At 38.6% G+C, this 72,089-nt stretch overlaps 1 protein-coding gene and 1 pseudogene across 1 annotated transcript; both read left to right on the forward strand.

The window, feature by feature from the left end:
* The first annotated feature begins 16,808 nt into the window (after positions 1–16,808).
* On the forward strand, positions 16,809–53,192 carry QRFPR (pyroglutamylated RFamide peptide receptor). The gene is made up of 6 exons (XM_003271332.4): positions 16,809–17,522; positions 40,687–40,845; positions 44,794–44,855; positions 49,224–49,459; positions 51,741–51,838; positions 52,546–53,192. The coding sequence occupies exons 1-6, from the start codon at positions 17,183–17,185 to the stop codon at positions 52,944–52,946; spliced, it is 1,296 nt and encodes a 431-aa protein (XP_003271380.1). The 5' UTR covers positions 16,809–17,182; the 3' UTR covers positions 52,947–53,192.
* Positions 24,990–25,905, forward strand: LOC100585749 (annotated as a pseudogene).
* Positions 53,193–72,089: the final 18,897 nt, after the last annotated feature.

Genomic DNA, 72,089 nt, shown 5'->3' on the forward strand with positions numbered 1-72,089 from the left:
CCCGTCTCTACTAAAAATACAAAAAATTAGCCGGGCATGGTGGTGCATGCCTCTAATCCCAGCTACTTGGGAGGCTGAGGCAGGAGAATCGCTTGAACCAGGGAGGCAGAGGTTGCAGTGAGCGGAGATCTCACCACTGCACTCCAGCCTGGGCGACAGTGTGAGACTCTGTCTCAAAAAAAATAAAATAAAAATAAAAATAAATAAACACTTACATTTTATAATATTAGCTACTTTGTAAAACTAAGCAAAATATTAAGCTAATAATACCATATTTTTCATTATAAATATTTACATTTGATAATATTAGCTACTTTGTAAAGTTAAGCAAAATATAAAATTAGGATAAAAACATGCTATTGTGCAAATATTTTCCACTGTATTATTTCAGTCCACACAAATTAGCATTCTCTAAGGAAGAATGGGAACTTGCTAACTTAAAATGATGTTGGTTTGTTCTCAGGGCAATGAGCATTATACAAAAAGTGATGTGTTGCGTGTTCCCGTTGTCCTTCCAGTGATGTAGGAGCTCAATAATTAACCGCAGACAGTGGATAATGACATAAAAGGGAAATTTGGTGCCTAGAAAATAAAGCTTATTGGGGTGGGCTAGGCATTATAAATAGCACAATCTCCAATAGGCCTGATTTCATAAGCTTTGGGTCCCATTCTGGATACAGTAGACTGATTGGAACTGGCATCTTCAAAGCCACCAAAGCTTTCATTCACAGCTCAAACTGGAGAATTTACTCCCTGATTTTTTTTTAATGAAACAAGGTAAATTTTGAGCTGCTTTCTTAATATAAGCTCCATTTTCTAAGTGAATATTTTAACACAAACCTACCCTGTTAAGTCTAGCTGGAAAGAGAAGAGCAAAGGGAGAGAAAGCAGATCCACTATGGAATGGCGGGGCTCCAGGTCACCTGCTCTTCTGGAAAGGTCCCCAGAAATTCTGGCATCTGTATTGACTCAGATTCTTGTTAACACTTGCATTCTACACATTAAAAAGGAAGAAACCTTTAAAACACTAGTAGGAGGGGTCAGTTGCTTATGTCACCCAGAATACATGGTGCTGTCATGCCTGCCCTTCCTCCTTCTCCAGGCAGGTATAGCTGGAGGAGCTGCTTAGAGCCATTCTCCTGCTGTGAAGATCTGTCATTTTCTCAGATGTGCTATCAACAGTGTCTTGCCACTAAACCTGCTGAGATAGTCACTGGCCCATGGGAGACAAAGCTTGTCACCAGTTAACCAGAGCACTTTGGTTGCAAGATGTCACCAGGTGGTTCCATGAACACTTAGGTCCTAACCCCCAGATTCAGGGAAATTTGAGCTTCTTCTGAGTGATATAGAAATACAGGCCCACTAAGACTGTGGGACGTTAGCCAGTGTTTCTTTCCCTTGGTGGACACTGGCCAACATCCATCATCGAAAGAGCCATCTCTGCCCTAAGCTTGCCAACCACAGAAAACTCTCAGAAGAATAGGCTTCTGCAATTTCATGGCTAATCTGTGGGTCTCTTCCCAGACTGTAAAAGATCTAAACATTAAACACAAATTCGAAAAAGCAAACTAACAGACCAATCATGTAGCCAAACAAATGCAAACACTGGATATAGTTTTCAGGATGAATGGATGAATCCCATGTGCTATTTGGTATTCAGGGAAACTAAAGGAATGTATTTATATTTCCTGATACAGGAGAGCAATAGCAAATGACACCCACAGGTTCTTAAATTGCATCACTGTCATCCTGGATGTCCCCTGAGTTGAGTGGCTGTTATAACACAATGAAGGGGTGGCCTGCCCCTCCACACCTGTGGGTATTTCTAGTCGGGTGGGACGAGAGACTGAGAAAAGAAATAAGACACAGAGACAAAGTATAGAGAAAGAACAGTGGGCCCAGGGGACCGGCACTCAGCGTATGGAGGACCTACACCGGCACCAGCCTCTGAGTTCCCTCAGTTTTTATTGATTATTATTTTCATTATTTCAGCAAAAAGGAATGTAGTAGGAGAGCAGGGTGATAATAAGAAGAAGGTCAGCAAAAAACACGTGAGCAAAAGAATCTATGTTATAATTAAGTTCAAGGGAAGGTACTATGACTGGACATGCACGTAGGCCAGATTTATGTTTCTCTCCACCCAAACATCTTAGTGGAGTAAAGAATAACAAAGCAGCATTGCTGCAAACATGTCTCACCTCCCACCATAGGGCGGTTTTTCTCCTATCTCAGAATTGAACAAATGTACAATCGGGTTTTAAACCGAGACATTTAGTTCCCAGGGGCAGGCAGGAGACAGTGGCCTTCCTCTATCTCAACTGCAAGAGGCTTTCCTCTTTTACTAATCCACCTCAGCACAGACCCTTTACGGGTGTCGGGCTGGGGGATGGTCAGGTCTTTCTCATCCCACGAGGCCATATTTCAGACTATCACATGGGGAGAAACCTTGGACGATACCCTGCTTTCAAGGGCAGAGGTCCCTGCGGCTTCCCGCAGTGCATTGTGCCCCGGGTTTATTGAGACTAGAGAATGGCTATGACTTTTACCAAGTATACTGCTTGTAAACATTTTGTTAACAAGGCACGTCCTGCACAGCCCTAGATCCCTTAAACCTTGATTTTATACAACACATGTTTTTGTGAGCTCCAGGTTGGGGCAAAGTTACAAATTAACAACATCTCAGCAAAGCAATTGTTTAAAGTACAGGTCTTTTTCAAAATGGAGCCTCTTGTGTCTTTCCTGTCTACATAGACACAGTAACAGTCTGATCTCTCTTTCTTTTCCCTACACAAACTCTCACTCAGAAATAATTCTGGCAATATGTTTTCCTGCAAGAAGCAAGGCTTATTTCCTCTACTTCTGAATGCCAGATTTGGGACTTTAATTATCAAATGGGTGTCCCTGGTTCAGATGTCTATACATAATAAAGTCAGAAGGGAGTTTTTAATTTGAGACTTTGTGAAAATTTACTTAAGAAGCATTTCTATAGCTTCTTAAGTAAATTTAAGGAATTTAAATATAGAAGGGATTCTTCTAGATTATTTACAAGTATGAGTTTAATCCTCATAATACCTTTTTGAGAGAAAGTTTTTTTTTTAATTTAATGCTTTATTAGTACGTGGCAGCATTTTTTGGTGTGCATACATATTCATAGTTCTAAAGCTATCCTTGTGGCTTTTTTTTATTATTATACTTTAAGTTCTAGGGTACATGTGCACAATGTGCAGGTTTGTTACATATGTATACATGTGCCATGTTGGTTTGCTGCACCCATTAACTCGTCATTTACATTAGGTATTTCTCCTAATGCTATCCCTCCCCCAGCCCCCCACCCCATGACAGGTCCCAGTGTGTGATGTTCTCCTTCCTGTGTCCAAGTGTTCTCATTGTTCAGTTCCCTCCTGTGAGTGAGAACATGTGGTGTTTGGTTTTCTGTCCTTGCGATAGTTTGCTTAGAATGATGATTTCCACTCATCCTTTTTTATGGCTGTGTAGTATTCCATGGTGTATATGTACCACATTTTCTTAATCCAGTCTAACATTGATGGACATTTGAGTTAGTTCCAAGTCTTTGCTACTGTGAATATTGCGGCACTATTCATGAGAGAAAGTATTTTTATGGTCTCACTTTACAGATGAAGAAACTGCATACAAGTTTCCCCAGTGAGAGGAGGGCAGAGCCAGGATGCAAACCCTGGGCATCTGAGTCAGTTGTACCAAGACACCTCTGACATGGATTTACTGCATCTCACTCTAAATATAATCTTTGATGAGAATTACATACATTTAATCATGCACATGATTTTCTCAGATGTGCTATCAACAGTGTCTTGCCACCAAACCTTCTGAGATAGTCACTGGCCCATGAGAGACAAAGCTTGTCACCAGTTAACCAGAGCACTTTGGTTGCAAGATGTCACCACATGGTTCCATGAACCCTTAGGTCCTAACCCCAAGATCCAAGTGAATTTGGGCTTCTTCTGAGTGATATAGAAAAACAGGCCCACACAGAAGATAATTCAGTGGGTGTAAATCATATCTACCTCCTTCACGTTAAAGAACTGGTGATAGCCTTTAGCCAGTGTGGCTAAAATCTCTTCCCTGTCCAATGCATTGTTTACTTCTCATCTCAGAGTTTCTAATACAGATTATAAAAAATGTCTCTGCCTTTCCCTATTGTTTCAAATTTGGTCTTCAAGCATTATGCAATAAATTTCTTCAGAAAAGATTGCTTCCTTCCAAAACACCGCACGAAATTCTGGCTGCCTGCCTTGCTCACTAATGTAAGGAACTCTGTACACCTGACCCTCAAATCTGAATACCTTGTGTCTGCCTGCTATTTCGTGGCTGTGGTCTTTCTGCAATCATCAGATTGTTCTGTGCTAATAGGCAAAACACTCCGTTTGGCGGAAGAACTATTTGTTATTCAGACTGAATTGTAAACTGGTTTTCCATTCTATGGCACTGGCATTTTCTGGAAAATGGAGCATTAGTAACTGCATTTGTAGCAGTACCTCAGAAGTGGCCCTGAGGGAGAATGTCTGTTTAAACTAGTGGTGTGTAGGCTACATTATCACAGAAATATAAGTAATTATGTGTTACCTTCATCCTAAACCAACTCAGGTGAGTAATACAGACCTAATATGTTTAAAATGTGCATGAGCACGTGCACCATTCTAAGGAGAGCAGCCTTTTTCCCCCTGTGGCTCTCTTGACAAAACATCCGCTCAATCAATCTCTTGCTCCATTTATTCAGCAATTATTTATTGGTTTGCACCATTTTTATGGTCCTTCTCATAGTATGAGAATCTATAGAACAAGCATTATGAATTTAACACTATCACCTCCCAAATTCAGGCCACAAAGCTGATTCTCTGCATTGGTTATACATCTGTAGTCTGATTAGCTGCAATTAACAGATAGATTCGACTCACTGATTATTTTGTTATAAAAATTATCTGTTTAATTCAACAAAACTATTACTTAAAGCAAAGGAGTCATTATTTATTATACATTAGGGGCTCTCAAACTTAATTACCCATTAGAGTCATCTGGAGAGCTTTTACCATCTCTGATGCCCATGCTACATTCAAATTAGTTACATCGCTATCTCACAGGTTGAGATTCAGATATGATACTTGTTATAGTTCCCCCCGACAATTCCAACATGGAGTTGAATTTGGGAACTACTGATTTACAGGGAGATTTTTTAAATGATCCCATTATTAGAACAGGACATAATAGGGAGTATTTGTTTTATTGTTCTACATTGGCTCTATTACTATGTCTTCTTTTATCTGCAATATCTGCATTTTATCAGGATTTTATGAATATAACCTCATTTAATCCTCACTATGACCCTATTGTTTTGTCCATGTTATAGTTGATGAAAATAAGGGGCAAAAATTAACTTGTCTAAAATTACCCATATTATATGTGACAGGGTCATGATTTTTGCTGTCAGTATGGCTGTTAACCCCTATGCTATTCTGACTCCTATTAAAGTTTCATATTGTTAAATAGAGTAGCTGTAGTAGAAGCAGCAGCAGGCATTCACAGAGCACTTACTATGAATGAGCCGCACTTCTAAGTGCTTTACATAGAGGACAATATGAAACTTCGTAAATAAATACCAACTCTTATTAGTAACTGCTTAATTTGTTTCTATATTCTGTTGTTCTGCTCTCAGAATAAAGCTCTTTTCCTCTCACCTGCAGCTGCACTGCCATGGAATTGGAGATTGCTCCCCAGTTTTCTTCCCTGTGTTGCTGGCATTCCTTCCTCATGCTCACTGCCTTCCCAACATTCCTCATTTACCCCCTCAGCTTTCTTGACACCCAATTTCCACAAAGACCCAAACTGCTCATGGGCTCACAAGACCCGGGGAAGAGAATTTGCCTTCTTCTGGTGTGTGGTAGGAGGAAGAGAGGGTTCTCCTAGCCACATGCCCTGAGAAGGGCAACCTCTGATTGCTCCCTGCTTCTTGGAATCTATCACCACTTTGCCTTGTCATGACCAGCTGGGTTCCCTGACAGGAAACCCTTTTGAGGTCCCGCAGCTGGACCCACTTAATTGCTGCTGGTGCCAGTGGAGCCAAGTGTGGGACCAGGGACCACTCCTGAACCACAAAAGACACTCAATATAAAGTGGGTGTATACATACTCATTGATCACAGTCTGACTTTTAGCCCACTCTTCAATAGACTGTTGACTTATTTCTGTGGCTACACTCTATATCTTAGTTTTAAGAATTGTGTCTCTGTTTTTTTCTTCACTCCCACCTTCACGTACATGCCTCTGAACAGGCCCTGACCTAATGGCCTTGTCCTATTCCCTTAAGGCCCGCTAGGGTCTGTTGTCCAAGCCCCTAATTCCAGCCCCTAGCCTGGACTGGCCACCTACCACAGATCTCCTTGACACCCAGTGCCTAGTCTTGCCCTATGCCTACGGCCAGGTGCTCTGATTCCATTTGCCAGTCTCTCGGGGAGTTTTTCACATCATTACTTACTGTTGAGACTTGTCCTGTGACCTTCTCTATTCTGGTTGTCTGGTGTATTGCTGGTTATGGGTCTTTTCTAACATGACCCGTCCCAAGTGCCATTTGAGCCTGAGGTTTGGCAGCCTTCTCTCCACTGGTGCTGGTGTTTGTGATAAATTATTTATATCCACATGGGAGTTTATTGCTGAGCTATGTCATAGGCTTCTAGTAGTTTTCCTCACCAGTCTCAGGATGGCTGGCACACACTCTCCTTTATTAAAGGGGCCAGGTTCCTTTTAGTGAAAACATTTAAAAATTATATTCAAACACGACAAATCTGTAAGCAGGTACACAATATTCCTTAGGTCATCAACGGGTATCATCCCTTCCTACGCACCCTACTTCCCTCATCCATCTCCATGATCGGCGACAGCCTCCAGCCTAGGCCCATCCTTCCCTGTACCCCTATGCACCCTTCCTCATAGCACTCACCTGTCGAGTTCAATACCCATTCAGGAAACATTCTGCAGGCTGTGGCAGCATATTAGTGCCACCTGGATCACTTTTTAATTAAATTAGAATATCTGCAGGTGGGGCCTCAGCATTGGTGGTGTTAAGAGCTCCCCAGGTGACTCTAATATGTCTCCAAGCCTGAGAACTTCTGACTTAGGAGAATTAGGCCTCAGTCTTTTATATGAAGTTGAAAAGGCTCTGCCACCCAGGATTAAGTTGCATCTAATTTATCATTTTATTCTTAATATACAACATAGCATGTGGCGTATCTTGGGAACAATGTGTATTTGACGAATAAGTAAATAAATATCCTAAAATGTGTTTATGACTTTTCCCTGAGGCTGGAAGCCAGGATTTCTGTCCACTAAACCTAATTGGCTAAAAGTTAAAAACAAATACATTCCAAGCATGTCCATATCCAATTATAAAAATTTTAAATTTTGATATTCTTGGCACCACTACTTTTGAAAACTTGCAAAATTTTCTCCATTTATATATATCTTTATTACAGGAAAAATAGAAAACACTTATAACCAAAACAAAGAAACTAAAAAATATCTGTACTTATACCATCTAGAAATCAACTGATGTTAATCCTTCACTGTCTCTTCATTTACTATGCATATGTATTCTTGAATACATTACATTGAATCATCATATTATTCACTCAGCAATATATCACATGAAATCTTAACCTTATTAATATGTAGCTTGAAGACAAGTCAGATAACCATTAGGGAGGTGAAAATTTAAATTCAAAAATCCCATAAAAGGACTATGATATGGTTTGGCTGTGTCCCCACCCAAATCTCATCTTGAATTCCCATGTGTTGTGGGAGGAACCCAGTGGGAGGTAACTAAATTACGGGAGTAGGCCTTTCCTGTGCTGTTCTCATGACAGTGAATAAGTCTCATGAGACCTGATGGTTATAAAAAGGGGAGTTTCCCTGCACAAGCTCTCTTCTCTTGTCTGCCGCCACGTGAGATGTGCCTTTCACCTTCTGCTATGATTGTGAGGCCTCCCAAGCTATGTGGAACTGTAAGTCCAATAAACCTCTTTCTTTTGTAAATTGCCCAGTCTCAGGTTTGTCTTTATCAGCAGCATGAAAAGGGACTAATACAGATTCGAAGAAGACCTTTCTAAAGTTCAGCTACGTCATCTCTTTTGTGCTTCATTAGTGATTGAATCCTTAAATAATATTTGTGTTTGAAAGAACAAACCTTAAGGCCTGTGAAATAAAGTTATTCCCCAGTAGAGAATAGGGAGGGTGCAAAAATAAGAATTTTAATGAAAATGAAAACACTACCTAGGAGTTTTGAGTGTTAAAATCATAACATTCTTTTAAACTTAAGATTGCCTTTTGTTTTTGGCAAAAGGAATCATAATAGCTAATTTTCATCAACAACAGGTATACCATTGTTCTGTTAGTCCAGCTATACTTTAAAAAATGTAGCTACTTTGGCAAAACTCTTACAAAAAACTTGTCTTGATAATCTCCCTTCCTTTATTAAGTCATTCTAGAAGTCTACTAGAGCTGGCCTCAAATTCACTGTTTAAAATCGCCACTTTCCTTCTTGAGGAAATTGAGAGTTTACGCATGTCTAGTCTTCATTGTTTTTCTTGGACATCTGACTTCCAAAAGATTTTTGGTGATGGTTATTCAGACATGTTGGTTAAATTCTCTTCATGCTTTACTTACACAGTCTGTTGCTGATCTCCATGCAGAATTGTAGGGATTCACTTGAACAGTGAAACAACACAGCTGAGCCCCTTAGCTTTCATAATGAATTCACTCACTGGCAGGCACGTCATGTACAGAGCACATGGGTCTCTTTTTAATCAACAATAGTGATTACCCCATTTATCTCAATTTAGAGCCATTTGCCATATGGCTCCTGTCCAAAGCCTGGCTAGTAGTTTATGAAATATGAAGGGTTATCATTTGCTAAGTTTCCTCTGATCAGGTCAGATCACTAGAAAGCAAGATACTGTACCTGCATTATCTTATTCTGGCTCTCTGTAGAAATCACTTTATAAACTATGACTTGAATTATGCCTTCAGCTTGCATCAAGTTTGCTATTAGGAATGGCTATTAGCAATTATACTTTGCTTGTCATCAAGTTTACAGAAAGCCCATGGTTATTAAAGACACCATCCAATATGTATTTAGTGTTTCTTATATGAAGACTAATGTGGTAAATTTTTCTCAGAGGTCAAAATCCGAAGAAAGTTGTTCTCTTTTGACAGTATGCTTCGTTTCTTTTTTAGGTTATGAGGATTTCAACTCCTCCTTATATTTTTCTTTTGGCCCTGACCCCATAGCTGTCAGAAGCTGACAGCTAAGTCTTTTGATCCATTAGTTTAGTGTCCCATAATCTAGGTTTGCTGATATAATTATCTGCCTAGCTTTTATCATTACCAACCTCATGTCTCCTTCTCCCTCTCCTTCTTTTTGTTCTGTCCTCATGGTTTATACTTTCCTCATTGGTAGTAAAGACAGTATAGGGTTGAGAGTATGACTGCCTGGAATTTTGAGAAACGAACTACCAGTTTTTAGCTGTGTGACCTTGAGCAAGTTTCATTATATTATCTATGCCTCACTTTTTCATCTATACAAAGGGGCTAATAAAAGCACCTAACTCATATGATTGTTATGAAAATTAAATGAAACAATGCAGACCAAGTATTGTTTAAAAGATATTATTTTTGCATTTTTCTTTTTAAAAATTGTGGTAAAATGCACATAACATAAACAGGGTATACTGTACATTTACCATCTTAACCATTTAAGTACTGTACGTTGTTGTGTAGCCAATCTCCAAAACCCTTTTCATCTTGCAAAATCAAAACTTTATACCCCTTAAACAACAACTCTCCATTCCACTCTCTTCCCAGGCTTTAGGAACCACCATTCCCTATGATTTTGACCACACTAGATACCTCATATAAGTGGAACTTAGAGTATTTGTCCTTTTGTGACTGGCTTATTTCACTTAGCATAATGCCCTCAAGGTTCATCCATGTTATAGCATATGTGAAACTCTCCTTCCTTTTAAAGGCTGAATATTATTTCATGGTATGTGTATACCACATTTTGTTTATCCGTTAATCTGTCAATAGACACTTGGGTTGCTTCCACCTTTTGCCTGTTGTGAATAATGTAGCCATAAACATGGGTGTAAAAATACCTCAACTAGACGCTGTTTTCAATTACTCTGAGTACCCAGAAGTAGAATTGCTGAATCATATGATAATTCTATTTCTATTTTATTGAGGAAACACCATACTATTTTCTATAATGGTGCTATCAATTTACATTCCAACCAGCAGTGTACAGTGGTTCCCTTTTCTTCAAACCCTTGCCAACACTTGCTATCTTTTGTCTTTTTGACAATACCCATCTTAACAGGTATGAGGTGGCATCTCATTCTGGTTTTGATTTGCATTTCCTTAATAATGAATAATGGCCTCTTTTTTCATGCTTGTTGCCCACTTGTATATATTATTTGGAGAAATGTCTATTCAAGTCCTTTGCCTATCTTTTAAGGGGATTGTTGTTGCCATTGTTAAATTGTAGGAGTTATTTTTATATTCTGTATATTAATGCCTTATTAGATATGTGATTTGCAAAATTTTTTCCATTCCATAGATCTCCTTTTCACTCTGTTGCTTGTGTTCTTTGAGGCATAGAAGTTTTAAATTTGGATGTGATCCAGATTATCTGTTTTTACTTTTGTCGCCTGTACTTTTAGTGTCATATCCAAGAAAGTATTGTCATATCCAATGTCATGAAGGCTTTCCACTATGTTTTCTTTCAAGAGTCTTATAGTTTTAGCTCTTATGTTTACGTCTTTGATTAATTTTGAGTTAATTTTTGTATGTGTAGGGTAAAGGTTCAAATTCATTATTTTGCATACTAATATCCAGTTTTCCCAGCACCATCTGTTGAAAGACTGTCCTTTCCCCATTAAGTGGTCTTGGTACCCTTGCCAGAAATCATTTGGCCATGTATGTGAGAGTTTATTTCTGGGCTCTCCATTTGATTCTATTGGTCTATATGTCTATCTTTATGGCAGCACCATACTGTTTAATTACTATAGATCCGTTATAAGTTTTAAAACTGGGAAATGTGAGATCTCCAATGTTAATTCCTTTTCAAGATTGTTTTGTATATCTTTTCACCCAAGCAAAGAAAGAAAAATTGTTTTGGTCATTCAGGATCCCTTGAGATTCCATACAAATTTCAGCATATGTTATTCTATTTCTGCAAAAAATATAATTGGGATTTTGATAGGGATGATATTAAATGTGTACATTACTTTGGGTAGTATTGACATCTTAGCAACATTGTGTTTTCCAACCTATGAACACTGAATGTCTTCCCATTTATTTGTGTATTTTTAAATTTCTTTCAGCAACATTTTGTAGTTTCCAGTGTACAAGTTTTTTTCCTCTTTGGTAAAGTATATTCCTAAGTATTTTATTGTTTCTGATACTATTGCAAATGAAATTGTTTTCTTAATTTCCTTTTCATGTTGTTCTTGTCAGTATATAGAAATGCAACTTATTTTTGTGTGTTGATTTTGTATCCTGTAACTTTGCTGGATTTGCTTACGAGTTCTAGCAGTTTTTTGTGCAATCTTTAGGTGCAATTATTTTTTAAACATAAGTTACCTCCAGTCTTTTATTATGGTAATTAACATGGATAAAAATACCCAATATATACAATTACGTAATCTCTCTCATTCTCTGTCTTTTGCTGAAAGCACTTTTCACAAAAAATCAATTTATTCTGGGCTTCCTGAAATTACTCTTTTTAGATATTTTTGTGTCTGTTTGTATACATAAATAAACATATATATATACATGTATACACACACACACATCCCTCATATAATTTATAAAATTCCTGCTCTGTAGCAGAGTTCAGAATATTGATTCCATGCAAACTTGTAGCATACTGTGGCTACTACTCCTGCTTTTTAAAATTTCTCATTGAGATACTCTGCTACTATGGTGTCAGAAATTTTAAAGCTCCTCAGTCCTCTTTATTCAGCTTACATTTTAGAAACTATAGCCAAGAGATCATACAATCTTTTCTAAATATCATTAACTTGGTTTCTTGAAGCTTAGAATCCCTATCTGACAATATGTAGTATGTTCTACCTCATCTCCCTCAGAGTTGGCAGCTTCTCAAGCTTCTGTCACTTCCACCTTACTATCACCTCTCTCCTCATTGGGCAGAATTAAGAACAGAAAACCAAGTGTCCCAGAAACTTTTTCCTTCTGAAAGACAAAATTCTCAGGAAGGTGAGGAAAACACCACATGCTATGCCTTTAGACTACTTATACCTTTAGCAAACATCTAGTGAACTCCCCATCTCTGACAATTTGGTAATCTTTTCTAAGGAAGGTTTGATTACTGCAACATTTCACTGACAAGATAAAGTACAGACAGTCTCACAAAATTACTAGTTGCCTCTCCTTTTGTATTTATCCAGATACTTTCTTCCACGTTCCTATCTTTGAGGGTAGAAAGCGCTTTGGCGATTCTTCTTCACCCTGTTAGCTTGTTTATTTTGGAAAATGGACACTCTGTCACTGTTGTTTTCTAGTCATGAAAATTGCCAATAAGCATCAGAAGCCAATCCTGCCTTTCTGGCTCGCTTTATCCCTATCTCTAACATAATCATTTCTACTTCTGTGCCTTTGGAGAGGCTACTCACTCTGTGAGATAAGTGACCTTTCTCTTTTTCAATTTATCCTTCCTTTTAGCCTTGATTCACACTCCACATTCCCCACACAGCATGTAGGATTTGCCTTTGCTTGAATTTCCAGAACATGTTCTTTCTGTGTCTGGATGTGGCACTTGTCACCTTATTTTGAGCTATGAATATTTCTGTCCATCTTGCCCCTCTAACAAGATGGGGCTGGCAAACTGCTTCTGCAAAGGGTCACAGAGTAAATATTTTCTGCTTTGAAAACTATACAGTCTCTATCACAAATATGCAACTGTACCATAGTAGTGTGAAAGCAGCCAGGGATGATAAGTAGATGAATGAGCATGGTATGTTCCAGTAAAATGTTTTTATTTTTATAGGCCCTGAAAGTTGAATTTCATACAATTTTATGTGTCATGAAATATATTCTCTTTATGATTTTTTAAAAATGATTTGAAAATGTGAAAACTATTCCTTGCCCATGAGCTATACAAAAACAGATAGTGAACCATGTTTGGCCCAGGCTGTAGTTTGTTGACCCTGAACTGATAATGAGCTCCCCAAAGGCTGAGCTGTGTTGCGTGCCCTTGTGGGAGTTACCCTTTTAGACTGGGTCTGTTTCTTCACCATACTACTCTTAATGATGAACACAGTGCCTGGCATGCAGCAGACATCCAAAAACATTATTGAATAGAGGCATAAATATTCATGTACTTATCTAGTTTTCAAACAATAAGCAGGTATTTCAGGAAATGGTCATGAAGAGTTTCAAGGGGGAGAAGGAAAGGTCAGGAGTACCGGCAGTGTCTTGTGAGATTAGCCTTGGGCTACCTTAGTAGGGGTATTTTCACCAGGTAGAGAACTGAGTGAGTGAGATGTGAGTGGTTGAGATAAAGTGGGTTGGGAGGTTGAAGGGATGAGGGTTGAAGAGATGTAGAGAAGTCGTGAAAACGAAGACTAGTGCAATATCAATAGAGGGAGGAAGACCCAAAAGAGTTTAAAACTTTAAAGGCAAATGTCATTTTTTTGTACACTTAGCTCCAATCAAACTCTAACTTCAATCATGCATTATTTCAAAGAACGATTCTCATAATCTGGGTTCATAGGCTTTTCAAATAGCCTAGGGAGCCACTATGAGAGTTGATCTTTGCTTTTCACACTTCCCTGTTCTCCTATACTCCTTTACTTGTTTTGAAGAGTGCTGAGTAGAACCGGGAAAGATGAGCACTATTGCTGTCTGCAATAATATATGTCCACATAAAGCACAAGGAATTAAATATAGTCATACAAGACCTGCTCTGGCCCTAAGAAAGCCCTGAGATTTCTTCTCTGGGTCACCTGGGGCTGGAATCAGCCTGCAGCTATGCTGCTGACCTTCTTTGATCCCAACACTATGGACCAGGGAGAGGCAGGGCATGTCTTCCATCTATGTGGTTCCTATGTAATTCGAGAGCCATCCTCTATGACCCAAACTTTCAGCCCCTAGTCCAGAGAATTGGACTCATAGATGTGAACCATTGCTCCTACAATGGGTTATGATTGAACATCTTCCCTTAGGTTTCCTTCAACAGTTACAATATGAACACATCCTTTTCAAATGCCCTTGGAGCATATACCAAAATAGGTAACATCCTTGGCCATAAAACAAACCTCAACAAATTTAAAAGAATGCAATTATACAGAGAATGCTCTCTGACCAAAAGGGAGTCAAACTAGAAAACAGAAAAATAGCAGAAAAATGTTCAAACACTTGGAAACTAAATAAGACATGTCTAAATAATCCATGGGTTAAAAAAGACATTTAAAAGGAAATTAAAGAGTACATTGAACTGAATGAAAATGTAAATATAACATATAAAACATGTGGGACACAGTTAAGCCAGTGCTGAGAGGGAAATTTATGGCACTAAATGCTTACACTAGGAAAGAGAAAAAGTTCCAAGTCAATAATTAAAGTTTCCACCTCAAGAAACTAGAAAAAGAGTAGCAAAATAAACTGAAAGCAGGTAGAAGGAAGAAGATAGTAAGGATAAGAGCAGATGTCAATGAGATTCAAGAGAAAATAATAGAGAAGTTGTTAGCTAAGAATTGTTTCTTTGTAACTAGCAATAAAATAGTCAAACCTCTAACTAGATTGACAAAAGAGAGAGAGAAGGCAAAAATTATAAAATCAGGAATGAGACAGGGGATACTCTTCAGCCATACAAAGGATATTAAGAGAAAAGTATTAACTACTCTACACACATAAGTTCAAAAGGACTTACATGCTGAAAACTGTAAAATGCCTTTGAAATAAATCAAAGATCTAAATATATGGAAAGACATTCTGCTCATGGATTGAAAAACTCAACCTAGTAAATATGTCAATTTCTATCAAAATCCCAGCAAGGTTTTTTGTAGACATAGACAAGTTGATTGTAAAATGTATATGAATAGGCACAGGTCCTAAAAATAGTTACAATAATTTTGAAAAATAAGAATGAAGTACGAGAAATCATGCTACTTGATTTCAAAACTTATTATATAGCTACAGTAGTCAAGAATGTGGAGGATAGATAGACACATAGATCAATTCAACAGAATAGAGAGCCCAAAACATAAAATGGAAAACTATAACACTTTTATAAAAATACCTAAGAGAAAGTTTTTGAGAAATAGGCTTTGGTGAAGTTGTTACACTGAACACTAAAAGCTATCTATAAAAGAAAATATTGATAAATATGCCTTCACTAAAACTAAAAGCTGTTCTGTGAAAGTCCCTGTTAAGAAGATAAATAACAAGCTACGGACCAGAAGAAAATATTTGCAAACCATTTACTGACAAAGGACTTGTATGTAGAATATAAAAAGAACTTTCAACAGCAAATAAACTAAACAATACAATTAGAAATGGACAAAACACATGGAAAGACATTTCACCAAAGAAGATACAAGGACGGCAAATAAGCCCATGAGATGTTCAATATTACTTGCCATTAGGGAAATGTAAATTAAGGCCCTAAAGAGATATCACTACAGATCTATTAGAATAGCTTAAAAAAAATAGCCGCAAAACGAAATGCTGGCAAGGATGTGGAGAAACGTAACTTCTCATGCATTGATGGTAGAGATGGAGACTTGTACAGCCACTCTGAAAAGTAGTCAATCTCTTTAAAAATTAAATATACACATTACAGACTCAATAATCAAACCTTTTGGCATTTCCTATAGAAAGGAAAACTATGTTCACACAAAAACCTGTACATGATTCTTTATAGCAGCCTTATTTGTAGTAGCTCAAAATGGTAATCAACCAAAATGTCCTACAAGAGGTAGATGGTTAAATAAACAGTGATACAGCCTCAGCAATAAAAAGAAACAGCCATTAATACATGCGACAACTTGGATGGATTTAAAGGGCATTAGGCTAAGCGAAGAAAATTCAATATCAAAAGGAAGCATATTGTATGATTTCCCTTACATGATGTTCTGACAAAAGTTAAGAGAGAACATATTAGTGGTTGCCAGCGGTTAGAGATGGTGGAGGGAGGGGCTGGGTGTGAGTATAAAAAGCACCAGGGAGATTTCTGCGGTGATAGAAGAGTTTGTATCCTGATGGTTACAGGAATCTACACTTCCGATAAAAATATGCAAACACTGTACCTGTGTCAAATTCCTGGTTTTGTATTGTTCCGTAGTTAAATAAGATGTAATGAATGGAAGAAACTGGGTGAAGGGTGGGTACACAGGATCTTTCTCTATTATCTTTGCAATTTCCCATGTTCTATATTTTAACTATCTTAATTATTTTTCAATACAGAAAATAATTTAAAATAAGCCCCATTTGCCTTGGTTAGTTGTGGCTCCCGTTATTTCGCAGGAGGAGAAACTTGAAACCGTGGAACCCCCCAATACCCAGTTTCCCATATAAGCACGACCTGACCTGGCCATGCCCTGAGAAAGGCGCTGGGCGGCAGCAAGGTGGGGAGCCAGGAAGTCTTCCCTCGCCCTGAGGGTGCGGGAAAGAGGCGTTGGCGCCACTGAAGCTGGGTGTGAGGGAGGCGTCACCGAGTTCAGCCCCACCCTCCACCGCTCCCCAAGCGGGTCCGGCGTCCGTATCGCATGGCCAGAAGGCGGGGAGCGAGAGGCGCCGGGACCCTCGCGTGGCGCTCCAGCATCCCGGACCGTCGCGGCGCCTCTCCTTAGGGAAGAGCAAAAGAACTTTATTTGAACCGCGAACATTTTTTGGTCACTGAGATTGAGTCTCCCAGTGCTTTGGCTTCCCGCCTCTTTGTCGTGGGTTTGATCCCTCAGCTGCTCTCCTTTCCCGAACCTCCCGGGGTGCAGCCTAGAGCCCTCCCGCGCGCCTGACTCCAGAGCAGAGGAAGGGAGGCGGCCTCCGGCTGGTCCCCGCGAAGCGCTTGCTGCCCCGCAGATGGGAATGGCCAGGCAGTAGCGGGCGGTGGCCCCGCGTCCCGGGAGCGCACAGCAATGCAGGCGCTCAACATTACCCCGGAGCAGTTCTCCCGGCTGCTGCGGGACCACAACCTGACGCGGGAGCAGTTCATCGCTCTGTACCGGCTGCGACCGCTCGTCTACACCCCAGAGCTGCCGGGGCGCGCCAAGCTGGCCCTCGTGCTCACCGGCGTGCTTATCTTCGCCCTGGCGCTCTTTGGCAATGCTCTGGTGTTCTACGTGGTGACCCGCAGCAAGGCCATGCGCACCGTCACCAACATCTTTATCTGCTCCTTGGCGCTCAGTGACCTGCTCATCACCTTATTCTGCATTCCCGTCACCATGCTCCAGAACATTTCCGACGACTGGCTGGGGGGTAAGAGTCGCGCCCCGCTCCTTCGCTCCTTCTCTCTTAACCCTCTGCCTTTCAGGGGATCTCTCTCTCTCTCTCTCTCTCTCTCTCTCTCTCGTCTGTCTCTCTCTCGTCTGTCTCTTCCTTACACTTCTCTGTCAAATGAATCCGGTGCTGTTTCTTAGAACTTCGCCACCTGTGTTCACCTGGATATAAGTTCTTTTGGCCGCCTCTGATTCCCTTCCAGTGCTTCCTCCTTGTGGCTTAGAGACATAGGTTGGGGAAAGACTTCGGAAAGGTCCCGAGCAGTGAGGTGGGAAGTCGCACCCCTCGCCACTTATTTCAGCTCCCTTTCCCGTCATTACCAGGTTTTTCTCCCCCAGTTTTCTTACTAAAAGTGAGATAAAAATATTTCAAATAATTAAACAAACCAAAGTTAAAAATCTCATGTCCTTATTCCCCCAACCTCCAGCCTCACTTTCCAGTTGCTTGCAGACAGCTTCTTGTACCTATGAGCATAAAACAAATATAATTCATGTGCAGAAAAAATATATTGAACTAGTCCTTTTAAAAACTGTATTAAGTGTCATGCAGGAAGAAGGAACACAGAAAACTGATGCCCTCCTGACTATTAAAAAAGGAGAGATGACATTCTCCTTCTGTATAATGGGAACAAAAATGACAGAGGAGAGGTGGAGGCACTGAGTTGGGAGCAGTGTGTGGAGGTTGGAAAAAAAGACATCATATTTCTCCAGATGATTCAGCTTTTCCAAGAACACAGCTGGAGAATGCCCTTGTGTAAACCCATGAGCAGTAGTGTGTTGTGTTCTTACCAGTGCCTATGGTGCACCATGGGCCTCCCCATTTTCACCGTTGGGTGTATTCTTGTGGCCACATCAAAATGTTTAGAAATGTAAGAGAAATAGATCATTATACCTTCAATCTCTGCTATTTCTATCCCATTACTAATTCTCTTAAACTCATGGAGGGTGTTTCATCCTACCATTACCAATTTGAGATCGTGAGCGTTGCTTTTTTTCCCATTAGCTTAAACTGAGTTTGCCGTTAGTGAGTCAGAATGTTAAAGTCTTTGATTCTTATCAATCTATAATGTAAATATTTTCAAAAAAGCATGAAAATGGCCTGCACCAGCCCCAGCCCAAACCAGTTACACTTGTCTCTTTGGAGCCAGCCACACTGCCTTACAGAGCCCAGTGTGCACAACTCTACTCAGGTCCCCTTTCGGGGACATCATGTTGTTACCTTAAAACTGGTCGTGGTGGGAGTATTCACATCATGGAAATCAGCACTTACTAGTTAGGACTGTTTTTTAAAAAAGTGAAAAAAAAAACAAACCCGGAAATCAAACAGTGCTTTCCCAGCACACCAGTGAGCAAAGACATTGAGTTTTCTTTTGTACACTGCTGGGATCATGAATAATAGGTGAGGCAAAGTGTAGCCACAAACATGTTTTTACATGAATTACACTAAAGTTGGAAAGAGAGACAGCTGATCCACAGCATCTAAGTGTGCCCAGCATGGAGGCAAGCTGACATTCAATTCCTTTCCTCCACCTTGCGTTACCATCATTCCCTTATCGGCTTACCTTTGATCTACCAGTTGACTCACTCTCTACTCCCCAGGACTCCTTCCAACATGGAGCTAGCAGGAGTGGGGATTCTCTGCACCCAAATATTATAAACAGCACATGCTTATGAGTTTTTTATTACTCATATGAGGGTAGAGTTGCACTGCCATGGCCCTTTCCTTTAGGAAAGTATTGTCTCTGTTCTCTTTGATTTACTTGGCTAGACTGCAGAAGTGGATTTGCCCATTGTCTCCTTAGGGCCACCGAATTTACCTATCCTTATCTGCAGCCTGTTCCTCCTCATTTTGTTTTGTTTTTTCCTCCTTTTTATCTTTTTCTTCACAATGTCCAAATGCTCCTCCAAATTCACTCACTGAACATGTTCTGTTTCTTCCAGCTAAATGCAGAACAATTGATTTTGCTTGTGACCAGTGCTGCAGAACACCACTCTCTTCTCTAAGCTTCAATGAACTAGTCTTTTTTTGTCTCTTTGTTTCCTTTATGTCTCTATCTCTGTATTTTCTGCCTTTTGAGAGTTCTCAGTCTTTCTCTTATTTTGCAAGTAAGTGTCCAGTGAAGCTTAGCATGCAATCTCTTTTCTTTCATCATCAATTTCTGCATAGAGGCTATAGTCATGACTCTCACTTCTTTGTTGATGATTCTGAAATCAGTATCTAATCAATACCATAAGCCATGGTCTTTCACCTGATCTGAAGACTTGGCACTTACACGTGAATATATCACCAGCATCCCTCATTCTCTCATGGTATCTTGTTCCTCTGCCCAAAGTCTAAAGTATTATTAATGGCACTATGAGTCATTCCTGTATTCAGCATTTCCTGGCTATTTCCTGTGTGCACTGGGATATTGCAGGTATTGAGAAAGCTGTGTTTCTGTGGAAAAGCCAAGTTTCCATTAGACTAAGAAGGGGGAGGAAGCATTCAAAGAAGTGATGGAGAATGCAGGGGATTTTGTAGATGTCAGGGTTCCGGAGCGCACAGTGCAAGTGTTGAGGAGTGGGGGCTTGAATCAGATTAGGGGAGGTTCACAGTCTGATGGGTTTGAGTCCAAAGTTGAGGGATAGGCTAGGAGAGAATGGGACTCGTGGTAGCTGAGGTAAATGAAAACTTAAGGCATAGGAATATTAATTCTGAACACTTCCTAGAAGGAGATAGAAAATCAGTTCTAATGCTAGCCTGCTTTATGACTCTAAGCATTAATAAGATGAAACGGGGAGTGCTTGGGGTGTGCCTGGAGTAGTGTCCTTGCTAGGATACTGCTGGGCTCTGTATCCACTTTCATCCTGCTGTGGATTCAGGCACAGACAGGGGGAGGATGGTCTCCTCAGGTGCACACACAGCTCTGCAGCCATCCCCCAAATCCTGCTGTGGGCAGTGAAAAGAATTTTCTAGCAGTGGCTGGCAAATTGACTAAAAGCAATTCCAAAAAAGGGAGTTTGAAATATATTCTAAGTAATGGCAGCATCGTTGGGGGAAGTACACATTCATGCACTTTTACTACCTTTGAAGAGTATTAGGGTAAGAAAACAGAAAATTAATTTTCTCAGCAGCTGATATGAGAATTCCTCTTAGAGTGGTAATGCTCAGTCTTGGCAACATGTAGTAAATCATCTGGGAGTTTTTTAAAACACAGATGCCTGGTTCCTACCCCGGGAGATTCTGATTTAATTGGTCTGATTATAATTGGTATGGAGTTTTCAAAAGTTTCCCAAGTTAGAAAAGTTACAATTTGCAGCCAAAGTTGAAAGCCACTGATGTAGTGTAAATGCTGACAGCTGCAGGACTCAGGCTGATATGAAGATTAAAAGAAATAATAGATGTAAACATTTTTTTAAAAAGTACAGTGCCTACCCCATGTACCAGCTCAATATAGCTATTATATATTTAAAAAATAGCAATGGCAGTCAGAATGCTGAGCAAATGCAAAAGTAGATTATATTACCTGGAGTCCAACAAGGAGCTCAGAGGCAATTCTTCCGTTTTCTGCAGCCTATTGCATCTTTACTAAAGCCCTTAATGTTTTTAGAGTCTTTCAAGATGAATTTGGAAAGGAGTCAAAAATGGTGAAAAGATTGGAATATAAGACATACAAAGAAATACAAGAACAATTATTCTCTTGCCTGGAGAATAGAACTTTAGCTATAAATTAGCACACCTCACCACAAAGGTTTTTCAGTCTATTTTGCCCAGGGCCACAGTAGTGCATGTGGGCGGGTAATAGAATGGTAGTAGGCGAAGCTCCAAGCTTCATTATAACAGCTCCTGTCTCTCTTTTTAAGAATTAGAATTTTGCATGACTTTATATGAAAAATGAAAGGATTCAACTGGAAGGAAAGGAGGGAGAGAAAGAAAGCAATCACTGTACACAACATGAAATGTTAGGGTGTGTTTTTAGAGATTAAGAGCTGATACATTGTGAAATGAATTAAAGGAGGTTGTTGAACTTCTTTTAGTGAAAACATCTTAATTTTGAGGGCCAATTCAGAACAGAGAGCTTAACCTGGAACTTCTTCAGTCCCATTTTATTATGCAATCAGTGACTAGAAAACATTAGTTACATTTGTTATATAATTTTTTTCTATGATATTTCAGAAATTTTAGAGTTCTTGGGGAAATTTACATATGGTAAGATTGGTGTAAAATCAACAGTATTGTGGGGCTTAAAAAGTCAACAGAAATGATAAAAGCTGTTGATGAAGAATAGTCTTTTTAAAGTATTAAAAACAAGAGATGTAAATTAAACAGAGGCCTAACAGCAACAGTATTTTGGAAATAAAGTCAGGAATTATGCCGTGGACAGCCTCTGGTTGATCTTTTCTAGAATCAATTATGTGCGCCCTTTGAGAAGAAAAGATGCTTTAGGTCACTAACTTTTCTTGGTAGGTGGGAGAGTGGCAGTAACCGCAACAGGATTTATGTAAAAGATTCTCTCTACTTAGGACAAGAATGGTTTACATTTAAAATAATGACAAGAAAGGATTTAGCAGTAAGAAAGTTTTAAATATTTCACTGTGCACTTAGGAGGCATAAAATGAATGCCCTTTTTAGTTTGCTTTTCTAAAACATAACTATTCTTTGACAAGTTGTTGATTTATTAGGATTCTTGTTTGTGGGGAGAGAAGCCCAACTTAAACTACCTTAAGAAAAAAAGGGGAATATTCTACCTCTGCAACTGAAAAGCTCAGAGTTAGGGATGGTTTTAGGCATAACTGGATTAAGGTCTTCAACAATGATCATCCTCCCCCTTTGTGGCCAGTTCCACTTCCCTCTGTGTTGTGATTTCATTCTTGAGCTGTCTTTTGCCCAAGTGTGAAAGATGACCCCAGGAGCTGTAAGCTTACATTTTCTTTAAAACCCCCTGTCTCAAACCAAGTGTCTATCGATGGACAAATGGATATATAAAATATGCTGTGTATACACACAGTGGAATATTACTCAGGCATGAAAGGGAATGAAGTTCTGATACTTGCTACAACATGGATGAACTTTGAAAGCATTATGCTCAGTGAAATAAGCCAGATGTAAGAGGACAAATGTTGTGTGATTCTACTTACATGAACTATTTAGAATAAGCAAAGTCATAGAGGCAGAAAAGATACTAGTGTTACCAGGGGCTATGGGGAGGGCAGAGTGGGGAGTTATTGCTTAATGCTTAAATTTCTGTTTGGGGTTATGAAAAAGTTTTTGAAACAGATAGTGGTGGTCATTGCATGAGACTGTGAATGTGATTAATACCACTGAATCATACCCTTAAAAGTGGCTAAAATCATAAATTTTATGTTACATATATTTTACCACAATAAAAAATTCTAGAATAAAAAATAAAACTTTTTATCTCAGGAAATGAGAGAGAATACTTCCTGGTAGCTGCAGAAAATTCTGGAAGGATTCTAGCCAGTTTGGCCTTGCTGTCTTACCCATAGAACTAATCATGCACCTCAGGGCACGGCCATCATCACTCCTATTCAAACACCTGGAGATACCTCCTACAGCAGGGAGAAAAGCCTATTGAGGAGCCACTGTGAGGCAGTTTCTTATCCCTGTCTTGTGGGAGACTGACCTTCTCTCATCTATCTCCCGTTTGGTTCCAGTTGAGTGTAAGACTTCCCACCTTGCTCCCCACCTTGCTCCCACTTAAGGTTCAGCTACAGTCTTTTGTGTAAGTCTCTACAATTGCTTGGCTGTGGTTTAAGGGTTGCTCCTCCCCAGCAGAGCAACCCATTACCCATGCTGTCAGTCATCTTGCCCTTCAAGGCTCAGTGTCTTCCTGTGTTGATCTTGCCTTTGGCATCTGTGCAAGTAATAAACTTCCTGAATCCATTGATGCTCATTTTCTCCTTACTGACTGAATCCATGGAAGTGTGACAAGCTAACAACTGCAGTAGTGACACTTGGGACCCTGTTAGCCACCAAGCCCCTTGGAAAGGCTTGACTGCTTAGCATGAAGTTCTTCCATAGGAAGGTACTCAGGGTAGATAGATATGTTTAGCAGAGTTGGCCATTTATGTCTACTGGAGTGAGTCAACTTATAGGGACTAAAGCTCCCTGATCATATGTCTCCCCATAAGGCCAAGCCCTGCACTAGGTTTCTCAGGATCAAGCTGAACCAGAGTTCTGAGTAGCTCCTGCTTGTCTGACTTTCTGGTCTGGGATGGAGTGCTGGGATCTGCCTCTGCTGCTTCCATCTCATTTATTAATATATACTCCCCAGTGGACCAATTTCCAGGCTGCCAATTCCTTCTAGTAGTGGACATATGCCTTCTCCCTCTGTTAAGGAATTATTGAAAGGTCAGTGAATGGGGTTCTAGAAGTTGATCTTGGCAGTTCCCTCTCAGTCTGTGCCTTTAAGAAAAATTCAGCAGAAGCTATACTATTTGTTTCCTTTCATGTCTTAAAACTAAAGATTCTTAAGGATGAATTCCGAAGTAATCAAGTAAGTGATTATTGTTTTTATCTGTCTTTGCAAAACTAAATTAGTCCTACTCGTAGCTTGGTTTTGGAGAAATACATTTACTGTCATATCAGAGAGATCGTAGGCTATTCAGGGTAATAGAAATCTTAAAAGACAGCATGTTCCTACATCCTGGGAGAAATAGAAGGATAGAGAAACGGTTTGATGCTGTGAAAACGAACATGGATTGTGGAATCAAACAATATTGGGTTCTAATCCTGTTCCATCTTTTATTAGTGTTTGTATTAACTAGATTATAAGTTACATGACCTGGCATTAAAGCTTCCCCTATTAGAATACGAAGGAGAGAAGTTATAAAATAATGTTTGATGCTGCCCCCCAGTGGTTGATGTGGCCGCAGAAAATAAGAAAATATGACAAAGATGGCAGGTTTTAGATCAAGCTTTATTTTAACAAAAATATTAATGCATATCTAGTTCTTCTTACTTCCCATTTGATTTCTCTATGAAGCATATAGTATTTACATATTTTCATTTATGCAATCTCATTTTAAAGTCCCCTTTAATACATGGATGAAAATATGTTAACGTTTTTAAAAAATTTCCTGTGGGATTGAGATGCATTTAAAATCTGCAAACGTCGGGCAGTGTTGCCTAGTGGGTCCTGGAGACCTTTGAAGCCGCTGCCGCTCTCACCATGGCTTGGGTCCAGGCTACGCCACAGCCTCTCAGGGACGTGGGCCCTCGGATCCTTTTTAGTGCCGGACTCCGGGCCGCAGGCCGTCCCGCGGCAGCAGGATAACAGAACCTTTGGATGGACCCTTCCTGGGAAGCTTTGCTAATTTGCAGCAGCTGGACCATGTTCCTTATTAACATCTGTCTGTCAGCTTAGTCGTCACATCATTTCACCGTGGCGGCAGGGACTCAGCTCGGAATTCTATACAGAAAAAGCACCTGGATCCTAGTCTTTCAATGGCTTCAAGACAACCAGAAATGCCTGCTCTTGAGGCTAGTGGGCCTCTAGGCAAGATGTCCCTGCCCTTCAGGATATACCCCCGGGCACTCAGCTATGATGATACCCTCAAGGACCCTGCATCCATGACCCCTCCTCCATCAGACATGGGCAGCATCCCTTGAAAGCCAGTGATTCCAGAGCACAAGTATCAGCACCTCGCCAAGGTGGAGGAAGGGGAGGCCGGTCTACCCTCCCCTGCCATGACCCTGTCATCGGCCATTGACAGCGTGGACAAGTGGTAAAGTTAGCGCTAAAGCTACCCATGTCATCATGAATTCTCTGATCACAAAACAGACCCAGAAAAGCATTCAGCATTTTGGGCGACAGGCGGGGCTGAGAGATGCTGGCTACACACCCCACAAGGGCCTCACTACTGAGGAGACCAAGTACCGTAGAGTGGCAGAAACACTCCACAAACTAAAGCTACAGAGTGGAGAGATAACAAAAGAAGAGAGGCCGCCTGCATCAGCCCAGTCTACCCCAAGCACCGCTCCTCACTCCTCACCTAAGCAGAGATCCAGGAGCTGGTTCACCTCTGGTTCTTCCATAGCCTTACCTGGCCCAAATCCTAGCACCATGGACTCTGGAAGTGGGGATAAGGACAGAAACTTGTCAGGGAAGTGGAGCCTCTTTGGACCGAGATCCCTTCAGAAGTATGATTCTGGAAGTTTTGCCACCCAGGCCTACCGAGGAGCCCAGAAGCCCTCTCCAATGGAACTGATCCGTGCCCAGGCCAACCGAATGGCTGAAGATCCAGCAGCCTTGAAGCCGCCCAAGATGGACATCCCAGTGACGGAAGGAAAGAAACAGCCACCACGGGCCCATAATCTCAAACCCCGTGACTTGAATGTGCTCATACCCACTGGCTTCTAGAGCCCTTTCTTTCTAGGGATTCTGGTAAAGAAGGTTTCTTGCACCCCACTCGCCTTTTACCTTGGCTTTGACGTAGGAAAGGTATATTTAAAAACTTAATCAGCTGGGCACAGTGGCTCATGCCTGTAACCCCAAAACCTTGGGAGGCCAAGTTAGGTGGATCACCTGAGGTCAGGAGTTCAAGACCAGCCGGCCAACACAGTGAAACCCTGTCTCTACTAAAAATACAAAAATTAGCCAGGCATGGTGGTGGATGCCTACAGTCCCACCTACTTGGGAGGCTGAGGCAGGAGAATTGCCTGAACCCAAGAGGCAGAGGTTGCAGTGAGCCGAGATCATGCCATTACACTCCGGCCTGGGAGACAGAGTGAGACTCCATCTCTAAACAAATAAATGAATAAACAAGTAAAAAACCTGTTAAATTGAGGCTAGAGCTGGAGATATAATTGGTTTTTGAGAAACATTGATACAAAGCTTGCCCTTGTTGCGTGGAAGAAGCCATTTTGTACTGCTTTAAAGTTAGCCTAAATATTCTCAGCAGTGGTGTATGGGGACCTCATTACCTATTTTTTCATCATTTACTCTAGGTAAGAACTTCAATCACTGCTTACTAGGTAAAGAATGTTTGTGCTGTTCCAAAACCCAGGCTTCTTGATTCCTTACCACTATCCATGCTATCCATGTGAGCATTGACAAATCATGGCGTAGAGGTGCTCACTGACTGGCTGAGATGACTCTGGCCCTGTTGATGGCTGGTGCTGTGCTCCAGCCTTATCAGTTAGGGGACCCAAGATTTGTTTGGGACCTGGGTATAGGAAAACCAGACTTGGCAGGGACCCATGTTTCTAGGCTGAACTTTGAGTCCCCCTGCTTTTTGGTAGACCTAATAGATCACTGTCCTGCAACCAGTTCTTCATGTGGGGCCTCTTAGGCCAGTGCCAGGGGAGGCATGCTCCTCTTTCTATGCCATAGAACAAACACTAGTCTAGCAGAGCCTTTCTTGCACTTTAAAGTGAGACTAATTTAGCTCCAATTTGGTTAAAAGCTTCCTAAGAGAGAAAATTCAGTCTACTGACTTGGTATAGGTAAATGGACTTAAACTTTTTTAAAGTAAAGGAGATGGTAGGTACAGTTAGATTATAGTCTTGAGGTTTATGTGAAGCCAGTGGTGTTACCTTATTTTGATTTCCTTGTTCAGGTCAGGGCCTGGAACGTCTGTGGGAGGAGGTGAATGAATTCAAAATTTTCTGTATTTTTAGCAGAGACAGGGTTTCACCATGTTAGCTAAGATGGTCTCGATCTCCTGACTTCGTGATCCACCCGCCTCGGCCTCCCAAAGTGCTGGGATTACAGGCATGAGCCGCCATGCCTGGCCAAAAGTTTTTAAACATCTCAGTTAACTTGTCTTAGAACCCCTTTCTCTCATTCCATTCAAGTTTTTTCTGTTATATTCAGTAACATTCCACAAAATTCTTTCATGCTTTGCAAGGCTCATGCTTTGAAAGACATGCCCAATTGTAGAGTGTTTCCAGGCCACCCCGGACTGTAGGCATGATGTTACCACACCAGCATTCATACAGAGCCATCCTACTGATTCCTGCCCTTGTAATGCAGGACCTCAAGCTCCCTCAACCCCTTTGTGGCAAGTTCCCAATATGACCCCAGCTGAATGTTCCTTGATTTGATTATGAAAAAGTTCAGCCAGTTATCTTTCAGACTTTTTAGCTGTCTGGTTGCTTTTCTCCACTCCAGTGCAGGCTTTTCTCGTTTTCCCTTCTTCACCATTCCCTTTATTTCTGTTCTGCCTCTCTCTCTTTCTTTTTCAATTCAGTCTTATTCATGCAAATATCCCATCCTGATATTCCCCACAATCTGGATAATTAAATGGCCAGTACAGGGAAATATTCAGCAAGCATTTCTCTTAGTGAAAGAGTGAAGCGTGGAAGAGAGAAAGAAGCTAGGAAAATTCGTACATTAATAAATTTTAGCCCTGTTATATTAATTTGTCTTCAGGTTTTCTACTTTCTCATAGTCCTTGTGGCCCTCACTCTTACTCTTACCATATGGCTTTTCTATATATCCTTTTAAATTCATCTCCTAACTCTACCCTCACTGTATTTCCTTATTCTTTTTCCAAAGAGAAAGAAGGAACCTTGTTGGCCTAGATTTGGGGTCCAGTATGGTTCAATTGGAAAAGGGCTGGGGGAACCTAAAATAATTAGAATTATGGCAAGGCTATTTTGTAGCAATGAGGGTTCATGTGATGCACATGAGGCCTCTGCTTCAGCAGGGTTGGTAAGGAAGGGCAGTGCTTTAGGCCAGCAGGATTGACATGTAAGGGTTTATATAGTTTTGGCTCCTTATTTATTTATTTATTTATTTATTTATTTTGAGACGGAGGGAGTCTTACTCTGTTGCCCAGGCTGGAGTGCAATGGTGTGATCTCGGCTCACTGCAACCTCCATCTCCCAGGTTCAGGCGATTCTCCTGAGTAGTTGTGATTACAGGTGTGCGCTACCACGCCCAGCTAATTTTTTGTATCTTTAGTAGAGACGGGGTTTCACCATGTTGGCCAGGCTGGTGTTGAACTCCTGACCTTGTGAACTGCCCACCTTGGCCTCCCAAAGGGATGGGATTACAGGCATGAGCCACTGCACCCGGCCTAGTTTTGGCTCCTTCTTTAAGAAATCTCTGGAAGATGCAAAATGTGCTAGGCTTGCATGGACTCCAGAGAGGTTAAATTGTTTCTTTTACATTTATCTATGAAAGCCTGAAGTTTTTGAAAGAACAGCTCTCCATGATATATTTACAAGTTTATTTCAATAACAATAATGGGTATTTCATGTCAGATAAGTATGGTTAGTTATCTAAATTGGATTTGCTTTTATCCTAGGCAGACTTCCTTTTAAGTGGTCTTTCTCGTAGTGTCTAGATTCTTTTATTTTTCCTGAGGAAGTCCAATTGTTTCAGTGCCGTTTGTTGAAAAAGGCTATCTTTTCTCCATTTTATTGCCTTTGCTCCTTTGTCAGAGATTAGTTTATTATATTTATGTGATTGCTGAGCTCTCTATTCCATTCTATTGATCTATTCATCTGTTCTTTCTCCAATACCACACTATCTTGATTAACGTAGCTTTAAAATAAGTCTGAAGTTGGGTAGTGTCAGCCTTCCAACTTTATTTTTCTTTTTCAATTTTGTATTAGTTATTCTTGGTCTTGTGCCTCTCCATATAAACTTTAGAATCAGTTTGTTGATGTCCACAAAATAACTTGCTGGGATTTTGCCTTTCTTAGGTAAACATGCCAAAGAAAGACTTTATAGCGAAAACAGCTGCATACATGTGTCTCCTCTCCCCCCCTTTTCCCCTCTTCCTGGATAAGGGTACATAGAAAAAAATGCTTTTAAAAAAGAAAGAGAACTAAAAGAAAACCACCCATATTGTTCGATTATGGTTCAAAAATCTTGATTTACAGATGTTACTGACAGATGGGAAACTGACTCTGAGAATGGGATTTCCTTATCTTTCATTAAAAAACCTTAAGAAAATCTCTTAACAAAAATCATTAGGTGAGAGGCTGATGAGCCAGAATTATATACTGAGCTGTTTGGGCTCTGCATGGCTTTCACATATCTTTCAACATGTTTTAGCTCTGGGTAGCAGCAATGTAGAATATTGCAGACAACTGCAGTTATTGTTTTTTAAAAAGTTCCTTATATGGAGGTAAATAAAAAGTGGTTGCTTCACTGGCAACTGGAAGATATGTTATTTTAGAATAAATAGTACTGGTTCTCTGTAATTTGAAAAGGGAACAGGAGCAGCAGTTGGGAGCAAAGGAATGAAGAGGCCGTTCCTTTTACTAAATGGTTTTGCTTCCAGCACTACATGTCATTAGGTCAAGTTGTCATACTACAAACTTGTGGCCTAGTTACCTCGTGAAAAAAATATTTTAGTCTGGGAAATATTGTTCCTTATGAGCAACAGGAAGTCTTCAATCTATTGTGAACTTTTCATGCTATTTAAAGCCTGGTCCATGGACATGCAGCATCAGCATCACCTGGAAATTTTTCAGAATCATCTCAGGCCTCATCACAGACCTACTGAATCAAAATCTGCATTTTAACAAAATTTCCCAAGTGGTCCATGTGTTCAATAAAGTTTGAGACCCAGTGGCCTAAAATATATAATTGCTGTGTTCCACTTTTGCTTCTGAAGAACACGGGATCGATTATTTTGGCCAGTAGTGGTAGGCCACCACTGAGCACTTTTTATTAGCAAATAGACTGTGGCTGTGAATCTCTCTCTGATTATCTATAATATCATAGAAGTAGTTGCTGCAGTAATCAGGACTCTATGCTATTAAAGCTTAACTTCCACAACACCATTATACCAAGGAGGGTGCAGAATGTAATACACTATCACTTTTACTTGTCTGCTTTATTTATTGAAGACTAGATCCATCTGATTCAAATTGAATGATTGAAAATTTCCTCAAAGTAAATATGGTCTTTGTGAAACTATTTATCCTGGTTTTCAGAAATTACAAATTTCTGTAATTATAATTAGGGAAATTGAGTGCTTTTTCTCCTTTCTGTAGCGTGTGGCTGGATGTTCAGAGTTAAACCCGTGAGACATTATTGTAACAGTACATTCTTCTGAATAGATTTTCATAGCATTTTTTTCATTTGTTCATTTCATCATTCACTTACTCATTTAACTAACATTTATTAAATGCCTAATACATGCTAGGCACTATGTTGAACTAGGGATGCAAGGGTGAACAGCATACGGTGTATGTTGTGGAAGGTTCTTGGGGAGAGACAACAAGCTTTTTGGAAAATGTGAATAGTTCTGTATGCCTGGAGTTTGGCATTCAGAGGGGATGTGGTGAGAAATGAAGTTGGAAAGAAAGGGAAGATGCAGATTCTGAAGAGCTTTCTAGTGCTGTGTCAAGGAGTTTGAGCTTCATTTTGTAGCAGAGACAACACTACTGAGGCAGTGAATTTCAAAGCAGGAGTTGCAAACCATGAATGAGTCATGAAGTCATTTGGTGAGTCAGTATTAGCGGTTTTACAAAGTGGAAATACAGTAGAACAGAAAATATCAAAGAGCATTTCTGTAGTAAAAATTTTGGATACCTGTGTGTGTGAGATGATCATGGTCAAAACTACTACCGTCAGGGGAGTCAGGCTACCCAGGGGAACCAGGCACGCACAGTTGACCTAAAAAAAAATTAAACTCATCAGAACTCAGCAGTACCATAATCCTGGTCCATCAAAGTGATAATGCTTTGTTCTAGCCAACTCTCAGAATTGGGATACTAAACTGGAAGAATCGATGTTTGCAATTTATAAGGAACACAACTAATTGAAAAAATGATTTACCTGTGGTTAGCTTCTAAGAAAGTACTAAGTTTTTAACCATCTTGTAATGTCTGTATGTAGGTGAGCCTATGACAAAGACAAACCATTTTACATTAGATTATACTAAAACGTGTAAGTGATGGCTGAGCGGAAGAATCACTATCATCTTATATATTATTTCTGCCTAGGGCTACGTTGAGTGAAATATGGCAGGCACAGAAAGACAAATGTCACATGTTCTCACTCGTATGTGGGAACTAAAGAAAAAAAATGAACTTTTGGAGGTAGAGTAGAATGATAGTTACCAGAGGAAGGGTAGTGTGAAAGGGTAGTAAAGAGGGGATGGTTAATGGATACAAAAACACAAATAGAATGAATAAAATGTAGTATTTGGTAGCACAATAGGGTGACTATATTTAACAATAATTTATTGTATATTTTAAAATAACTAAAAGAGTGGAATTGGAATGTTCCTAACACAAAAAAATGATAAATGCTTGAGGTGATGAATACCCCAGTGACCATGATTTGATCATTATATATTGTATGCCTGTATCAAAACATCACATGTACTTGATAAATATGTATAACCATTATGTATTCATTATAATTAAAAATAACTTTTAAAAAATTAGGCCAGTGATTCAATTTCAGTTCCCCTTGTCAATGATGATTTTTTATTTTTTTTTTATTATTATACTTTTAAGTTTTAGGGTACATGTGCACAACGTGCAGGTTTGTTACATATGTATACATGTGCCATGTTGGTGTGCTGCACCCATTAACTCATCATTTAGCATTAGGTATATCTCCTAATGCTGTCCCTCCCCCCTCCCCCCACCCCACAACAGTCCCTGGAGTGTGATGTTCCCCTTCCTGTGTCCATGAGTTCTCATTGTTCAATTCCCACCTATGAGTGAGAACATGCGGTGTTTGGTTTTTTGTCCTTGCGATAGTTTACTGAGAATGATGATTTCCAGTTTCATCCATGTCCCTACAAAGGACATGAACTCATCATTTTTTATGGCTGCATAGTATTCCATGGTGTATATGTGCCACATTTTCTTAATCCAGTCTATCATTGTTGGACATTTGGGTTGGTTCCAACTCTTTGCTATTGTGAATAGTGCCGCAATAAACTTACATGTGCATGTGTCTTTATAGCAGCATGATTTATAGTCCTTTGGTATATACCCAGTAATGGGATGGCTGGGTCAAATGGTATTTCTAGTTCTAGATCCCTGAGGAATCGCCACACTGACTTCCACAATGGTTGAACTAGTTTACAGTCCCACCAACAGTGTCAAAGTGTTCCTATTTCTCCACATCCTCTCCAGCACCTGTTGTTTCCTGATTTTTTAATGATGGCCATTCTAACTGGTGTGAGATGGTATCTCACTGTGGTTTTGATTTGCATTTCTCTGATGGCCAGTGATGATGAGCATTTCTTCATGTGTTTTTTGGCTGCATAAATGTCTTCTTTTGAGAAGTGTCTGTTCATGTCCTTTGCCCACTTTTTGATGGGGTTGTTTGTGATGACAGCTGTAGAGCAGTCATTAAAAACAAAGCAAAGCAAAACACAAACTGCAGTCATCAAAATTGGAAGTCAGTGGTCTTCTAGAAGGAAGTCTTAAAAGAACAAACACTGGAATTGATTCCAAGCAGTATATATGTGATGTTAAAAGTTGAGATGTAATAGTAAAAATGATGATGATGATAATAAGAATAGCTAATGCATTTCCACATAGTACTAGACACTGGCCTAAACACAGTAGGCTTATTTTCTCATTAATCCTTTAAGAGTCCTATGAGGGAAGTACTGTTATTATCATCTACATTTTATAGATAAGAAAACCCAAGACACAGTGAAGTAAGATAATTTGCCTTAGGTCACAGTTAGCAAGTGATGGACCCATGATTCAAACTCAGACAGCCCAATTCTAGAGCCTATACTCTAAACTACTATACTGTGGTGAAGAAGATATATCTTCTTCTTCCAACTAGAAAAAAGAAATACAACCCAAAACTCCAGGAAAAATTAAATAAAAATACTCTATCCAAAAAAAAAGTTATGTCCATATAAAAAGCAGATTAAAATACAGTATGCTTTAGAGAAATAAGTATATTCACAAGGATTGTGACTATAAAGTCACTGAAAGGGAGATGTATTTAAAATATACACATTGGCTTTGTAGTTAATATCAGTCATGGTAATTAAAATGCTGTTTATGGTTTTAATCTTTTATAATTAAAAAGTAGGCCAAGGGAAGAATACTTAGTATCTTGTGGAACAGAATGAAAAGCTATCAGTCTTGACAGAGTAAATGTAAAGTTATAGATAAAAGACATTTGGAGAAAGAAGAATGTGAAAATGGGAAGAGAGAGGTACTGAGATGAGGTATCATCTCACGAGTGGGGGGCAAGACAAACTGTTGGAAGTTAATAGACTAATGAAGAAGGAGTTAATATATTACTTTAAGCGTCAAAGTAGAAGAAACTACATGCTAGAATTTAAGAAATACATCCCCTAAAACCTTTCCAAATAAGTTATTGAAGACAGTGTTATAACTGTAAGAAAAGCAACAGTGGGAAATGACAAAAGTGAACCAATAGCCCATCTACCCAAGAAGGTAATCTATATATATCATCTGAAATCAATAAATCAAAAGAAAAGCTGTATAAGACAATTTATTTAGAGATGGTAGTGCCCCCAGCAGTAGAATTAAAAACAAGTTGTTTATGGGAAATAGGCAGACACCTATTCTTTTTTATTGTAGCCCTTCTGATTTTAAACCCCATGCTCATAATTCTTTGATAAAAATTTTTTTAATGTAAGAAATAAAAAAATTGAATTTATAATTGAAAAGCTCTCATGAAAGAAGTCTCCAAGCCCAGGTGATTTCAATGGAGAATTTTGCCATTTAAAAAAGAATTAACCAATTTTACACAAATTCTTCCGGAAAACAGAATTGGAAGAAATAGTTCCCAACTTACTTTATGAGGCCTTCATTACCCTGACACTTAAACCAGAGAAAGACAGTTCAATAGAAAGAAAGCTGCAAACGAATAGCTCTTATGAACATGGGCACACAAAATATCAATATAATACCAGACAGAATCCAACAATGTATAAAAAGGATTATACATCATGGCGAAGTAGGATTTATTCCAAGTATGCAAGGCTGGCTCAAATTCCAAAATCAGTGTAATCTACCATATCCATCAAGCTAAAGAAGAAAAAAATCATATGATTACACCAATTAACAAAGAAAACACTTGACAAATTTCAACACCCATCCATGACAAAAATTCTCAGCAAGTTAGTAATACAGAGGAGATTTCTCAATTTGATAAGAGCATTACAAGAAACCTACAGCTAACATCATATTTTATGGTGAAAGACTGAATGTTTTTCTTCTAAGATTGAGAACAACGCAAAGATGTCTGATTCTCGTCACTCTTATGCAAAATTGCACTCAAAGGAAAACCACTAAGAGAAACAAGGACGATAAGTAAGACATATGCGGATTATAAAGGAAGAAGTAAAAGTATATTTGCAGATGACATTATTTTCTATGTAGAAAATTCCAAAGAATCTACAAAAACTCCTAGAGGTAATAAGTGAGTTCAGCAAGGTCACAGCATATAAGATAAAGACACAATCACATTTCTATTTATTAATGATACAGGAAGAGGGGCAGGGAAGTGCTGGGAAGAGAAGGACATGGTCTCTGGCTAGAGCTCCATCCCCAGGTCTGTGCCTATGGACCCTACAGGTTGTATTGGGACAAGGGCGCATAGACTGTTTGAATATGATTTGTTTATTTGGCACATGAAATTAAGATAATTACATGCCAGATTGTTTTATAATCTGTTAGACCATTATTTCAAATAGTGGTTGCATCAAGTAACCTTTCCTTTATGAAACTGCAATGTGTCTATTCACATTGTTTTTCAACAACCTTGGAACAAATTATTCACAGAGTAGTTATTATCATTAGATACTTTCATGCAATTATACCTCATTATACTATTTTCTAAATTAATAATGTTTTAAATATTCTCTACAGTTAAAGACGCTGTTTTTTTTCATTCTGTCCTTTCCATTCAGATCCTTTTTAAAGTCACTGTTACACACTAAAGTGAATACAAACACTGCCCAAACTGTTTTCAATTTTCAAGCATCATGTTTAGAAATAATGTAGTCTTGTTTCTCTTTGAATTAAGACTTGCTCTGTGTGGTGGTGGCTAAGTGGATAGGAGAGTGAACACCGTTCTCAGTGAGAGCAAAAGGTCCATGTTTTGGGCAATAGAGTTGTATAAATGAGTTAAAGTTGAGAATGGAAGGCAGTAGATATTACACCAAAGCGATTGTTCCTAATCCAGTAGGCAAAATAAAATAATTGTAGCTTCTATCCCAAGAGTCAGACATAGAAATGGAAGCAGCAGTGGAGGCAAACTGTAGTAGTAGGACTGGGGACTGTCTAATCTTAGAGTTAACGGTACACACAGAGAGAACATAGCCCATAGTACACTACATTTTTTAAAAATCTACCTTCCAGAGAATAAGGTAGCAAAAGAGAAGTATATCAAATAAGTCTACTTCGTTGCAAGCAACAGTTGACAGCTAAGTAACTTAAGAGAAGAGAATGTATTGGAAGGATGTTGAAGGCTCACAGGATCAGCATGAAGCTGAAGGAATGCACCTACAACAGAAAGCGACCAAGGGAGCTCAGAGGTCAGCAGCCATAACTCAGCAGTGACCTATTAGCACTTATGATCTGGTGAGCACATGACCACACCACCCCAAACCTCTCTTCCATCTGTATTCAACCTTTCAACACTAGAGAGGATCTCACCTATTACTCCTTTGTCCTCCTAAGTAGGAGCTCTTACCTAACCTGCCCACAGTGGAGGAGAGTTAATGTTCTAAAATGAAATTGTGTTGCCATTTGGAGAAATGAGGTGGATGCTGGAAAATCAAAATATGAGATATATCCATTCCAGGCCGACTTTAAGAAGCACAACTGTGATACTAACATCTAATTGTCCTGTAAGGAAAAAAAGGAAGGCTATCCCAAGTAAACAGTCGCTATGCAGGGAATGTAGGATTATCCCAGTTTAAAATTACCATATTTATGGGAAGAAATGTCACAAAAGATGCATTCTTACAAATAATTTAGACCCATACAATTCACATTGGGAAAGATAAAGGGTAGAATAAGCTGACTGAAGAGCTAACAGAGAGATTACCAGAACAAGAAGCTGAAAAAGAAAGGGAGGGTTGATGATAGGCTTAATGAAGGGCAGAGGAAAACCAGAAGTCTTCAATGTTTATTTTGTTTTAGTTTTCTAGGCCTTGAAAAGTGCTCTTTCAATTAAAAAGGGCAAAGATGGTTAGAATGCAAATAAATACCCACGGTAAGTAAGTAGATAGCAAAAGAGCATGTACCTATTTTTAAAAGAACTCAAATCTACATCCTAGATAAATTACATGACAGAACATTGAAGAAACTTGGAAATGTGATCAAGGAAACACTCTCAGTAATTTCTTAGAGAGCTGGTTGGAGAAATGTCAGAAGTAATGAATAGGGCAAATGCTGTTCCAAATTTATTAAAACAGTAAGATGACAGATTATACTACAGCTTGGTGCAAAATTCACAGGTGGGTTATTAAACAGATGATTTATGAGCAGGTAGACAAGAAAACTGCCACATAGCATGGGCACAATAAGTGAGGGTGACGTAACGGAAGGAACTGGAGTCTGACAACCTGGACTCATTCTGTCAATAAATAGCTGTGTGGACCTGAGCACATCATTTAACTTCTTTGAACTGCAGTGTCTTTCTCTGGGAAATAAGGTTATTAGATTAGGTGTTCTTTAATGGTCAGTTTATCCACAAAGAACATGTCAGCCCCAAGTACATCATATTTACCTTAATTCTTTTAATAGGGCTGCTCAATGATGAAAGAGCTGCCATTTATTAAAGAATGTATCCAGTATTAGGTATTTATGTCACTTTATGAAATACATCAGTCCTATGACAGATGGGTATTATTAATCCCTTATTTCAAATAATGAAATTGAGGCTCAGAGTGGCTAAGAGATCAGATAAAGCAGAATCAGAGTGTATACTAATATCAATGAATCAATTGACAGACATCCTGTGCTATAATACACAAACTGAATATATTCGGGATGGATAACACTATAATGAGATAACACTAAAATGAATGCAGCAAAAATTCTCTTTTGTTTGGATAGTTGTATTTAAAATATATTTCCTTTCAACCAAATTGTTTATAAAATGTTAAAAAGTACAAGGTTCTTCTCAATAGAAAAAGTTTTGATTAAATTTGCAAGAAAAGAGAAAAAACCTAGGATAAATTTGCAGATTAATAATTTATACCCATATTCATTTATTCAAGTATCACATCCAAACCAGGATTTGAGGTAAACTCATTTATTCAAGTATAGTAACTATTCAAACACAGTGGAATTTATTAACATTGAAAGTCAATTCCCACCATTGGCATCTAAACCATCTTTCTAAACAAAAGAAGGCCTTAAGTTTAAACAGGATTTTGTTTTGGGAAACTGTGACAAGGAATAGAAGTGAGTGAGGATAGTTCTTGGGTTGCCATTTGGAGCCCCCAAAAAGGATTGGGAAGGGAGTATCTAGAGTGATATCTAAGTACATTTTTCCCCTTAGGGATAGGATAGGAGGTAAGGAAGTCTTGGGTTAACAAAATGTCTATTAACATGATCCAATTCATTTCAAGTTGATTTCAAGTTCAACAGAAGCCAGCCATTTGAAAAGTCTAGCACAGAAGGCTGATATAAGCATCAGTTTCAGTCACAGAAGAGGGTGTCCAGACTTGGGGAGCCAATACAGTCCCACAGTTTCTGCCTTGGCCAAGTCATATCCTGAACATTGGTGAGTTCCCTTCTGCCTGGTGCATGGCCATCGTCCATGGGGGTTCCCTTCTCCATTCACCTTTTTGAAAGCTCTGAAAAGCATAGCAAATGAGAAACAGCTGAGACAACTAAGAAAGACAGGAGTGACATGAAGGCTTCTGTCAAATACATGTGGAGCCACTGTTTGGAAAAGATAGTTGGTTGGTTCTGAGACTCTGAGAACAAAGCTGGGAATAAGTGGAATTTAAAAGCACTTTTTCCAATTAGGGCCTCTCTAAAATAGAGCAGGATGCCTTTAGGAGTGACGAGCCTCCTACTCATTTGTTCTTTTCAATTCAGTGAATATTTATTAATGGCCTACCGTATTGCCATTCTTAAAGCTGGGAATACATCAGTGAAAAAAATAGACAAAAATTATTGCTCTGGCATTATCTATATTTTAGTAGGGGTAAATAATAAAACAGTAATAAAATAATAAAAATAAAAAACAAATTAGCAGCATATATATTATATATCAGTATGTTAACATGTGAAAGAGAATGGGAAAATAGTAGAATAAAAGAGATGAGGAATGAGAGAAGATAGGGAATGGGACAGGCTCAATTACAAATATGATTGTTAGAGTAGGTCAGCCTCATTGAGAAGGTGACTGTATTAGTCAGGGTTCTACAAAGAAACAGAACCAATAAGATATTTAGAGATATTTAGGAGAGATTAATTATGAGGGATTGGCTCACTCAATTGCAGACACTGGGAAGTTCCATGATCCACTATCTGCCACCTAGATGCCCAGGAAAGCCAGTGGTGGAGATCCAGTTCAAGCTTGCAGGCCTGAGAACCCAGGGACCTGTTGGTGTAGGTCCCTGTCTGAGTCAGAAGGCGTGGGAACCAGGAGCATTGATGTCAAAGGGCAGGAGAAGGTGCCAGTTCCAGTTTCAGCAGAGAGCAAATTCATCCTTCCTGTGCCTTTGTGTTCTATTTGCACCTTCAGTGGATTGGATGCTGCCCAACCACACTAGGAAGCGAGGATCTTCTCCTCTCATCTACTGATTCAAATGCCCATCTCTTTTGGAAACACCCTCGCAGGCATATCCAGAAGTACGTTTTGCCAGCTATCTGGGTATTCCTTAAGCCAGTCAACTGGACACATAGCTTTAACCATCACAGTGACATTTGAGCAGACGTCAGGGAAGGATGTGGGGGAGTGATCTCAGGGAACAGCATTCTGAGGAGCAGGAAAAGCCATGCAAAGACCTGAAGCGGGGCTGTGAAAGCAAGGAGTATTCCCATGGAGTATTCCTTCTCTGAAATGCTTGAGACCAGAGGTGTTTCAGATTTCAGATTTTTTGGGATGTTGAAATATTTGTACAGACATAATGAGGTATCTTGGCAATGAGACCGAAGTCTACACATGAAATTCATTTATGCTTCTTATATACCTTACATGCATAGCCTTAAGGTAGTTATATACAATATATTAAATAATTTTGTGTGTTTTGACTGTGACTTATCACATAAGGGAAGATGTGGAATTTTCTACTTGTGGCATCATATCAGCACTCAGAAAAGCTTTGGGTTTTAGATCATTTCAGATTTCAGATTTTGGGATTAGAGATGCTCAACCTGTATTTAAGCAGCGCTTGGCAGAACATTTCGGAGAGAAGTTGAAGAGAGTATTTCTGCTTTTGGTATAAACTAGAACTAGATAACCCCTGATGAGTCTTCCAACTTCATATTCCCTGAGTTTATGATTCTCTCGTAGCTGGGAACGATGAATTTGGTAGCAGCAAGCAGCATGGGTTCAAAACCAGAAGTGCCAGACCAAGACTCACAAATCCAAATGGTAAAGAGGCCAGACAGATAGTATAAATATTTTAAAAGACTGGCAATACATTCAAATATTTTAAACTATTATGTAACCAAATAAAGCACGTTTTCAGGCTAAAACTTGCCTAGTGGCCACCACTTTGAGACCGTTGCATTAGAGAAAGTAAAATCAGTTTGGAGTGTAATGGTGTTATACATATATAAAGTCTTAGACAGGGAGTCAAAGGAAAATAAATGATAAAAGAAGAAATATGGGAGTCTTTGATGAGAACTATTCTTTGTTGTGATTTGACAGGAAGCCAAAAGAAAAGAGAGAATCAAAGATTACTCTGTAGTGTAGAGCCCAGGAGGCCAGTTTACAATGACTTTGCTCTTCCCCAAGCAAAGGTCATATTGCTTTTTTTCCACTGTTTCTATGGCTAGATACTGATTTGTCCTTTCATTGTCTTATTATACATAATTGCATAGCATTTAGGAATGTAAAATTCAGTTAGAGGGAGAAAGATAAGCCAATGCAATGTTTTTCAATTATTTTGTGTCTATAGTGTAATTACAATTATCAAACTTTTTGGCAGAGGCTCAGAATGGACTGATTGTGATAATTACAAAGACACATATGAAACCTTTATTCTTTTTGTTTTGATGTATGATTTGTCCTATTTCCTTACTGCAGGTGCTTTCATTTGCAAGATGGTGCCATTTGTCCAGTCTACCGCTGTTGTGACAGAAATCCTCACTATGACCTGCATTGCTGTGGAAAGGCACCAGGGACTTGTGCATCCTTTTAAAATGAAGTGGCAATACACCAACCGAAGGGCTTTCACAATGCTAGGTGAGGCCACTGGATGTGCCAATGGCAGTGTGAATGACATTCTTCATTACAGAATAGGGAACCATATTTTTAAACTAGAAGAGTAGCTTCTTATCTACTCAGATAAGAATAACTTGTAGGCATTGGAATATAAATTTAACTAATTTTAAACTAGAAGGGTAGCTTCTTATCTACTCAGATAAGATAACTTGTAGGCATTGGAATATAATTTGAGAGTTTCAGTGCTTTCCCTGTTTGCCTTCATCTCCACACCGTCTCTCTTTTAGGCTGACCTCAGCACTGAAAATGTATCATTTTAGGTATACTTTATCAGTTTACATCTTAAATGTTTAAGCACCACGTTCAGCTAATCTAAGATAACCTATCAGTGGCATTGCCACATTAACATTCATTAGATTGAGAACTGTCTTTTTTTTTTTTTTTTTTTGAGACAGAGTGTCAGCTACATTGCCCAGGCTGGTCTCAAATGTCTGGGCTGTGATTACAGGCATGCGCCACTATGCCCAGCTGGGAATTATCATCTTGAGATGAGAAGACTCCAAGCTAAGCTAACAAGGGCAGGTCGATTTTTTTTTTCTTTTTTAGACAGGGTCTCATTCTGTAGCCCAGGCTGGAGTGCAGTGGTGTGATCACAACTCACTGCAGCCTCAGCCTCCCAAGCTCAAATGATCCTCCCACCTCAGCCTCCCAAGTAGCTGGGACCACAGGTGCCCACCACCATACCCAGCTAATTTTTTTTATTTTTGGTAGGATCGGGGTCTCTCTATGTTTCCCAGGCTGGTCTTGAACTCCTGGGCTCAAGCCATTCCCCCTTGGCCTCTCCTTGTACTCCTTGGCCTCCCAATGTACTAGGATTACAGGTGTGAGCCACTGCACCTGGCCAGGCAGGTTGATAATGATAGGGAGCAGGAAATTTGTTTTTAGAAAAGTGGAGAACAGGGTTTCTGCCCTTATGGTGAGTACACAAGGGTAGAAAGTGACAGGGTACATGAGAACAGTGGGTTCTGAGTGCTGGGGATGCCTGGCAAAGGCACATTCCACCCACTTCATACTTTTGCTTTAGGCATTTCTGGATCATCAGCTTGCTGTAATTGTTCCTGAGTCAGCAAGTCACAATGAACACATACCTCATGATAAATGGTAAATTTGAAGCAATGCCCTAAAGTCTAACACAGTAAAATGGAAGCAATTCTCTATTCAGTAATTATAATTGAGCCATTTAAAACCTTAGTGTGCTTCACAGTGGTTTGAATTTAATATAGCAAATAATCAAAGGTGTAGCAAGCAACTAATGTGATAATCAAATAAAGCGATTTTTACTAATATCTCACTTGAGAAGAATGAGTAAACATTTATTTCTGCTGTAAGAATTTAGCCAGTATTGGGCTGTGGAATTACAGAAAGAACCCCTGCAGGCTTTGCAATGCCAAAGTCATTTTAAATAGCTTGAAAATAATAGCTGAATCATTAGGGGAGAAAGATGTTAGTTTTAGTTAGTTAGTTTTAATTTTATGTCATATCTTTCCTACTAAGAATTCAGAGATTTCTGAGCTTTTAATAATTGACATCCTGGCCAGGCGTGGTGGCTCACGCTTGTAATCCCAGCACTTTGGGAGGCTGAGGCGGGCAGATCACGAGGTCAGGAGATCGAGACCACGGCGAAACCCCGTCTCTACTAAAAATACAAAAAATTAGCCAGGCGTGGTGGGGGGCGCCTGTAGTCACAGCTACTAGGAGAGGCTGAGGCAGGAGAATGGCGTGAACCCGGGAGGCGGAGCTTGCAGTGAGCCGAGATCGCGCCACTGCACTCCAGCCTGGGCGACAGAGCAAGACACTGTCTCAAAAAAAAAAAAAAAAAAAAAAATTGACATCCTTCCAACATCAGAACATCTGAAAACAGCATGTGGGGATGGAAAATGAGTAAGGAAAGGATTACATGGAGGAGGGGAGTTATTTAAAAGGAAAGAGAAGTAGTGGGAGTGACAACATCTCAAAGCATAGTTGATGATAGGCAGTCAAGGCTGTTCCTACTCAAAACAGACATAGGAAACAAGAAGGTTTTAACATCAACTAGACTCATCTCGCCATGGGGACTTTTGTGAACTGTGGTCTAATGTCTCCTGTAGCTTTGTCACACTGTCACTCAGCCTTGTCAGTCAGTGTTTGTCTGCCACGCCCCATTCCTCCTTCCAGCTGAGATTGCCTAGACCTCGACAGGGGATGTCCAATCTTTTGGCTTCCCTGGGCCATATTGGAAGAAAAAGAATTGCCTTGGGCTACACATAAAATACACTAACACTAACGATTGCTGATGACTTAAAAAATATATTGCAAAAAAAACTCATAATATTTTTTAAAAGTTTACAAATTTGTGTTGGGCCACATCCAGAGCCTTCCTAGGCCACATGCAGATTGGACAAGCTTGGCCTAGATCCTCTAGGCTTTCTTGCCCAGATGTGGTCACTGTGTCAGTATTGTTCATCTAACTCTAGCCTTTCTATCTCAGAACCATCCAGGGATCCAGGAAGGTAGGCAATGAGCTATGCAAATTAGACTTAATTCCTCCAGAATTTGTACTAAAGTCCAGAAAAATGATTGGACATAAGATAACTATATGTGATTAAAATAGAACAGATGTGTATGGTAATAGGGAGACAGAAAATAGAAAGAGAGAGTGAGAAATAGAGACAGCCAGACAGACAAACTTGTGAGTCCTACAGCTGCCAGGTATCATTGGATCATGATGAATTTTTATAGGCAGCACCAAATTATGTGTTTTTTAAATAATAAACCCCAATTATGGCTTAATTGAGTCATTGAAACCCAAAGCAATAAACTATTTTCTTAACGTTCCACCCAATATAGAAAGAACAAGCAGAGTTCGAGCTGGAAACTTTTCCCCCAAATCAAAGTTGGGGCCCTTGGTTCTGTCCTCTTCCATGTCTGTTAAAACACACGGGTTGAAATTGTTCTTGGTAGTTAATCCCTGTTTTTCTTTTCTAAGAGTACATCATTAAAGCAATCCCTCTCAACAAGTTCGTGGAAGACAGGAAATTTGGAAAGAGCATTCTGGTTTCTGAAGTTATCAGTGTTTGTTTATACTTTAAGTTTTAGGGTACATGTCCACAACGTGCAGGTATGTTACATATGTATACATGTGATGCCCATGTTATGGTGCTTAAGATAAACGTACATTTGATTTTAAAAAGAGATGACAGAGAGTGGTCTATGTCATGTTTAAAAGTTATTCATCCATTCCACAAACATGGATCAGCTTCTACAGAGGGCCAGGAAATTTCCCAGGACTCTTATTTGAGAAAACACAAAAATAAATGGCATTGTGTTTGCTTTCAAGGAGTTTGGAGGAAATTGATAAGTGAGTAAGGGCAACGAAGACACTGCACTAGAGGGCATGTAGAGACAACAAGGGATTAGTAGTCAGTTTATTTGGAAATAGTAGTGGCCTTCAAAGTTTCCCTAGAGAAGGTGATTTCTGAGTCAAGTCCTGGAAAATGAGTCCACAGATAGACACTTGGGATAGGGTGGCCAGGGAGTGGCACAGTGCATTCTGGGATACGGAAACTGAAACCAGCACTGCAGGCTCCGCAGTAGAGGACTGCGGTGTGAAGAGCATGGACAGAAATGAAAGAGGAGAGAGAGGCAATTGAGATGGTAGAGAACCTCATGGGCCATTCTAAGGAAACTGGGTTTTATCTTGTAGGCAGTGAAACACTATTAAACATTTAAAGCTTGTTTTAGGAGGTTTATTCCAGCAGCAGTTTTGAGGATGGTGAAAGAGTGGAAGCATGAACCTTGGGGGAGACCATGGCACTGCCCTAGGGCAGAGAACAGCTGCCCTCCTATAGGGAATCTTGATGGTTAGATAATTATGCGTGAATGTGTTTTACTCAAATGAATCATACTCTGATGACTTTAACACTTTTACAGGTCTGGTCTGGCTGGTGGCAGTCATCGTAGGATCACCCATGTGGCACGTACAACAACTTGAGGTAGACTCCAGCTGAGATGGATAATCATATTGTTGAACTATTTTCTCACCCCTCTTAATTGTAATTATTTTCCTTCCTGCAGGAGCAATACAGCAAATTTATATGACCTCAGCTATTTCAGTGGAGGTCTTTCAAGTGGAATAAAATGATTTTTTAAGGTTCATTTTCTCTGTTGTATCTAGCTCTTCCTGATATATTGTTAGGACTCTAATGCTTAAAATACAATTTTTGAAAAATACACAGGTCAGTTTCTACATTTTCTTCCAAGCTGAGCATGCTTTTCCCAGTGTCCCCAAATGTTTTGTTACATTTTAAGAGTTGAATGATTGCTCTAGGTTTTTCTTTGATTTTTAAGTCACATAAAAAAAATTGTAATAAATTATGTTAGTTGACTCTCAGAAATCCTTTCTTACCTGCCTCCTATTCATTGACACATTGAAATTCTAATTGGAAACATGTCAGGAGATCATCTTAATCAACCTCTCTCCTTTCCCCACACCTTTGTCAGACAGGCCCAGCCACGCTTGGGGATTCACAGGAAGGAGAGTGCTGAGATGGTTTCAGACAGCCCAGCCTGTCTGTTAGGGTGGACTTTAACATGTCTTGCATAGGTGATCTACCCAGACAGCAGTTTTCAAAGATAGTAGGGGGGTGCTCACATACCCCCTAAGATAAGTTTTAAATGATTTATCCCTTTGTACCTTTTAAATAGAGATAGGCAAATGTGAAACTTTACTGTCCATGTCATGTCATCCTCGAGGATAACAAATGAGTCCAAGATAAGAGAACATTCAAACAGTAGCCCGATTTTTTCTTCATGTAACTAATTTATTGAATGAGCTGGACTCCATAGGTGAGAGCAGAAAGTAATTTTATTTTGTCCCTTGCTACCTGTAAAAATGCATCTAAGGACTTTTTTAGTCCTCTTGGTGAAATATCATGAATGAAAAAATCTTGAGCAACTCTTCCAGTCAGATAATAAAATTTCTTTGGTCACTTTCACTCACAAGAATAGTGTGAGTTCTGTTATTACACTGTGCTGTCCAGTAATACAATTACGTAAATCTATACTCTTATTTAATCAATTTACAATTTTTCCCTTCCCTCAGTGTGAATAGTTTTCAGGCCTAGAAATGTGAAGGAGTTATGGTCAGCTTCTTTGTTTCCTCTCCTTGTGTTTCTTTTTCTCTCCCCTGCCCCACACCTTTCCCCGCCACCCACCCCCCAACCCCCCACCCCCCCACCCCCCCAACAATTGGCTGCCTCTCTCTCGTCAGAAGCTGATGAGAAAAATGGGGAGAGGAAGGGGGCAGATGTCACTGGAATCAGTGCCCTCTAGGTGTGATGGTATTGCCTGTGACTGATTGTTTGCTTCAGGACTTCTCAAAGATAACAACACTGAGACCTCCAGCCGGCTGGCAAGGGGTCATGTCAGCTCCTGTCTGCGGATGCTGCCCTTATCTCCAGCGTGAAGCCCAGACTGGTGGAGCCCTTTCATAATGACTCACTCTAGTTCTAAATTGTGTGGTCCATTTCTAGCCCATAGAAAACAAACAGATGTGTCCACTTTTAAATCAAGTAAAAGCATTTTGTTTTATTTAATATAGAAAAAGTATTTTTATATGTTTAAAAAATACTCTAGGCCGGGTGCAGTGGCTCACGCTTGTAATCCCAGCACTTTGGGAAGCCGAGGCGGGCGGATCACAAGGTCAGGAGATCGAGACCACGGTGAAACTCCGTCTCTACTAAAAATACAAAAAAATTAGCCGGGCGTGGTGGCGGGCGCCTGTAGTCCCAGCTACTCGGAGAGGCTGAGGCAGGAGAATGGCGTGAACCCGGGAGGCGGAGCTTGCAGTGAGCTGAGATCGCGCCACTGCACTCCAGCCTGGGTGACAGAGCACGACTCCATCTCAAAAAAAAAAAAAAAAAATACTCTAAATATTTTTTAAATATATAATTAATTGTGTCTGTAGAAAATGCATGTCATGTCATTGGCAAAGCCAGTCCTCACTGTCAAACAGATCAGTCCAGTCAAAGTTGCTTCCTGTCAGGAAAACATCTGATTAAACAAATGTATTAATATGCATCCCATGGCCACCTTCTCATTCCTAAATTCTATTAGGACAAGCAAAGACTTCCTGAGGGCATGCTCAGATGGTTTTGTGGAAAATTTCAGATCTTCACTCTTCGATTTCAGATTTTCTATTCCCAAACGTACACTTCTCGAAAATTCCACTGCCTAATATCGTCCTGAGCTTGCAGGGGTTCTGAACTTATCACAGGGATGATACAAAGCACCCTGCTTTCAGCGTTTCTCACTGCCACTCCCTGCTTCACTTGTACGGGGCTCTCTCTCATGAGTGATGTATTTGTCAATTTTCAGGTGATAGAAGCAGTGAGATGGTTAAAATTGCCATTGCTCCTGCCTCCTTACTGTATGAAAAATGTGAATTCACAACTTCTCAACACCTGTCAAATACCTTTTTTTCTCTGCCAGGCTTTACCCTGAATAGAAATATATTTAAGAGAGAGAAGTGCACAAAGCCCTGCCATGTGTTTATGATGCCTTGATCAATGTGGCTTCACTGACATCAGTCATTGAATTATCTCTTGTTTTGGTGCCCCGTGGTAAGATTCAGTTTGGGTGAGAGATGTGATTTCTGTAAGTTGGGAGAAGGGTGATTATGAAAAAGGAAGTAGGAATGTAGACCCAGCGTGACGCTTCAAATTTGGGGACAATATTAGGCAGTGGAATTTTAGAGAAGTGTATTTTTGGAAATAGAAGATCTGAAATTGAAGATCAAAGATCTGAAATTTTCCATATAAACCATCTGAGCATGCCCTCAGGAAGTCTTTGCTGAAGTCTATAGTCAGGACATTGCTGAACTCAGGAAGTCCATAGTCCCTAGGGCTATGTGAACCTGATCCAAGACTCCCAGTCCAGCATGCTCTTAGATGTGTCAGTCCATGCCCCCCGGTCATTGGCCTTTGCATGCTTTGCTTTCATGGAGTCAGAATGAATTTCATTTTAACATCCTATTTCCAGAGAGTTTGAATCTTGAGATTATTTTTCAGTAAGTGTTATTCCTAGTTGCATTTGTAAGCAACACCTAGGTCAGAACTTGAATTTTCTTGCCTTTGATGAGTAACCAAAAAGTTGCTTTCCCCCATTCAATTCACGTTGAAGATTGGTGATAAAATTTGCTGGGAATGTAAGCAGAAGTATGTCTGAGACCCAAGTATTCAGCTCCACAGTGACTAAAATAACAATAGTTTTGATAAATTATCTCGTTTTTATTCCTATTACCCAAAAAAGTGACATTTGAATATGCTTTAAATATTTAGTTTGTTCTTGAACTAGCCCTTAAAGCACTCTCTATTATTTATTATTGTTATTAATAATACTTTTGAGCTTATAAGATGAGTCTACCAGAAATAGTATGAATAAGCCAGCAGGTACAATCTGAATATTTGTATATTGGCAATAGTTTGAATCCCAATTTATCATTCATCTCAGGATAAAAGCTGCCAGCTGCCTCTTTAAATCTCTTTCCAAGCAATCTGATCATTGCTATATATGAAGTAGCAGTAACAAAATAAGGCTTTCAGTACTTTTCAATTGAAAGATGTCTCGGCCGGGCGCGGTGGCTCACGCTTGTAATCCCAGCACTTTGGGAGGCCGAGGCAGGCGGATCACGAGGTCAGGAGATCGAGACCACAGTGAAACCCCATCTCTACTAAAAATACAAAAAGTTAGCCGGGCGTGGTGGCGGGCGCCTGTAGTCCCAGCTACTTGGAGAGGCTGAGGCAGGAGAATGGCGTGAACCCGGGAGGCGGAGCTTGCAGTGAGCCGAGACTGCGCCACTGCACTCCAGCCTGAGTGACAGAGCGAGACTCCGTCTCAAAAAAAAAAAAAAAAAAAAAGAGAAAGATGTCTCATGCCTTGTCAAAAATCTATCTCAACAATCGAAGAAGCAAAATAATTTAATATTAAACTACCTAGCATGTATTGCAAAATATTTTTCAATATATACTTTGGCAAATGTAGTGCTCTTTCAGTCAATTGAAAACTTGTGACTAGTGGAAATAGAAGTTGAGAAAGATAATAAATGAAAGTAAACAGGCTACGGACCTGAATTCCATTTAGAATAGAAAAGATGGTATAAAACTCTTAAGAACTTAAGCAGTGAAGTGGAAAAACTATGCTTCACAACAAAAGAACAACGAAAAATGTATCTCATTTGAAATACGTGCTGGGGACAAATTTGAAAGAACTTAAAAAATGTTGTGTTGCAATAATGCTTGGCTGATTTCTGTTCTTTTGATGCTGACTACTGGTTCTTTTAATGAACTATTCTTGTTATAAAGATCAAATATGACTTCCTATATGAAAAGGAACACATCTGCTGCTTAGAAGAGTGGACCAGCCCTGTGCACCAGAAGATCTACACCACCTTCATCCTTGTCATCCTCTTCCTCCTGCCTCTTATGGTGATGCTTATTCTGTACAGTAAAATTGGTTATGAACTTTGGATAAAGAAAAGAGTTGGGGATGGTTCAGTGCTTCGAACTATTCACGGAAAAGAAATGTCCAAAATAGCCAGGTCTGTTTAATGAAATATTCACCTCTTTAAATTATTTTTAATTAATTGTGCTGGAAGGGATGGTTGCCAGGGCTCTCAGAACCTCTAGGTAATTTAGTCTAAGCATCCTTTGTAATTCAAATTTAGGGCATGGATTGATTTTAAACTCTTGAAGTTTTACATGTGGCTGAAAGAAACAACAAGATTACCAGCTCGCAAATCAACTAGGAAGTTAACAGCTATAGGTAGAAACTGACTTGGAATTTAGAACATACATGATGTGGTAGGAAGACTGTAGGCAAGTGTCAGAACCCTGTTGTCCCATGGGTACTCTCTCTATCACTCACCAGCCACAAGATATACATCAGTCTCACTCCCAAGGCCCTGCTTCCCTCATATGTACAAGGAGCATAACATCCATCCTTACTTAATCCTACCCAAGGATGATGCTAAAAGACATGAGATTGATCTGTATGAAAACCCTTGGAAACCGAAGCATGCTATTTATTTTAAATTATTCTTATTGATTTATTTTTACCTAAGGGCTTTGCTTTCTGAATTTATTCATTAATAGAAATTTTAAAACATGACTTACTGCTATGATACTTGTAGTCCATATCATTTATTTAATAGTCTACACTGAATGACTATTAGAAACAAAGCAAAAAAAGCCTTAAATGGAGGAGTCTGATGATTCGCTGGGATTTTATCATCTCTCCAAGTGTGCAGTGATCTCTAGTGCTCTAGTGCTCAGTTTGAATAAAGAAACCCTTCCTCTCAATGTACAGGGGCTTCTAGACTGTTCAGCACCTTGGGACCTATCGTTAAGTTGGTTTCTCCCACTTCCTTGAAAGAAAGAGCTGCCATGTTGAAATAAGAGATAATGGACCAGGTGCAGTGGCTCACGCCTGTAATCACAGCAATTTGGGGGGCCAAGGTGGGTGGATCCCTTGAGGTCAGGCGTTCAAGACCAGCCTGGCCAACATGGTGAAACTCTGTCTCTACTAAAAATACAAAAATTAGCCAGGCATGGTGGCAGGTGACTGTAATCCCAGCTACTTGGGAGGCTGAGGCAGGAGAATTGCTTGAACATGATAGACGGAGGTTGCAGTGAGCCGAGATCACACCACTGCACTCTAGTCTGGGTGACAGAGCAAGACTCCACCTCAAAAATAATAATAATAATAATAATAATAGATAATGAGTTTTTATAAATGTAAAGCACCATGCAAATGTGTAGAGCTCTTGCAGAGGTAAATCCTCTTTACAGAAGTCATGGAGAAAATTAGTTTGAAGCCCTGGTTAATCATATTGTTAAGATATATCAGGCTGGGTGTGGTGGCTCACACCTGGAATCCCAGCACTTTGGGAGGCTGAGGTTGGAGGATTGCTTGAGCCCAAGAGTTTGAAACCAGCCTGGGCAACAAAGTGAGACCCCCTCTCTACAAAGAATTTAAAAATTAGCTGGGTGTAGTGGCATGCACCTGTGGTCCCAGCTACATGGGAGGCTGAGGTGGGAGGATCACTTGAGCCCAGGTTGAGGCTTCAGTGAGCCACGATTGCACCACTCCTCTACAGCCTGGGCAACAGAGTAAGACCCTGTCTCAAAAAACAAACAAACAAACAAAACACAAGATATCCATTATATCCATTTTATATAGATATAGATATCCATTTTAATTATATCGCTGGAGCTTCCCATATTTCATAATTTTTTTTTTTGGTAGAGATGGGGTTTTGCCATGTTGCCTAGGCTGGTGTTGGACTCCTGGACTCACACAATTCACCTGCCCTGTCCTCCCAAAGAGCTGGGATTACAGGTGTGAGTCACTGCACCTGGCCCATATTTTATAAATATTGATACTTTACTACCACAGGCATGAATGCTCTTTAATATAAAGTGAGTAAGAGCTTCATATTGAAGTCACAGAAGTTAGACTTCCTAAATTCACATCCAAGATACAGCCTTTACTAGCCATCCAACTTTGCAAATTAATTAACCTACGGTGTGTCTCGATTTCTGCATCTATCAAATGCCTTATTGGGAAAATTAATGACATCATCCATGTCATGCATGTAGCAGAGTTCCAGATCCATAATGAGCAGACATTCAAAGGACATTTATGATATGAGGGTAATATCAATAGGAAAAGATGATAATCAGCCCACAAATAACCTATCATGAACTTAATTTAAAAATTATGTTTGAGTGGACTAGGCTCAGACTTTAATAGCTTTGCTCTCAAGCTGGCACATTTGCCAAGGAGAAGTTAACTAATACAATGTTTCCTTGTGGGTTTAGGAAGAAGAAACGAGCTGTCATTATGATGGTGACAGTGGTGGCTCTCTTTGCTGTGTGCTGGGCACCATTCCATGTTGTCCATATGATGATTGAATACAGTGAGTGCTTGTCATTCTCATTTGATAGACATTCTCATTCATTTCCTGCTAGAATAGACAATGAATCTTTGAAATATGCCGCTGTTCACTTGGATAATCAAATACCTAACATTTCATATGTTTCTTTCATGTCTTCAAGATCACAAGGTCATTATGCGGTAGGTCATTATGTATGACTATGACTAAATCTTTAATAATTACAGAATATAAAAGCTTTGAGATTCCTCTTCCATGTTACCCTTTCTGTTCTCCCTAGGCTATTTAAACTTTGGGAAAGGAGTGACATCCTATGAGCATTTCCCATTTAGAACCCTTACTTGAATATACCTGCAGTATATTCTCTCTGATAACCCAGGACTTACCGTGGTTCTCAGTATGATTTTGTTTCTGTAAGGCAAGTGAACATTTGAAGGGTTACTGCTGCTTCCAGTTTACATGAAGCTTGGAGTTATCAAGCTACAATGCTATAAGCCCCCTACTATATGCTGGACACCAGGCTATGCTTGTAAGCCTAGATTCTCTAAGTGAAGACTCATCACAAAGGTTATTTTTATTCAGATATCAGATGCCTCTCCCAAAACAATCTTGAGAACTTTTCACACCTTTAGATACTTGTACAAGTGTAAGTCTTTGACAGATGACAAACAGAAGTTTTATTTTATACTCCTTAAAATAAATGTACATTCTAAAATATTACTTTATTTCAGGTAATTTTGAAAAGGAGTATGATGATGTCACAATCAAGATGATTTTTGCTATCGTGCAAATTATTGGATTTTCCAACTCCATCTGTAATCCCATTGTCTATGCATTTATGAATGAAAATTTCAAAAAAAATGTTTTGTCTGCAGTTTGTTATTGCATAGTAAACAAAACCTTCTCTCCAGTACAAAGGCATGGAAATTCAGGAATTACAATGATGCAGAAGAAAGCAAAGTTTTCCCTCAGAGAGAATCCAGTGGAGGAAACCAAAGGAGAAGCATTCAGTGATGGCAACACTGAAGTCAAATTGTGTGAACAGACAGAGGAGAAGAAAAAGCTCAAACAACATCTTGCTCTCTTTAGGTCTGAACTGGCTGAGAATTCTACTTTAGATAGTGGGCATTAATTATAACAATATCTTCATAATTAATGCCCTTCAGATTGTAACCCAAAGAGAAAATTATTTTGAGCAAAGGTCAAATACTTTTTTTATTCTTAAGATGATGACAAGAAGAAAACAAATCATGTTTCCATTAAAAAATGACATGAGGCTAGTCCAAGTGCAGTGAAGTTTACAACCAATTGATCACAACCACTTAACAGATTTCTGTGTTCCTTCTCACTCCCACTGCTTCACTTGACTAGCCTTAAAAAAGTGACATGGAAAGCCAGGCATTATGGTGGCTCACGCCTGCAATCCCAGCACTTTGGGAGGCCAAGGCAGACGGATCACGAGGTCAGGAGATCAAAACCATCCTGGCTAACATGGTGAAACCCCATCTCTACTAAAAATACAAATAATTAGCCAGGTGTGGTGGCAGGCACCTGTATTCCCCGCTACTCGAGAGGCTGAGGCAGGAGAATGGCGTGAACCCAGGAGGCAGAGCTTGCAGTGAGCCAAGATTGCACCACTGCACTCCAGCCTGGGTGAAAGAGTGAGACTCCCCGCCTCAAAAAAAATTTTTTTGAAAAATTCGTAAACCATACTTTTAAGATTATTTCAGTGGATTTTTTAAAATCTTGTACAGAAATCAGGGTTCTTAGCTAACAGTTTTTCTCCCACACAGTCACTGTAATGTGACTTTCTATGTATTGCTAGATTGAATAAGACAATAACTTAAAATAATATCTTCTTCCTTGAAAATTAAGTTAATAGTTCAATGTTGTAATGTGATTTTTTAGTGCACTGTTGAAATTAGGTAATACAGTCTCTTGCACATGAGGTCTGTGCCACAATCATAAAGTCAAAGCAAAGGGAGAAGCAGCCAAGTGACGGATGAATGAGACTTAGAGGAAGATGCCTGTACTGGAGCTTTGTATGGTTCTGCCAGTTACCTTGCTGCCTTGTTGTATGACTGGCAAGTAACGTCGCCTTTTTAAGCCTTCATGTTTTCCTATGTAAACTGGAGGTGATACGCCCTCCACTTCACGGAGTTGCTGCCAGAATAAAATGAGGCATGAGCAGACAAGCGCATTGTACTCTAAAGCAGCCTCAAGCTCTGAGGCATAAGCTCCCCATGTCTCACATCTCCCCTTTGTGTTCTCTTTTCCGAGACTCTTCTCGACCCCTGCCCAACTTTCCCCTCATACCTGTGTTGTAACTGGTTTCTCTAATCAAAAGAAGAAAGTTTGGGGAGCCTCATTTCTGTGATATATTTAGACAAAACTATCTCATAGGGTTATCTTTTTAAGCCCCTTATTTTCACTGATGGGATTTCTTAGATAAAAAGAATTTTCTGTGTAGTTAGTAGATGAGGATGTGAATCAACTCCAAGCCCATGAAATTGTACTGTGCCCAAGGCTGACCCTCAAGAGCTAGGTCAGGAAGAACAATAGAGTTCCCCACCCATATTCCTTCCCCCAACCTCCCTTAAGTGCAGTCCTTGTCTCTTCAATCTTCTCTCTGGTTCCCAAATGTCATGGATACAGAGGCCACCATCACAGCACCCTGTCATTTTCCTTTCAACAGCCAAGACTCCCAAAGTCCAGCCACAACCTCACAGCCAAAGTGTTTATTCTGCTTCCAGTTTTCCAGCACTTATTCTCCCAGCCAGGTAATAGAAAAGAAGAGAAGCTTAAGAGCTTATAGGACATTTTACAGGTAAAGCTTTAAGATTTGGTAACCAAGGAACTAACTGTTGGGATCTTCAAGATACAGACATTTAATTTTATATGTGTCAGTGAAGCATGCCTGAAAAAGACAAAGATGAAGCAGTGTGCAGTATTATGAAAAATTGTCAATATGACACTGCAACATTCACAAAGAGAAAAGAGAGAGACTGATTATTTAGTTTCTACTGAAGTGGACTAATTATGGGTTATTTATATAAACTGCCTGTCATGTCTAGTTACCCTATGGCAAAATAATGATTATCATTAAACATTAAACCATTAAAAATGAATTGGATTCACTGATTTTGGTTATCCTTACTCAGTAGGTAAATATTCATATAATCCTTTCTACATTTGGTGTATACATGCTCTAAATACGACTTAATGAAAAACAGATAAATCAGCACTGTTATTGACTATGTAATTATTGAGGTTAGAAGTTTCTTTTAATTCCTAAATATTTAGATATTAAGTAATAACTTAAATATTTACTGTAAAATTTCCAGACATCTTATGAAAGCTTTTTTTTTTTAAAAATTTGCTTACATTGCATTAAAGCTGTTTTAGAAACAGAAGTAGTAATAACACACTTTTTTTGTCCTTTAAACATATAATCCCTTTGCTCTGTTATAAAGGTTCAAAAGGTAAATGTGGTCCAATCTGCTCCTGAAAATGTCCTACTATTAGCCAAAGAAGCTGTGAGTCTCATCTGGACGTTGAGTCCAGACACTGATATAACACAGCCTGTGAGTCCATAGAGAGTTCACCCTGGATTTGCAAAAGGAACCTGACTACTGCCTTTTGTTCTCTTTTCCCTGACTTTACAGTCCCTTGAGTCTTTAACTCCCTTTGTCTTATATACAAAGGGAATTTATTGTATACAATAAATTCAGCCTTTTAATGTATGCAATTTAATCAATTGGACAACTGTCTAAAGCCAAGTAACCATTACTAAAATTAAGAGATAACACATTTCTATCATCCAAAAAAGTCACTCTCTTGCATTCAATTGGCTAAACTTAACTACTAGCCCATGGGAACCACTTGCCCGTTTTTCATTCCTACCGCTTTGTCTTCTCTGGAATTTCATGTAAATGGAATCATAGAGCATATAGTCTTTTTTGGCTGGCTTCTTTCACTCAGCAGAATACTTTTGAAATTGATCCTTGTTGTCCCATGTATTAACAGTTAATTCTTTTTTGTTGGAAAGTCATATTCAATTGAATTGCTTTACCACAATTTGTTTATCCATTCACCAGCTGATAGCCATCTGCTTTTTTCCCCTTTTGTCTCTGCCACAGGCTGCCTGTCACTCATTTTATCCATCTGGTTTCCCTTTACCTGGTGCTTGGAGTGAAAATTGAAAAGGTTTTGTTGGATCCAAGAGGTAGGGTTGGGAGTGGTACAGAAAACTAGTTTTTCATCAATTAGCATTTAGGTAAAACATTTGTGAAAGCAGTAAAAAGGTACGTTTCACCACTCAGACCTCTAAGCCTTTTATTTCATTATGGATCATTGTGCCAAAAAGAGGTCAGTATCTTTTCTCCACTCTATAAATAGATATGACCTTCTGAGGAATATTCACAGTTCATGTCCCTTTTGATTATACTATGAAGGGTAGCTCCTTTTTTTTTTTGCCATAGTTTGGTATGGTTCAGAACACCAGTGTTATACATACTGGTTTGATTGAAGATTAATTACTAGTCCCAAGACCATTTTAAAAAGAGAAACCCAGTTTCAGGCCCTATACTATGTTACTTGAAGGCTTACAATAAATTAAAATATCAAGAAAATGTGTCATTGGCCTAAGGATAGATATTTAGCTAAATGCAAAATAATAAAGATACCAGAAGAAAAGGCACAAATATATAATCAACTTATTTTGGCTGAGGTAGCAGCATAATTCAATGGGGGAAATGACAACCTTAAAACAAAAGGTTCTGGAACAATTGGATATTCAAGTACCAAAAATAGGACGTTGATTCTTATACTACATACAAAAATTAACTCATAATGCACCATATACTTAAACATAAGAGCTAAATCTATAAAACCTCTAGAATAAAATATGGAAGAAAATCCTGGTACCCTAAATTAGGCAAAGATTTCATAAAGCACTAAAAGCAGGAAGCATAAGAGGAAATTAATAAAATTAACTTTGTCAAAATTAATAGCTTCTGCTATTTGAAACGTAATGCTGTAAAAATGAAAGGGCAAGCCACAGATTATAAGAAAACACGTGCAAAACACATCTGGTAAAGACCACAAATCCATTATTTATAAAGAATGCTCCCAACTCAATAATAAATTTGGCAAATTATTTGAACAAACATTTTACCTAAGAGGAAACACAAATCAATAAGCATATGAAAAGCTGCTCAACATCAATAGTCATTACAAATGGCAAAACGAAACAACAGTAAGATGGCACTACACACCCCCTAGAATAGTTAAAGTTAAAAAGTGTTGGCAAGGACGTTGACCAACTGGAATTCCCAAGGCTGGTGGGAATATAAAATGACACAACTATTTGGGAAACAATTGGCTGATAAATTGAACAGTTATTCTACAACCCAGAAATTCCATTCGTGGCCGAGCGCGGTGGCTCATGCCTGTAGTCCCAGCACTTTGGGAGGCCGAGGTGGGTGGATCACGAGGTCAGGAGATAAAGACCATCCTGGCCAACATGGTGAAACCCTGTCTCTACTAAAAATACAAAAATTAGCCGGGCTTGGTGGCAGGTGCTTGTAGTCCCAGCTACTCCGGAGGCTGAGGCACGAGAATCACTTGAACTTGGGAGGCGGAGGTTGCAGTGAGCCAAGACCATGCCACTGCACTCCAGCCTGGTGCCAGAGTGAGACTCCGTCTCAAAGAAAAAAAAGAGAAGAAAAGAAATTCCATTCCTGGATATTTTGTGAAGAGGAATTTAAACACATGAATGTTCATAGCAGCTTAATTCATAATCACTAAAAACTGGAAACAACCCGAAGGTCTATCAGCTGGTGAATGGATAAACAAATTGTGGTAAAGCAATTCAATTGAATATGACTTACCAACAAAAAAGAGTTAACTGTTGATACATGGGACAACAAGGATCAATTGCAAAAGTATTCTGCTGAGTGAAGGAAGCCAGCCAAAAAAGACTATATGCTCTATGATTCCGTTTACATGAAATTCCAGAGAAGACAAAGCAGTAGGAATGAAAAATGGGCAAGTGGTTCCCATGGGCTAGTAGTTAAGTTTAGCCAATTGAATGCAAGAGAGTGACTTTTTTGGATGATAGAAATGTGTTATCTCTTAATTTTAGTAATGGTTACTTGGCTTTAGACAGTTGTCCAATTGATTAAATTGGGTACATCAAAAGGCTGAATTTATTGTATATAAGTTATAGTTTGATTTTTTTAAAGTAAATTTCATGAAGGAATTTCATTTTGCAATGTAAAAATGCCAAGTCTTCATATTGGTTCCTTGACCTGAAGAAGAAGAGTATCTATAGTAGGAAAAGCCTGGTGGAGGCTTTTAAAACTGTGCTACCCACCACCACCAGTCAAGTGAGTGAATTAAAAATAGTATTTTGGCCCGGGGTGAACAACAGAGATTGGTGCTGCACTCAGAGATTTAAATGATACTGCGTATGTACCCATCATATCGTCATTTGATTCACTAATATGATTGATTGCTGCAGAACCTAAATGGATTGTAATACATGACGTAGACTGCCACAAACAAGTAGTAGCCCCAAGTGCTCTGCTGTGCTGAATGTGGTATCTTTACTGGAGCAGATTACCACAGCGTCTAGTACGCTCTATGCAGCTATTGATCAGGCCAATGCTTTGTTTTCAATGTCTGTTAAGAAGGAGAATAAGCAGTAATCTACATTCACATGGAATAAACAACAATGTATATTCTATTGTCTTAACAAAAATTATGTTTATCTGTCTGTTACTTTACAGGATAGCCCAAAGGAACACGAAGTGTCTGGATATTCCACAGAAGATCATATTGGTCTTCTATGACATTATACTACTTGTATCTGATACTATGAATATATATATATATGGTATATATATATATGTGTGTATGTGTGTGCATGTACACACACACACTTGCTACATGTATATAGCAAGGACTCTGTGCTATTGGGAAACATATACCCCAGAAAGTGGGAGGTAACAGTGATAAAACTTACAGATTTAGAGGATGCCACATTGGTGAAGTTTTTAGAGGTCTTTCAAAGAAAATTATGGATTTTTGTACCTTGAACTTCCTACCACTAACAAAGAAGTCCAATTCTTGGGAGGCCTCTTTGTATTTGATACCCTTTTCTAGAGAACCGTGTTTTGATCATTTTATTGGTGAAATGGTAGGCTGCTAGATATGAGTGTGTCCCAGAGCTCTGCAGAAAAAGCTCTGCGGCAGGTAAGGTTGTAATCAAAGCAACTCTGTCATTTGAACCATATGAATTAGAAGATTCAATAATTTAGGTGGTAGTAGGAGAAAAGCCTGTTACTTAGATCATATGATCCATAAAATTCCATAGTACTAAGGTATCTATGTTAGATAAAGATGCAATATGGAGCCTCTGACAGGTCCCAGTTAAGAAGTTATAGTGCTTATCACTGTATTTTCTGAAGCAAACCTATGCTATTTGCAGCAAATAATTTATCATCAAAAGGTAGTGCCTGAAATGCTACTGGCCCCTGTGTGAGTTACTATTCAGTGACTATGTAACCCAAAACTTCTTATCATGTGTTGGGTACTGTCTTACCCAACAAATGTTGAGCATGGGCAGTCTCAGAAATAATTAATTCATAATAAAATGGAAATAGTACATCCAGAATCCCACAGATCAGGAGGGCACAGATAAACTGCACAGACAGGTAGCACATAGCTCCACATCACTCAGCACTCCTGCACCTGTGGTCCCATGTTTGCCTAGATTGTCAGTTACTGAGAGAGGTGTGTTAGAGTCTTCCACTATGCCTTATATTGGCTTATTTCTCCTTTTAAAGATGCCAGCTTTTGCTAGCATGTTAAGGCTATGTTATCAGGTACATGTACACATAGGATTCTCAGATCTTCCTTTGTGATTGGCCATTTTATCATTATGAATTGTTCTTTCTTATCTTTTAGCAATGGGGAAGTTTTCAAAGAATGCATTATCAAAAGTCCTCTAAACGTATTGAATAAATTGTTGAAAACTATGTGTTCTGTTTTTCATAATAGAAACAATAATTCAACAATAGGAAAAAATTCTGAGTGCCTGCCAGTAGAGAAGTAACCAAATAAATAATATTACATTCTCATATGATCTATATTTTCAAAGAATGTTTATCACCACGTGTGGCAGGTGAAGTCATGCTAATAAAATGTGAAAACTACACATTCAGAAAGTTACCCCTAATGCTTAACCTGGTCTACTCCATGCCCATATAGTCTATAAAAATAAAATTCCTTTATTTATAACTCCATAAAGAGTTATTTTTACATTCTCAGCTTGCCAAAGTAGGCTTATGATGATTTTCTGCTTTACTGCCCTAAAGTTTAACCTGAAGCCATTTAATTCAATTATCTGTAAGACTAGCATGATCTTTAAATACAATGTTAAAAAAGTTATTGCTATTAGTAGAGTAAAAAAGCAGATCACCTACTTTTCAAATGCCATATTTGTAGGTTTTATGGAGAGTACAGGAGTCCTTTACATGTTAAAAAACAAACACCGTACCCATCCATTAAAAAGTGTAAACTGACAGTATGTTGTTCTCATTGACTTATTCAACAGATATTTTTGGAGCTCCTGCTGTGTATCAGATCTAGCCAGTCTCTTTCCATCACAAGATCGAGAAAATCCTTTCTATGCCGAACTAGAACAGATTGGAAAGGTTTGGCTGGCAAAAGTCATAAAAAACAGGTGATTCATAGCTTTAAAAACAGACATGGCTTTCCTGGCTTACATCTCAGGCCCCTTTCTGCCTTTGTTCACAGAAATTTTTGTTTTCTAGAACTGAGATTATGATGTATCTAAAAAAGAAAAAAATCAAAAGCAAATGAAATAAGATGACAAAAAATGACCCTATTTGAATCATTAGAATTACCAGAGGACAGAAGTAAATGAATTCCTGTGTTCTGAGTCCTGTGGTTTCTGTCACTATGCCAGAATCCTTGGCTGCTGCCGTGTTTACAAAACCATTAAGAAAACTTATATATAAATAAACTATTTTTAAAATTAATTTTTAATGAACTGGAACAGGTGATTTTTTAATGAAGGAGTTTCAAGGAAAAAGAACATCTGAGAAGCACCCAGTTGTATCTCTTGTCTGTAGGGAGGAGGCATTTCAAGCGTAACAGATGTTCTGTAAACTCCAACAGCCTGAGTGGCTTCAAAAATAATTAAGGAATGATTTCTTACTTAAAATAGCAGACTATGTAAACATATTTATTTCTCCTCCCTACTGAGATCCTATCAAAATGATATTAAAGGAATGGCAAATGTACAGACCCACAAACATGATGAAAAAGAGAGGATAGCCACAGTGAATACAAATTTTCAGTAAATATCCTGATAAAACCTAGATGTTGATTACAGCATTGAAATCATGAAGAAAAACAGAGAAAGCCACATGCTCTGCCCAGAGCAGACCATAGTAGTGGAAGAATTAACTAATGATATGTCTCCAGAGGAGTTAGACATCACGTTCTATTCCATCATCTGCCATAAATTGAATGGCTACCAGGAAGGTGTTTATTCCTCAGTGCTTAACATTCCCACCCCAAACATACACATGCATTTCTCCTTGAAGGAAATTAAAGGAGTCTGGGGAGATATTGGCAGACACCTCAGTGTTCTGGAATACTGTGGTGCCCAAGTGTGATGATCAGATTCACAATAACCCTAAGTCAAAGCTAGCCACTTGCCACCCTCAACCTACATACAGAGTTTTTGGTCAGCTTCACATTTCTGCGCTGTTAAAGGATCATTGATATTTTAGAAAACCCTGAAAAATAAAGGAAAAAAACTAACATGAAGAGATAGAAAACTAACTAGAATAATCAAATAATTCAAGGTGACAAAAAATTAGAAAGGAATTGTTTGGTATTCTTACAGAGATTTAATAAGATATTCCCTTTATAAAACCATAAATAAAACATGCTACAAAAAGGAAGAATTGGATTAATAAAGCTTTTGGAAATTGAAAATAGATTGTTGAAATTAAAAATAGATTATTTACTCATCCTTATGGCCCATATGTTTAATAGAAGCCTTCAACAAACTTTCTTCAAAAATGTTTTCCAATGTGTGCTTAGATGACAAACCCCTTGAGGCTATGTTTATCATTCAGGGTGCTGTCCAGAAACAGACGACACATTCAAACTGAGTAATTTGAAGAGAGATAAATAAAGGGACTCCTTACAAAGGCTTGAGCAGGATACAGAAAAACAAAAGGATTAGTGAACCTAGCTGCTAATAACAACAAAGCACCCTTTCCACCCCTGGGCTGAAGGGGAGGCAAGAAGATGGAAAAGAAAGAAAAGGAGGAAGAGGAAGAGAAAAAAAAATGAGAGAGACAGAGAGAGAGAAAGAGAGTTGTGTGGAAATAACTGCCTGTAAGCGCTATTGTCCTGGGTAGAAGAATGCCACCAACCTTTGCTACCCCTCATGGAGAGTCTCATAAACATTAATATGCTGACCTAACTCCTTCCTCCCTCTGATCTGCTAGCAGTCTTCATTCCTCAAGCACAAGCGAAAGACAAAGGTGCTCCTTGATTCAGACACGGAGCACAGTGGTGCAGAAAGGGTGGGCAAACAGAAAATATCCCTTGCATGTGTGCCTGAACATGTGTTAATCATGGTTAGTTATGCCCTCATATTTCCATGGTGGTTTAGCTGCATATAAAAGTATAAGTTTTCAGCCTGGGAGACAGAGCTAGACATTCTCATATGATATCAAAAAAAAAAGTATAAGTTTTAAGTTTATTTCCTTCAAAACATCTAAATCTGTGACGTTTTGTCTTTTTGATACCAACATGTCTATTTAGAGTTCTGATGTCAGTCTGAGATACCTTATTTCTCTTTGATATCTTTGAAGTTTGCTGTTTGTCTTAGATTCTATATTTTTTCTGATTTATTTATTTTTAATTGATAAATAATAATTGTGTATATTTATGGGGTAAAATGTACACTTTGTAGAAAGATTAAATAAAGCTGATTAACACATCTATCACCTCACCAATTTATTTTTTGTTGTAAGAATATTAAAAATCTATTTTTAAAGCAAATTTGAAATACTATAGTCCTCCCTTATCCATGGGGGATACATTCCAAGGCCCCCAGTGAATTCCTAAAACCATAGGTAGTACCAAACCCTGTATATATATCATGCTTTTTCTTACATATATATATACCTATGATGAAGTTTAATTTATAAATTAGGCAGAGAAAGAGATTAACAAATATTAATAAAATAAAACAATTATAAATAAATGTACACATAGATTTAAATAGAACAATTTCAAACTTATGAATTCTTTTCATCTGGTAGTTTTCTTTAATATTTTCAGACCACAGTTACTGAAACTGGAAAGCAAAACAACAGACAAGCGGGGCTTACTGTATTCAGTACATTATTATTAACTGTTGTCACCATGCAGTGCAATAGCTCATAAAAACTTATTCCCTTTGTGTAACTGAGATTTTCTATCCTTTGATTAACATTTTTCCTTCCTCATCATTCTCCCTCTTCACCAGCCTTTGGTAACCCCCTTTTGCTCTCTGTTTCTATGACATCAACTTTTTAGATTCCACATATAAGTAAAATCATGCAGTATTAATCTTTAATCTTTCTGTGCCTGGCTTATTTCACTTAGCATAACGTTCTCCAGTCACATCTATGTTGTTGTGAATGACAAAATGTCCTTTTTAAAGGTTGTATAGTATTCCATTGCACATATACACACCATTTTTATTTTATCCATTTCTCTGTTGATAGACACTTACGTTGCTTCCATATCTTGACTATTGTGAATATAATGCGGAAATGAATTTGGAAGTGCAGATGTCTCATCCACATACTGGACATATTCCATTCCCAGTAGTGAGATTGCTGGATTATATGGTAGTTCTTTTAATTTTCTTAGGAACCTCCATACTATTTTCCAAAATGTCTGTACTAATTTACATTCCCACCAACAGTGTACAAGGGTTCCCTTTTCTCCACATCCTCACCAATACTTTTGTCTTTTGATAATAGCCATTCTGACATTATCACTATAGCTTTAATTTGCGTTTCCCTGATGATTAAAGATGTTGAGAATTTTTAAATATATCTGCTGACCATTTGTATCCTATCTTTTGAAAAATGTCTGTTCAGATTCTTTGACCATTTTTAATACAGTTATTTGTTTTCTTACTATTGAGTTGTATCCAATATGTATTTGTTACTAGCCTCTTATCAAATGTATGGTTTATAAATGTATTCTCCCAATCTGTGGGTTGTCTCTTCACTGCTAATTGTTTCCTTTACTCTGCAGAAGCTTCTTAGCTTGATGCAGTCCCATTTGTCTATATTTGCTTTTGCTGCCTGTGCTTTTAGAGTCCTATCTAAGGAATCATTGCCTCTTCAGCTGAGCTAAGCCCAGGAAAAAAAAGAAAAAGAAAAAAGAAATATTCCCCAGACCAATACCATGGAGCTTTTCCCCTGTTTTCTTCTAGTAGCTTTACAGTTTCATGTCTTACACTGATGTCTTTTATCCATTTTGAGTTGATTTATGTATACAGTGTGAGATAAGGGACCAATTTCATTCTTCTGCATGTGGATATTCAGTTTTCCCAACACCATTTATTAAAGAGATTGTCTTTTTCTTATCATGTGTTCTTGGCACATTTGTTGAAAATCAATTGACAGTAAATATGTCAATTATCTGTGCTTTCTATCCTTTTACACTGGTCGATGTGTTTATTTTTATGCCAGTATCATGCTATTTTGATTATGGTATTTATTATATACTTTGAAATTAGGGAGTGTGATGCCTGCAGTTTTGTTCTTTTTGCTTAAGATTACTTTGGGTATTCTGAGTTTTTTCTGAGTCCATACAAATTTTAGGATTGTGTTTTGTATTTCTGTGGAAAATGACATTGGCTTTTTGAAAGAAATTGTATTGAATCTTCAGATTCTATAAAATCTTACTAACGTGTTTAGGTGTTGTTGATCTTTTTGCTCCTTTGGTACTCTGTAAGAACTCTTAGTCTGAGATTTCTGATTTTTATTTTTGGAAAGTTTTTACCATTTATTCAAATATTTTCTTCCCTCTAATTATTTTATTTTTCTTTCTGGAATTTTTATTAAACAGCCTTGATATTTCTCTCCATTTTACTTAGTTTTTCATTTTTTTAAAATCTTTTTAGATGTTTTTCTGGGAAAGTTTCTTTTTTTATTTTATTACTTTTTTTGTTTTATTTTGTGTTTGCATGTATGTGTATAGACACATGAAATCAAAAAAGCTGGAGAATTTTAATTTTCTCTCTTCTGGGAGAATTTTGAAATATAATATTGTTGCTCAGTAATTTGTTTTCTTTTGTATCCACTCTGTCTTTTCATCCCAATTCATAATAGTTTCATTTCAAATTTTGTAATATTTATATCAAAGCCATTCGGTTTTTTTATATAAGTTTCAGTTTCCTCTTCATGTCACCAGAATCCTACTTAAAATTTCTTGGAGAATATTTATTACATTTCTTTTAAAATTTTAAAAGACAACACTAGGAAGCAAAGGGTAAGTGTAAATGAGACTTATAAATATTTCCATGAATACTTAGAGAAGATCCTGGAACAGTCAGGAAGACAATAAGGAAATGATAAATTTGAAGGATTTAGACCAGTTGTGGAGTTGGAATGATCTGGAGAAGAAAGAACATTCCTGGTAAGGAAAATAGTGTAAAAAAGATTTCTGGAGGTAGTAGGGAGTATTTTATAGAAATTCAAATAAGATTGTTTTAAGCAACATCATCTACTGTGAGTAAGGATAGTATTTGGAAAGTTAGATTGTATAGAAATGGTCCAGAACAGTCAACTATGGGAAATGTGTAAATAAAGGATGATTGAGAGAGTTTCCGAGTGGACAGTTGGGCCAGATTAAAGTAAGATTTCACAAGTTAGTGGTCAACCGAGGTATGTGATCCGAATAACATTTTCTAACAATACCAATGAGTAAATGGGCTTGTCTGGGAAATATAGTCAGCAGAGAAGGCAAACACAAGAAGAACACTGAAATAAGAGGTGCTGTCCAGAAAATGTGACAGCTGTTCTGATTTTAATAATGGGAAAATGATGAGAAAACAGGAGGAGATAGTGGGGAAGATGAGAACGAATATAGACAGGAATGAGTAAATATGATGGGTTAATCTATGTTGTAAGGCACAGATAATAGGGCTGGACACAGTAGGAAGTAAGTATGAGATGTAGCACAGAACACATTGGTAGGACAGACGTTTGCAAATAGAGGAGATTAAAGGGCATCTGATATCACTGCCCCAGTTGAAAATTTGGTGTGGCTGGGCCTCTAGACACCACCTTATCCTCATCATCCCTGACAGAGTAGAGGAAGATGTTTTTCACTCTTGGGACTCCAGGCCTTGCTGGTAATAAGGTCCTCTGAGAATGTAAACTCACTGGGGCTTTTAAAATACAGGAGGAGAAATGTTAGATCCTAAGATTGCTCAAGAACTGATTAAAGCTTTGTGTTTCCATGGCTATAGATAACATCCTTGTCCTCAGTACATCTTTCATAAATACATGACTATGTCAAAAGAGGGGTAGGGTAAAAATACATAGCTGAATCACTTCAAGATGTTACTATTTTTTAGAGAGAGAAAAGCAAGTAAAAATACATATTTTTATGTTTCCTACGTCATATTCCTATGTGAAGGACACAACAATATTGCCTGCGTTTCTTCCTGAAGAGCTTGGCCTGAATTGACTTCTCACCAAAGTCCTAAGGCTCTTTTTACTGATTAGTCCTGCCCTGTCTTCTGTTGTTGTCTTAGACCTTGTTAGTTTTTGTGTCCTCCTACAGCATGTGTATATACAGACAGATTTCTGTTAAAATGAGTGGTGGATGGGCTACTGACCTTATGTTGCCTACTCTGGATACCAGAATCTGAATAACCATAAATATATGAATATATGAGTATATGTGGTAGCATTTTTTAGAAATTCATCATATTTTCATTAGTCGATGGTAACCTTATCCATTGTGGGTAAAGAAACAAGATTCGGTGCTGTGCACTGTTGCTGTTGGTTCATTGTCTTGTCCACTGAAGCTTCCTATTCTGATTCTGAGGCCCTTATTAGTAGGTCTTGGGCTTTGTTTTATCTTTTTTATTCTAAATATTGAGTTCTATATTTTAATACCTTGTCTTAACACTGCCACCTGGACCACTGAAGGCTATTGGATATGCTACAGTTCATTTCTCTTACCTGACTGCACTATTTCTGCAAGCTTTTCTGTAGACATCAGACCTTTAATGCCTTTCAGCAATAATTGAAAGGCATTAAAGTTCTGTAGTGGGCAATTGTGGTTTGTTATTTTGTTACATACTGATAATGTCTATCCTTTTTATGGTAAAAAAATTTCCTTCTGAAAATCACCCCTTCCCCAACTTATAACATAGTGTATGACTAGAAGTGTTCCTGCTCCCAGCTCCAGGAATCTTCCATGATTAGTGTAAGGTTAAATAGATGGCCCAATTCTGACCAACGAAAATTAGTCTCAGGATGTTTTTGCCACCTTTGGGATAGAAGAGTTTTCACCTTCCTTCTGGACTCTAGGTAAGTGCCGATGCAGCCATCTTATGAATACTGCCAACTGGTGACAACAGTAAGGCTTCTGCTGACAAAGTGAGGCACAGGAGGGAGAAAAAGCAAGCTGGTCCTACATCAAGGTTCCTACAGGAACACTGAAATTCCCAAGAGATCCCAAAAAGCCAGCTGACTATATTGGTAAAAGCATTAAATATTTTCTTTACCAAATGGCTTAGGAAAATGCTATTTAATTATTTTATGCTCAATATTGAGTTAGTTGCATTTATTTCTTATCTTGACAACTAATCTTTGAGGAAAAGAGTATAAGTTTATTCATATATACCTGTGTGAGAGAAAGATACAAAAAAGCACAGTGCTTTGTACAACATAGTGGTACAACATTTGTCGACTTAAATTGACATGTGTCCTAATTTTTTCCACAAGGGTCACTGAGTTTATCTTTGTTCTGTATTTATAAATAATGTGAGTCATATAGCTTAGTGGAAATATAGCAGCTCTAAAGTCCACGCAATACTTACTACAGCTTTGTTAAAGAATGTTGTGAAGGAAAACAAGATTGTACATATATATAAACTGTGATCTTGAATCGTTGCTTTTGAGAACTTTATAATAAGTTCTCAACTTGTGTAACATTTTATATCTCTTTATCATGAAATTCTTCAAAATTCGGATGGAAGGCCTCCATTAATGAAACATTTGTAGTAGTGAGGGTGGGAAAATGGAATAGGAGATTAACAAAAGGTCTGGGTTAGAGTATGAACACTATTGTCCAACATGGAGTGTGGGAAGCACTGAAGAATGAAGAATCCCTGATTAATTAACTGGTTATCACCAAGTCTTTATCCAGGGATGATAATTACTTGGGCACTTATTCCAAGAAGGCAGAACTCGCTAATCTGGGTGCAAGGATGTTCACAATGGCCTGGAATACTTTCCCTGTGCCCCTCCCATTCCCTATTTAGTTAGTCATTCATGGAGTAGTGGATATAACACTGGCTAAGATCATATCCTCGGTTCATGTTCCCACCTCTGCTGCTTGTTTGTTGAATTAGTTAGGGCAAGTTACTTCATCTATTTGAATCTTATATTTTTTCTGTATAGAGTGAGCTTATAATATAAAGGCTCAATAAGATGGTGGTGGTTAAATGTTTAAAACCTAAAACTTAAAAAAGTAAAGCATACTATATTACTTTATTTGACTTTAATTAAATTTAAAAATTAACCAAAGTAAATCTAACCATCAAGTGCCCGTTGTGCTAGGCTGGTGGGAAGTTTTTAAACATGGAATCACTCATTACTCCTACTGCCAATATCTATTTATTTATATCTTGCTGTTATGAAAATTTATTCCTTGTATAGGTTTAATTAAATGTCTTCTTACTTAGAACTAGATTTTCCCAGGAACATCAAAAATTTTTTAAAAGACAAGTTAGACACACAATTAAATAAAGATAAAAGAGACAAATTACAAACTTTCTTTTGACTAAAAGAGTTGAAAGTTGGGCTACATTTTTGTAGATTTTTAAGAATTCTTTAGAACTTCCTATATATAATATCATGCCATCTGTGGATAGTTTTACTTCTTCCTTTCCAATCTGGATGGCTTTTACTTATTTTTCTTGCCTAATTGCCCTGGCTAGACCTCTAGCACAATGTTGAATAGAAGTGGTAAAAATGAACAACTTGTCTTGTTTCTGACCTTGGAGGAAAGCTTTCAGTCTTTTATCACTAAGTGTCATATTTGCTGTCGGTTTTTCATAAATGTCTTTTATCAGATTGGATACATTCCCTTATATTTCTATAATATCTATTGAGATGTTCATGTGTTTTTTTTGGTCTTTTATTTAATTAACATGTATTGCATTGGTTAAGTTTCATGTGTTGTACAAATTTTGCATTCCTGGGATAAATCCCACTTGGTCTTGTTATACAGTCCTTGTATGCTGCTGGATTCAGTTTTCTGGTATTGTGTTGAAGATGTTTGCATCTGTATTCATAAGGAATATTGGTCTGTAGTTTCCTTTTTTGTGATATTTTTGTCTGGTTTTGATGCCAGAGTAATACTGGCCTCATAAATTGCATTATTTAGTAGTATTCACCCATGATGCCATCTGGGCCTGAGCTTTTTTTTGTGGAACTTTTTTGATTACTAATTCAGTTAATTCAATAGTTATATATCTATTCAGATTTTTTATTTCTTCTTGAGCTAGTTTCAGTAGTTTGTGTCTTTCTAGGAATTTGTTAATTCCATCTAAGTTATCTGATTTGTTGTATGCTATATACAATTGTTTATAGTATTCCCTCATTATGCTTTGTTTATTTATTTATCTCTGCAAATTCAGAGTAATGGTCATTCTACTACATAGACATATAAAACTAAATGCAGTAATATTTTCTTCAGTTTCTCAGCAATAGGCAAGAGTCTACTCAGACATTCAAAGCACATGATTGTTGATTTTGTACTCGATCTCTGAAGATGGGATACAATTCTTCCTCAAACACTTTTTGCTCTATCATCCTGCATTAGTTATGGTTCAGTTTGCTGCAACAGGACACATATACCCTTGCCCAGTGTGTTCAAGCAAAACAGGCTTTTAAAAAAATTATTCCAGCTAGTTAGTATCCAACATTGATGGGTAGGAAATTGAGAGCCAATCCCCACTGCTGGCTCCAGGACCAGATCACTTCTGCCATGATCCATGCCAGGAGAATGGATATCCCATGTTCCACTGTTCAACACTGGAGAATGAGGAAGCCAGCCCTGGGACCTCTGCTACAGCTGTCATGGAAAAGCCAAAAGCTTTCCATGACTGTCTTTTTTTTTTTTTTTTTTTTTTCAGATGAATCTCACTCTGTTGCCTGGGCCAGAGTGCAGTGGGGCAATCTCAGCTCCCTGCAACTTTCACCTCCCATTTCAAGCAATTCTCCTGCCTCAGTCTCCCAAGTAGTTGGGATTGCAGGCACCTGCCACCACACTCAGCTAATTTTTGCATTTTTAGTAGAGATGGGGTTTCACCATGTTGGTCAGGCTGGTCTTGAACTTCTGACCTCAAGTGATTCGCCCACCTAGGTCTCCCAAAGTGCTGAGATTACAGGCATGAGCCACTGTGCCCGGCCTCCATGACTGTCTTTACCAGCAGAATCCAGGTTTTTACCCACCCTAGTTTTATTCACTTCAAGACAATACTTCTGGGGCACACTCAGATTTACTAATTTTAAAATTAGAATTTATTTTAGTCACTGTGACTTGAGCCACTTAGAAATGTAAAAGAACTTTGAGAGTAATTTTCTTTTTAGATGAAAACATCTGACTCTGAGACATTTAAAATATGTTTCTTATTTCTTTCAGCTTTTATATTTTTAGAGACTTTCTATTACATTCTTCTTCATACAACTCATGTGATATGACTGCTAGTATTTGCATGTTTTGATCTTCGACTTAAAAATCACTTCAAGCCCCTCTCTACACCATCACTGCATATTTCTGAGATAAAAAGTACTTATGTTTTCCAAGCATTTGAAAGAACACCTACATTTAAAATGTCTGTAACAATGATGATATTATAAAATAAATATTTACTTGAAGACAAAAAGAAAAGAAATACACTATATGACAAAGGGAAAAAAACTATAATCTTTACTCAAATCACTGGGTTAAACTGCCAACTGAGAAACCTGACTGAAGGGTAATTTCCAACAATTGCACATTTTTCTGTTTTGACTTAAATCCATTTGTATTATGGCATAAAATAAAAAGCTCTTGGATTTAAAAAAAATACTCTGTGCTGAGACTCCCAGAACACAACTATATAAATCTTTTACTTGTTCTCCTCATTCTGCCTGAATACCTACTCTACATGCATTGCCCATTCTTTTCTGGAATATATTTGTTTCTAGCTTAATCCACCTCATTGTGTCCCAGGTTTATCTTGATAAAATCTCTTTGCAGTTTGCATTTTTTGTTGCAAATTTTTATTGGAGTATAACATACATGGAGAAAAGTGTACAAATTATAAGCATAGAACTGAAAGAATGAAAGGAGTTTTAGCATTTTTTATACCGATGCCAATGTTGGCTTTATTATATAAACTACACCCTATATTTTCATACTTTATATATCATTGAAAATAATTATCAAATAGCATATATTTAAATGCCTCAAAACTTGATCATCTTTGAACTTTCAGAGCGGCCAATGACTATATTAGAATCTTTGAAAAATTAGAAAATACCTACCAGTTTATTGCCTTCAGAGTCACTGGCTGACTGGAGAGGCAATTTTATTCTTAATTCGCAGAGGTGGAGGATAATAGAGGTGCAGCATCTAAGGTCAGACCTGTCTCTAAGGCCTGCCCTCTTCCCATGCCCCTGGGTGCTCAGCAGTGGCAGTTGAACATCTTATAAATATTAGCCTTGACTGTGACATAAGAATGACTGAAGTTTGGAAAACCCTGTATGCCAGTGGTTCCCAACATTTTTGGCACCAGGGACTGGTTTCTCGGAAGACAATTTTTCCATTGATGATCAGGTGGTGGTAGGGTGTGGAGGATGGTTTTGGGATGACACTGTTCCATCTCAAATCATCAGGTATTAGTTGGATTCTCATAAGAAGCACGCAT

The sequence above is a fragment of the Nomascus leucogenys genome, chromosome 7b (assembly GCF_006542625.1).
Source record: "Nomascus leucogenys isolate Asia chromosome 7b, Asia_NLE_v1, whole genome shotgun sequence".
NCBI lineage: Eukaryota > Metazoa > Chordata > Mammalia > Primates > Hylobatidae > Nomascus > Nomascus leucogenys.

Bases quoted from the DNA above. Each gene is read 5' to 3' on its own strand.
- QRFPR (XM_003271332.4), top strand. From the start codon at position 17,183: ATGCAGGCGCTCAACATTACCCCGGAGCAGTTCTCCCGGCTGCTGCGG. The intron at 17,523-40,686 runs GTAAGAGTCGCG...TCCTTACTGCAG, and splicing joins TTCCGACGACTGGCTGGGGG to GTGCTTTCATTTGCAAGATG. The intron at 40,846-44,793 runs GTGAGGCCACTG...ACACTTTTACAG, and splicing joins AAGGGCTTTCACAATGCTAG to GTCTGGTCTGGCTGGTGGCA.